We start from the raw sequence: 72089 nt of genomic DNA, 5'->3' as shown, positions 1-72089 counted from the left end.
TCAGGGAAGTATGTCAGTTTTCCACACTAAATGGGATATATGGGATAAATTTAACTGCTAGCTACGTCCATATTTTATTTTATTTTTCACCTTTTGGATGGTTAACACTGTGAACGGAGATAATCTAGCATGCTTGACTTGTCTTTTTTTCATCTACATGACTGCCTAGTGTACTTTGTTCTCTGTATAATCTATGCAAATTTGCTTTTGTATATTGTACTGTTACTACATTGATCTCCATACTGTTGTATTGATCGTTTTGTTATTCTTGTATGACTTTCCAATAAAATATTTTGTAAACAAAAAAAAATGATTGAAGAATGCGTAGTGTCCAAGATGGAGCTGGAAGAGGGCCTGTTCTAGCACATCTCCCAGAGACCTGCTTCTAATCCTTGCTCCATTGGGTGTCCTATAGACCCTGGCCTTGGCTCCCCTGCTTTAGCGGCACCCCTGGGCTATGACAAGGGGGAGATTGCAGCCTCCCACATGCCGTATGACCTCGCCTGCTTCTAACACGGCTCCGGCCCGGGCCATAGGCTGTGCTAACACTACAGCCCACATGACATCTCAAACCGAGGGGACCGCTGTGGTCCCAGTGTTAGCGGCTGACTTGAAGGCTGTGATGAAGACTATTGCAACCTGCCAATCCACCCTAACAGATAAAATTGATCACCTGCAGTTGAACGTAGACTTTATTCAGAGGGTTTGGATTCCTTCTGCTGCCGCATTGCAGAGGTGGATCAATGTTGATTGGGGCTGTTTTACTGGTTTTCTGTTTCTTATCTTGTTTCACATTTTTTTTTCAAGCAGTGGCCCTTATTTTTGTGATCTGTGTTTCCATGTGTACCTGTCCAAGGCTAAGGTGGTCTGAGTCTCGCTCCTGGGTCCCTCCATTGTGCTTCAATTTGACTGATTTCTACTTGATGTTCAATGTCTATCTGTAATAAAGTGTCCTGGAACACCAGGGGTCCTAATTTCTGAGTAAAACTATCTCCAGTTTTCCATTTCCTCAAATCCCACTCTCCCCAAATTTGTATCCTTCAAGAGACTCATTTAGTTGGGAGCAAACTTCTCAGCCTTAAAAAACCCTGGGTGGGACTTTGCTTTCACTCCACCTATACTAACTACTCACGGGGTGGTCAGTACATTGATACACAAATCATTGCCCTTCAGGTTGGTGGCGCTGGAGCTGAACTCGGATGGCCAATATGTTATATTGCATGCTTGTAATGTTCTGGTACCTCTGGTACCCTTATTCCACTTTCTAATTCAGTGTATGCGTCCCACAATTCTCTTCTGGTAGGTGCGCATACACCTTTAAGACCGATGCTGTCATCACTGAGCGCCGCACAGCGGCTATTTCAACCGCCGGCGTTCTCACTCACATGTTCGTTCAACCTGCCTTGAAGCTCATATGCTTACAAGCGTACCTCGCTGTCGGAACCTTGCTACTGATCCATGTATCCCGCTACCGGATCACTCGCTCATACCGAACCTCTCTACTACTGCTTGCTATTAGTGATAAGTACCCCGCAGGGGAATCCTCCATAACCTTCCTACTAAGCTTACACTATCTAGCTCTGCATATTAAGGACTGTTACTATCATCTGCACTATTATTTAGATTGCTAGCTCTTGAGCCTACTAACATCTATCCTTGCACTGGGTTAGTCTCTCCTGTATGTCATCTGCTATCCTACCACCTACTACCATACATGATTGCTAACCTATCTGCATCCTACCTGTTACCATCTATACTCTCATGAACATTTCTCTCAAGTGCTGTTCACCTATTGTCACTGTTCATACCTGTCTCTTCAGCTCATCACCACTATACTGCTATATACATCTATCACTCCAGGAACATCTTATTGAGTGTGTATATTTGTATGCTGAATCAGACAGACCACAGTGATGAGTCTTGGGAGTTGGAATTGGTATTTCAACGTATCTCTACATGACTGCTGAGTGGAGTTTTTCTGCAGCTGCAAATCCATCTTGTTTCAGAAAACGCAGGAGCGTTACAGATTGAACGAACCTAAAATGGATTCAGCAGATTTACCCACTCAAGTGACACAATTAAAACAACAAGTGACTGCGTTAATACACGCTCTTACTGAATTAAAAGAAGACAATCAGGCTCTGAAGCAGCAGGTAACCCGTCTATCACAACTTGCCGCTGCTCAGCCCCCTGAACCCAAAATAAATCCTCCTCTAGTGTTTACAGGTGATCGCAAAAAATTTTGTGAATTCAAAAACGCCTGTCAGTTACTTTTCTTGCTAAAACCTCGTACCTACCTTACTGATCATATCAAAGTCTGTACTATTATTTCATACCTAACGGGTGATCCACGGGCCTGGGCAGACTCTCTCTTTGAGAAAAATGATCAGCTTCTCAACTCCTATGCTTTATTCCTAGCGGAACTCGCTAGTCTATATGATGACCCCAATAGGCAGAGTACTGCCGATATTCAATTGAGGTCCTTGAAACAAGGTAGGAGACCTGTAGAAGACTTTGTAGCAGAGTTCAAAAGATGGACCCTTGATTCAGGGTGGAATGATACATCTCTGAGAACTCAATTTAGACTCGGCCTATCAGAAGCCGTTAAAGACGAGCTCGCCCGAGCGGATTTACCGGACACCCTGGATGCTTTGATACAACTCAGTATCAACATAGACAGGAGGCTGCGAGAAAGAAAGGCTGAAAAAATGGGAATGCCATTGTCCAGTCCTTCTCGGATTTCGGCCGTTGACCCTACTCCTAAGGAGGTAGGAACCATACGCCCACCTTTATCAACTACTGAAAGAGCCAGGAGACGATCCAGTAATCTTTGCTTGTACTGCGCATCCCCGGATCACATGATAAGCGTCTGTCCCCTTGTCCGCAAAAAAGAGGGTGAGTGTTCACATGTCCTCCTAGGGGGATTGACAACTTCATTTACTAACCCTTATCTTTTTGTTTATTTGACATTGCAGTGGGACCAGACTAGGATTACCACTAAGGCCATGATCGACACAGGATCTTGCGGAAATTATATCGATATACGTTTTGCTACTTTAAATAAAGTACCTATTATTTCAAAACCTAAGCCTGTCTCTGTGAGTCTTATTAACGGTATTCCGTTATCTTCTGGCCCAATCACTAATCAGACACAAGCACTCCTAGTCACCACTAACGAGTCTCATACGGAGACCACTACCTTCGACCTATTATCTTCGCCCCACTTTCCCATTGTTTTGGGACTTCCCTGGTTACACACACATCAACCAACCATAGATTGGAAGAAACGGACCCTAACCTTCCTCTCTTACTATTGTGAGAGTACGTGTAACCTCCCGTCTTATGGAAAGATCCTGTCTGTGGTGTCAGATGAGATTGCACCACTATGCTATCAGGATCTGTCCGAAGTTTTTCTTGAGAAAAATGCTCAAGTACTGCCTCCCCATAGGGATTATGATTGCACTATTGATCTACTCCCAAATAGTAAATTGCCTTTTGGTCATGTTTATCCTCTTTCGCAGGATGAACTTTCCCATCTCAAGGAATACTTGGATGAGAATTTGACAAAAGGTTTTATTAGACCTTCCACTTCTTCCACAGCTGCAGGACTTTTTTTTGTCCGCAATAAAGACTCAAGTCTCAGGCCTATTATCGACTATAGGCAATTGAACGCCATTACAGTAAAAGATCGCTATCCTTTGCCGCTTATCCCTGAACTCATTGAACAAGTGCGTGGAGCTACCTACTTTTCAAAATTGGACCTGAAAGGGGCATACAATCTAATCCGAATCCGTGATGGAGATGAGTGGAAGACAGCATTCAGAACCAGATACGGATTGTTCGAATATCTTGTAATGCCATTTGGGCTATGTAACGCTCCCGCAGCCTTCCAACGATTCATAAACTATATCTTTAGAGACTTACTTGATGTCTGTGTTGTGGTATATCTGGACGATATACTTATTTATTCACAATCCTTGTCTGAACATATAAAACATGTAAGACTTGTGTTATCCAGATTACTCACACACAATCTATACGTGAAACTAAAAAAATGCTTATTTCATAAAGAAGAAGTATTATTCCTAGGATACATCATATCCAAAACAGGAATCAAGATGGATATGAGTAAGATATCCTGTATTCAGGATTGGCCTATACCAACCACCCGCAAAGCACTACAGCGATTCCTTGGATTTTCAAACTTCTATAGGAAGTTCATCAAGAACTTCTCTGCCATTGTGAGACCTCTCACACAACTCACAAGTATTAAGAAACCATTTAAATGGTCAGATGAAGCAAATGAAGCTTTTCGCTTGTTAAAAACAAGCTTTACCTCTGCTCCCATACTACGCCATCCAGACCCATCCCTCCAATACATTCTGGAAGTAGATGCGTCAAATATGGCAGTAGGAGCAGTACTCTCCCAACGACCAACGAATACTTCACCACTCCATCCAGTCGCCTTCTTCTCTAAATCTCTAAGCAGCCCAGAGGTGAATTACCCAGTGGGTGAAAAGGAACTGCTTGCTATAAAACTGGCTCTGGAGAATTGGCGACATCTACTTGAAGGCACCCGATTACCAATACTCATATATACAGATCATAAAAATCTTCAATATCTTCAGACTAACAAAACCCTCTCCCACCGGCAGGTACGATGGTCACTATTCTTCCTAAGATTTAACTTCCTAGTGACCTACACACCTGCAGACAAGAATAAAAAAGCGGATGCGCTATCACGATTAACTGAAGATAATTGCTCCGAAATCCCCTCCGTTTCTATAATACCCTACAAGCGTATTATTGGGGTTGTCCGTTCCTTGAAGGAAGAGATTCTGCACAGTATAGGTTTGGATTCACCTCCACCACAACTAAGTGCTGATGCAGAAGGCTTCCTCTACTACAACGACAAACTCTACATACCCCCTACTATGCGCACCAAGATCTTGGAATTGTCACATGATGTGCCTATGGCAGGACATATGGGTATGACAAAGACCCTTAATTTGCTTACCAGGCAGTTTTGGTGGCCTGATATGAAGACATCTATCCAAAAATTTGTCTCTTCATGCAACGTCTGTGCCAGGTCCAAAATTGACACTACAAAACCATCCGGTCTACTATGCAGTCTACCAATACCCCAGACTCCATGGGAAGTTGTGTCCTTGGACTTTATAGTAGAACTACCACCTTCCAAAGGATTTAATACCATTTTAGTGTCAGTGGACCATCTGACAAAGATGGCACATTTCGTTGCTATTCGCAGACTACCTTCGTCCAAACAAACAGCGGAACTACTGATGAAACATGTCTTTAAGTTACATGGAATTCCAAAAACTCTTTTGTCTGACCATGGATCACAATTCATCTCCAAGTTTTGGCAAGAACTATGTCACATACTACGAATTGAGCGAAAGCTCACTTCTCCCTACCATCCTCAGACCAACGGACAGACTAAAAGAGTCAACCAGTGCATCGAGCAATATTTACGTTGCTACACATCATACCTACAGGATGATTGGGTGGATCTCCTCCCTCTGGCAGAATTTGCCTACAACAACGCAACCCACAGTACGACCAAACAGAGTCCGTCCTACTTGAACTATGGGTTTCATCCCACTATTCTTCCACCACGCATCCTTCCATCAAGTAACCCAGTAGCCTCAGACTATCTTACCCAAATAAAAGACTCTCTGGGTTTACTTAATACTACCATCTCACACGCTCATAGTCAACAAAAAAAGTACTATGACCTTCGTAGAAGACCTTCTCCTCAGTATGCTATTGGGGACCTCGTTTGGCTATCAACAAAAAACTTAAGATTAAAGATCCCTAGCAAAAAGCTTGGGCCTCTATTCTTGGGACCCTTCCCAATCAGGAAACTTATTGGAAAAGCTGCAGTACAGCTCACATTACCAACAGACCTCAAGATACATCCCATCTTCCATGTGTCGCTACTGAAGCCCCATGTTCCTGACCAAGGAATAAGGCCTACCATCCCACCTCCACCTCCTGTACAAGTTGAAGGCGGAGAAGAATATGAGATAAAGGAGATTCTGGATTCTCGTATCCACAGAAGAAGACTCCAATATCTAGTACGATGGAAGAACTATGGGCCCCAAGACGACACCTGGCTGGATACCTCTGATATACATGCCCCTAGGCTGATTCGCAATTTTCACGCGAAATACCCGGAAAAAACAGTTCTAGAGGCCTTCCGGAGCCGGCCTTAAGGGGGGGGGTTACTGTAATGTTCTGGTACCTCTGGTACCCTTATTCCACTTTCTAATTCAGTGTATGCGTCCCACCATTCTCTTCTGGTAGGTGCGCATACACCTTTAAGACCGATGCTGTCATCACTGAGCGCCGCACAGCGGCTATTTCAACTGCCGGCGTTCTCACTCACATGTTCGTTCAACCTGCCTTGAAGCTCATATGCTTACAAGCGTACCTCGCTGTCGGAACCTCGCTACTGATCCCTGTATCCCGCTACCGGATCACTCGCTCATACCGAACCTCTCTACTACTGCTTGCTATTAGTAATAAAGTACCCCGCAGGGGAATCCTCCATAACCTTCCTACTAAGCTTACACTATCTAGCTCTGCATATTAAGGACTGTTACTATCATCTGCACTATTATTTAGATTGCTAGCTCTTGAGCCTACTAACATCTATCCTTGCACTGGGTTAGTCTCTTCAGCTCATCACCACTATCTATCACTATCCATCTATCACTCCAGGAACATCTTATTGAGTGTTTATATTTGTATGCTGAATCAGACAGACCACAGTGATGAGTCTTGGGAGTTGGAATTGGTATTTCAACGTATCTCTACGTGACTGCTGAGTGGAGTTTTTCTGCAGCTGCAAATCCATCTTGTTTCAGAAAACGCAGGAGCGTTACAATGCTATGCTAGACAGGCTAGAGTTAGTGTTGGTGGGCTTATATCTGCCCCTTCCTGCCTCTTTGAAATTACTGAATCAGGTACTGGCAAAGATCGTGACTAGGGTTGAGCGAACACGGACTGTATTATTCGTGTTCGTACCGAATAATTGGATTTTTGTTACCCGAACACGGACCCGAAAACTTTACTGTATATTCGGGTAAAAATCCGTGTTTGGTCGTTTTATTTCCGGGTTTTGCATGCTTTGGCGCGCTTTTCATGGCGGGCTTTCAACAGCCAATCAACAAGCGTTTAACTGGTGTGCCTAAGCCATCCCAGCCATGCCTACAAATGTATCAGTAGCTGTGATTGGCCGTCTGAAGCATGTGACCAAGTCTTTATAAGTTCGAGGCAGCGCCGCTGCGCCGTCATTCTGCTGTTTAGTTCAGGGAGAGAGCACACATCAACGTGCTGGCTGCTGATTAGGGACAGACAGGAAAAAAAAAACATTTGTGTCCGGATAGAATTGAGGGACAGGTCGGAGTGTGTTAGGCAGGGCGAGTTGTAGGCATTTTAGGGAGAGAGTCTGCTGATTTTTAGGGTCAGTGTGTTCTACAAACTACAATCGATATTGCTGTGTGGGGTGGGGTTTGCAGTGACCGATCTACGATCTTAGCAATCCTTTTAGGGACAGAGTCTGCTGATTTTTAGGGTCAGACAGTGCGTTCTACAAACTACAATCGATATTGCTGTGTGGGGTGGGGTTTGCAGTGACCGATCTACGATCTTAGCAATCCTTTTAGGGACAGAGTCTGCTGATTTTTAGGGTCAGACAGTGTGTTCTACAAACTACAATCGATATTGCTGTGTGGGGGGGGGGGGGGGTTGCAGTCACCCGATCTACGATCTTATCAATCCTTTTAGGGAGAGAGTCTGCTGATTTTTAGGGTCAGACAGTGTGTTCTACAAACTACAATCGATATTGCTGTGTGGTGTGGGATAGGAGATAGGCAGGTGTCAGTGGTCCACATCCATTTTGCTGTGTGTGGGCTGCAGTGAACACAATCTTTTTGGGCTGCAGTGAACACAATCTTTTTGGGGTGCAGTGAACCCAATATTTTTGGGGTACAGTGAACACAATCTTTTTGGGGTGCTGGCTGCTGATTAGGGACAGACAGGAAAAAAAAACATTTGTGTCCGGATAGAATTGAGGGACAGGTCGGAGTGTGTTAGGCAGGGCGAGTTGTAGGCATTTTAGGGAGGGAGTCTGCTGATTTTTAGGGTCAGTGTGTTCTACAAACTACAATCGATATTGCTGTGTGGGGTGGGGTTTGCAGTGACCGATCTACGATCTTATCAATCCTTTTAGGGACAGAGTCTGCTGATTTTTAGGGTCAGACAGTGCGTTCTACAAACTACAATCGATATTGCTGTGTGTGTGTGGGGGGGGGGGGGGGGTTTGCAGTCACCCGATCTACGATCTTATCAATCCTTTTAGGGACAGAGTCTGCTGATTTTTAGGGTCAGACAGTGTGTTCTACAAACTACAATCGATATTGCTGTGTGGTGTGGGATAGGAGATAGGCAGGTGTCAGTGGTCCACATCCATTTTGCTGTGTGTGGGCTGCAGTGAACACAATCTTTTTGGGGTGCAGTGAACACAATCTTTTTGGGGTACAGTGAACACAATCTTTTTGGGGTGCAGTGAACACAATCTTTTTTGCCCACTGAGGAGGAGGGAGAAAAGTATTTTTCTATCAGGCACTGTGTGCAGCATTTTTCCTTCAGCTGTGCTGTGCTGAGTGACTGATCATACACTGCTGTGTTCAGTTCACATGTGCTAATATTGAGTGGTTTCAAAAATCATACACTTTTTTTCTATTCCACTATTCAATATACAGCCTTGGGTTAAAAAAAATTAAATTGTGGCTTGCAGCAGAGCTGAATGATATTTGGGGTTTTTGGGGTTCATCTCATACTTCTGAAGATTTGAGGGTGCTGCCTGTTCCATACCCCTCCTACTCCTCATTCAGCCTTTTAGGGGTACAAACAATAGTAATTGGGGCCTAGTGTGGTTTTGTACGTGTGAGATACATACACTTTTTTTGATCATATTTCTTATTCCGCTATTCAATAAAAACCTTTGGGGATCAATTAAATTGCGGGATAGTCTGTGTTGGTACGTGTGAGATCCACCTTTCCAAGTTTTTGGCGTTCATCTCATACTTCTGAAGATTTGAGGGTGCTGCCTGTTCCATACTCCTCCTACTCCTCATTCAGCCTTTTAGGGGTACAAACAATAGTAATTGGGGCCTAGTGTGGTTTTGTACGTGTGAGATACATACACTTTTTTTGATCATATTTCCTATTCCGCTATTCAATAAAAACCTTTGGGGATCAATTAAATTGCGGGATAGTTTGTGTTGGTACGTGTGAGATCCACCTTTCCAAGTTTTTGGGGTTCATCTCATACTTCTGAAGATTTGAGGGTGCTGCCTGTTCCATACTCCTCCTACTCCTCATTCAGCCTTTTAGGGGTACAAACAATAGTAATTGGGGCCTAAAGTGGTTTTGTACGTGTGAGATACATACACTTTTTTTGATCATATTTCCTATTCCGCTATTCAATAAAAACCTTTGGGGATCAATTAAATTGCGGGATAGTCTGTGTTGGTACGTGTGAGATCCACCTTTCCAAGTTTTTGGGGTTCATCTCATACTTCTGAAGATTTGAGGGTGCTGTCTGTTCCATACTCCTCCTACTCCTCATTCAGCCTTTTAGGGGTACAAACAATAGTAATTGGGGCCTAAAGTGGTTTTGTACGTGTGAGATACATACACTTTTTTTGATCATATTTCCTACTCCGCTATTCAATAAAAACCTTTGGGGATCAATTAAATTGCGGGATAGTCTGTGTTGGTACGTGTGAGATCCACCTTTCCAAGTTTTTGGGGTTCATCTCATACTTCGGAAGATTTGAGGGTGCTGCCTGTTCCATACTCCTCATTCAGCCTTTTAGGGGTACAAACAATAGTAATTGGGGCCTAATGTGGTTTTGTACGTGTGAGATACATACACTTTTTTTGATCATATTTCCTATTCCGCTATTCAATAAAAACCTTTGGGGATCAATTAAATTGCGGGATAGTCTGTGTTGGTACGTGTGAGATCCCCCTTTCCAAGTTTTTGGGGTTCATCTCATACTTCTGAAGATTTGAGGGTGCTGCCTGTTCCATACTCCTCCTACTTCTCATTCAGCCTTTTAGGGGTACAAACAATAGTAATTGGGGCCTAGTGTGGTTTTGTACGTGTGAGATACATACACTTTTTTGATCATATTTCCTATTCCGCTATTCAATAAAAACCTTTGGGGATCAATTAAATTGCGGGATAGTTTGTGTTGGTACGTGTGAGATCCACCTTTCCAAGTTTTTGGGGTTCATCTCATACTTCTGAAGATTTGAGGGTGCTGCCTGTTCCATACTCCTCCTACTCCTCATTCAGCCTTTTAGGGGTACAAACAATAGTAATTGGGGCCTAGTGTGGTTTTGTACGTGTGAGATACATACACTTTTTTTGATCATATTTCCTATTCCGCTATTCAATAAAAACCTTTGAGGATCAATTAAATTGCGGGATAGTTTGTGTTGGTACGTGTGAGATCCACCTTTCCAAGTTTTTGGGGTTCATCTCATACTTCGGAAGATTTGAGGGTGCTGCCTGTTCCAAACTCCTCCTACTCCTCATCCAGCCTTTTAGGGGTACAAACAATAGTAATTGGGGCCTAGTGTGCTTCTGTACGTGTGAGATACATACACTTTTTTTGATCATATTGCCTATTCCGCTATTCAATAAAAACCTTTGGGGATCAATTAAATTGCGGGATAGTTTGTGTTGGTACGTGTGAGATCCACCTTTCCAAGTTTTTGGGGTTCATCTCATACTTCTGAAGATTTGAGGGTGCTGCCTGTTCCAAACTCCTCCTACTCCTCATCCAGCCTTTTAGGGGTACAAACAATAGTAATTGGGGCCTAGTGTGCTTCTGTACGTGTGAGATACATACACTTTTTTTGATCATATTTCCTATTCCGCTATTCAATAAAAACCTTTGGGGATCAATTAAATTGCGGGATAGTTTGTGTTTGTACGTGTGAGATCCACCTTTCCAAGTTTTTGGGGTTCATCTCATACTTCTGAAGATTTGAGGGTGCTGCCTGTTCCATACTCCTCCTACTCCTCATTCAGCCTTTTAGGGGTACAAACAATAGTAATTGGGGCCTAGTGTGGTTTTGTACGTGTGAGATACATACACTTTTTTTGATCATATTTCCTATTCCCCTATTCAATAAAAACCTTTGGGGATCAATTAAATTGCGGGATAGTTTGTGTTGGTACGTGTGAGATCCACCTTTCCAAGTTTTTGGGGTTCATCTCATACTTCTGAAGATTTGAGGGTGCTGCCTGTTCCAAACTCCTCCTACTCCTCATCCAGCCTTTTAGGGGTACAAACAATAGTAATTGGGGCCTAGTGTGCTTCTGTACGTGTGAGATACATACACTTTTTTTGATCATATTTCCTATTCCGCTATTCAATAAAAACCTTTGGGGATAAATTAAATTGCGGGATAGTTTGTGTTGGTATGTGTGAGATCCACCTTTCCAGGTTTTTGGGGTTCATCTCATACTTCTGAAGATTTGAGGGTGCTGCCTGTTCCAAACTCCTCCTACTCCTCATCCAGCCTTTTAGGGGTACAAACAATAGTAATTGGGGCCTAGTGTGCTTCTGTACGTGTGAGATGCATACACTTTTTTTGATCATATTTCCTATTCCGCTATTCAATAAAAACCTTTGGGGATAAATTAAATTGCGGGATAGTTTGTGTTGGTATGTGTGAGATCCACCTTTCCAGGTTTTTGGGGTTCATCTCATACTTCTGAAGATTTGAGGGTGCTGCCTGTTCCAAACTCCTCCTACTCCTCATCCAGCCTTTTAGGGGTACAAACAATAGTAATTGGGGCCTAGTGTGCTTCTGTACGTGTGAGATGCATACACTTTTTTTGATCATATTTCCTATTCCGCTATTCAATAAAAACCTTTGGGGATCAATTAAATTGCGGGATAGTTTGTGTTGGTACGTGTGAGATCCATCTTTCCAAGTTTTTGGGGTTCATCTCATACTTCTGAAGATTTGAGGGTGCTGCCTGTTCCAAACTCCTCCTACTCCTCATCCTGCCTTTAGGGGTACAAACAATAGTAATTGGGGCCTAGTGTGCTTCTGTACGTGTGAGATACATACACTTTTTTTGATCATATTTTCTATTCCGCTATTTAATCAAAACCTTTGGGTATAAACAATTAAATTGCGGGATAGTCTGTGTCGGTACGTCTGAGATACACCTTTCCAATTTTTGGGGCGCATCTCATACTGCCGAGGATTTGAGGGTGCTTCAGTCTGACTCCTGCCTGTTCCGAACTCCTCCTACTCCTCATCCTGCCTTTAGGGTACAAAAAATTGTAATCGGGCCTAGATTGTGTTTGTACGTGTGAGATACACCGTTTTGTAAAATTTGTCCTATTCCGCTATTCAATATACACCCTGTTTGAGTGTAAAAAATTAAATTGCGGGATAGTCTGTACCGGTACATGTGAAATACACCTTTTTAAATTTGTTTGGCGCATCTCCTTCTACCGCCGAGGATTGCACGGCGCTTCAGTTTGGCTCCTGTTCCCAACTCCTCCTACTCCTCTTCCTCATCCTGCCTTTAGGGTACAAAAAATTGTAATCGGGGCCTAGTTGGTGTTTGTACGTGTGAGATACACCGTTTTGCAAAATTTGTCCTATTCCGCTATTCAATATACACCCTGTTTGAGTGTAAAAAATTAAATTGCGGGATAGTCTGTATCGGTACATGTGAGATACACCTTTTTAAATTTGTTTGGCGCATCTCCTTCTACCGCCGAGGATTGCAGGGCGCTTCAGTTTGCCTCCTGTTCCCAACTCCTCCTACTCCTCTTCCTCATCCTGCCTTTAGGGTACAAAAAATTGTAATCGGGGCCTAGTCTGTGTTTGTACGTGTGAGATACACCGTATTATAACATTTTTCCTATTCCGCTATTCAATATACACCCTTTTGGAGTGTAAGAAAATTAAATTACGGCATAGTCTGTATCGGTACGTGTGAGATAAACCTTTTAAATTTGTTTGGCGCATCTCCTTCCACCGCTAAGGATTGCAGGGCGCTTCAGTTTGCCTCCTGTTCCCAACTCCTCCTACTCCTCTTCCTCATCCTCCCTTTAGGGTACAAAAAATTTTAATCGGGGCCTAGTCTGTGTTTGTATTTGTGAGATACACCGTTTTTTATCCTTTTTCCTATTCCGCTATTCAATATACACCCTTTTGGGGTAAAAAACATTAAATTGCGGCATAGTTTGCATATTTGACTGTCAGATACACCCGTGCGATACTGTTGTTGTTTTGTTCTGCTATTCAATAAACACCTTTCTAGGGCAAGATCATAAATTACAGAAATATGAGGAGACCGTCAAATAGGGGCCGTGGCCTGGGTCATGGTGCTGCTGGTAGAGCTCCTGTTGCAAGGAGAGGACGTGGTCGATCTGTGCCAGCTACACGCACAAGTGAAACGCCTTCCACAAGTGTGAGTAGGCGACAGAACCTGCAGCAGTATTTGGTAGGGCATAATGCATCTCTAGACGTGATGAGGCCTGAAGAAGTACAGGCGATAGTAGATTGGGTTGCTGACAGTGCCTCCAGTTCCTTCACTTTGTCTCCCACCCAGTCTACTGCAGAAAGGTCAGAGTTGGCACCTTCAGCCAATGTCCAACCGTCTTTCACCTCACCCCCTTGGAAATCAGGCAAGCAGTCTGAGCCCCAATCCATACAGTAGTCTCTTGTTCTTTTTGAGGACTCTGTCAGCAGGGTTTCCCAGGGCCATCCACCTAGCCCTGCCCCAGAAGTTGAAGAGATTGAGTGCAGCGATGCCCAACCACTTATTTCTCAAGATGAGTACATGCAAGGACCATCGCAGCACGTCTGCGATGATGACGAAACGCAGGTGCCAACTGCTGCGGCGTTCAGCATTGTGGAGACCGACAAGGAGGGCAGGGGTGAAGACTGGGTGGAAGATGATGTGGAGGACGATGAGGTCCTCGACCCCACATGGAATGAACGTCATGCAGGTGACCTGAGTAGTTTGGAGGAAGAGGCGGTGGTCGCACAGAGCCACCAGCACAGCAGAAGAGGGAGCAGGGTGCAGAAGCGGAGCGGCCGTGCCCTAGACACTACGCCCGCTACTGCCCAACGCAACAAGGGAACAAGCACATCAAAGTCAGCTCAAAGGAGTTCTCTAGCGTGGAAGTTCTTTAGAAAATGTGCTGATGACAGGACACGAGTGGTTTGCACCCTGTGCAATCAGAGCCTGAAGCGAGGCATAAACCTTCTCAACCTGAGCACAACCTGCATGATCAGGCATCTAAGTGCAAAGCACGAGCTGCAGTGGAGTAGACACCTTCAAAACCAAGAAACGTCTCTGGCTCATCCTGCTTCCTCTTCTGCTGCAGTCTCGGCCGCTCCAGCCACATCTGTAGTGATACCGGCACCTGCCACCCCGCAAACAGAGGATCTGTCAGCAACACCACCACCTGGGTCACCAACCATCTCCACAATGTCCCGTGGAAGCGTTCAGCTTTCCATCTCCCAAACACTTGAGAGGAAGAGGAAGTACCCCCCTACCCACCCGCGATCCCTGGCCCTGAATGCCAGCATTTCAAAATTCTTGGCCTTTGAAATGCTGTCATTCCGTCTGGTGGAGACGCACAGTTTTAAAAACCTTATGTCGGTGGCTGTCCCACAGTACGTCGTGCCCAGCCGCCATTACTTTTCCAGGCAAGCCATCCCTTCCCTGCGCAACCAAGTGGGGGAAAAAATCAGGTGTGCACTGCGCAACGCCATCTCTGGCAAGGTCCACCTAACAACCGATACGTGGACCAGTAAGCACGGTCAGGGGTGATATATCTCCCTAACGGCACACTGGGTAAATGCAGTGGCGGATGGGCCTGAGGCGGATAGCAATTTGGCGCATGTCCTTCCACCACCGAGGATTGCAGGGCGCTTCAGTTTGCCTCCTGTTCCTAACTCCTCCTACTCCGCTTCCTTATCCTCTACCGCCTCCTCATCCGGACAGCGTAACACCTTCACCACCAACTTCAGCACGGCCAGGGGTAAACGACAGCAGGCAGTTTTAAAACTTGCCTGTTTGGGGGACAAACCACACACCGCGCAGGAGTTGTGGAGGAGCATGGAACAGCAGACAAATGAGTGGTTGCTGCCAGCGAGCCTCAAGCCCGGCCTGGTGGTTTGCGATAACGGACGAAATCTCATAGCAGCTCTGGGCCTAGCCGGTTTGACGCACATCCCTTGCCTGGCGCATGTGCTGAATTTGGTGGTGCAGAGGTTCCTTAAAAACTACCCCGATATGTCAGAGCTGCTGCAGAAAGTGCGGGCCGTCTGTGCGCACTTTCGGCGTTCTCACCCTGCTGCTGCTCGTCTGTCAGCGCTGCAGCGTAACTCCGGCCTTCCCGCTCACCGCCTCATATGTGACGTGCCCACAAGGTGGAACTCCACCTTGCACATGCTGCAAAGACTGTGCGAGCAGCAGCAGGCCATAGTGGAGTTTCAGCTGCAGCACGCATGCGTGAGTCGCTCTGCGGAACAGCGCCACTTCACCACCAATAACTGGGCCTCCATGCGAGACCTGTGTGCCTTGTTGCGCTGTTTTGAGTACTCCACCAACATGGCCAGTGCCAATGACGCCGTTCTCAGCTTAACTATCCCACTTCTATGCCTCCTTGAAAAAACAATTCGGGCGATGATGGAAGAGGATGTGGAACAGGAGGAGGAGGAGGATGAAGAGGTAACATTTCCAAGGCTTTCAGGGCAGTCATTCGCAAGGGGCTCCGAGGGTGGGTTCCTGCACACACAAACGCCAGGGACACAATTGTCCAGCAGGGGCACAGTTCTGGAGGATGAGGAGGATGAGGAGGAGGAGCTGGAGGAGGAGATGGAAGCATGTTCACAGCAGGGTGGCACCCAGGCCAGCTCATGGCCATCACTGGTGCGTGGCTGGGGGGATACAGAGGACACGGACGATACACCTCCCACAGAGGACAGCCATGCTGCAATGTCTCCACAACGACCGCCGAGTTGCCCACATTCTAACTTGTGCTGATTACTGGGTGGCCACGCTGCTGGATCCCCGTTACAAGGACAACGTACCGTCCTTAATTTACTCACTGGAGCGCGATCACAAGATGCGCGAGTACAAGCGCACGCTGGTAGACGCCATGCTGCTGGCATTCCCACCTGACAGCGGGGCCACAGTGGAAGCACAAGGCAGAGGAGGAGGAGGAGGAAGAGGTCGCCAACGCAACCAGGGCACCGCCAGCACCTCAGAAGGCAGGGTTAGCATGGCCGAAATGTGGAAAAGCTTTGTCAGCACGCCACAACAAACAGCAGCACCAGCAGCTCATATGGAACGTCTTAGCAGGAGGCAGCATTTTACCAACATGGTGGAGCAGTATGTGTGCACACGCCTAGACGTACTGAATGAGGGGTCTGCCCCCTTCAACTTCTGGGTCTCCAAGTTGGGCACATGGCCTGAGCTTGCCCTTTACGCCTTGGAGGTGCTGGCGTGCCCTGCAGCCAGTGTATTATCTGAACGGGTATTTAGCACGGCTGGGGGCGTTATAACAGACAAGCGCAGCCGCCTGTCCAGAGACAATGTGGACAAGCTCACGTTCATTAAAATGAACCAGGCATGGATCCCACTGGACTTTTCCGTACCTTGTGCAGAACAGCGATGGATACCGACCTTACCCAGCCATTGTTCCATTTTTGCTCTTTCTGACTCGTTTGGGGTGTACCCTCATTTAAAATTTCTGAAAAGAAGCAGTGTTGGCTACCTCGTCCTCCTCAGGGCCAGATTAACGTAGGAGCTATCGGAGCTGCAGCTCCAGGCCCCTACCTTTATATAGGCCCCGGGTTGGCCATATTCACTGTTACCGCTCTTCTGTCACTTGTAAACACAGAAGTCTGGCTTCTGTGCTCGCTTCCCCAGGCAGCTCCCTCAGAACCTCCCCACACAGCACGAAGGCCGGACAAGGAGGGACAGTTGCCGATGCATGGATGTGTTTATGGGCTTCAGAGACAGCATCCCATGTTGAATTAGGCATGCATGGCTGCACCCTTCCTCCTCTGGGTGCATGCCAAGGCACGGCCCTTAAGGCCCTTCAAAATACTCAGCACTAAGCCCATGATGCTCTTAATCCGGCCCTGGTCCTCCTCCACCGCCGCTTCCACCTACACCGCCCAAAGGGGTGTGCGCAGCCTATTGCATTAGGGTGTGCACCTCAAAGTTTAAATACACATGCATGTGTTTGTCTACATGTACATGGCCCCGATACATTACTCTCCCTGCTGGTAAAGTGAAATAGAGCAGAGCAGGTCCGAGGGAGATCTTTCCCATCTCCTCACTGGCAAACAGAGCGATAATGCTATGTGCCCTAGGCGATTAGGGTGTGCCCAGGCACATCCGGCACACCCTGTGCGCACGCCTATGACACCGCCACATCCACCACCACCTGAACCTCCCTCCTACTCCATATGGGCCTCGTCCTTCAGAGATGAAGAACATTGTTTTATTTTTCTGTTTTTTTTTTGTTGTTTTAAGTTATTTCCCTATCCACATTTGTTTGCAGAGCACTTGCCATGCTCTTAACTACGTTTTGCTGCCATTTGCAGCAGTCTAGCCCTTTCCATTGGTGTTTTAGAGCCATTTTAGTGCCTGAAAGTTCGGGTCCCCATTGACTTCAATGGGGTTCGGTGTCCGGGAAAAGTTCGGCAAAAGTCCGGGACACGGACCCGGACTTTTTTTTAAAGTTCGGCCGAACCCGCCGAACACGGACATCCAGGTGTCCGCTCAACTCTAATCGTGACCTATTCTATCTATAATGTATTACTTTTTGGAGACGTTAATATAGTCCCAATCCCTGGCATGGAAGGAATCTCCACATCGACTGGCAATCCCGCAGAGCTGGCTGCATGGGCAGAAGCCTCAAATCCTACTGATATGTGGAGGTGGGGCCATCCCCTGCCTCTCGGGGACTTAGAAATCCTTTTCCCGCATAGACCTTGCCTATGCGGGGGGTCTGTCCTTTCCAGGGTCCGTGTCATATTTATTTTGCCTCGCTGCATTTCTGACCATGCGCCCCAGGCTTTACAACTTAGTGTACTCACTGCTCTGGTGGATACTTTGTGGAGGCTTCTAGATTTTGGTTATCTGACTCAAGGGTTTTTGAACCATGCAAACTAGATATGATACGTGTTTGGAGAAAACATGGACCAGTGCATACCTATCTCAGTCACCTGGGATGCCTTTAAGGGCTTTTCAAGGGGTTGCTTCCAATCCCGCATTCGTGGAGTGTAATGGGAGGTGAGGGTGGAGCTTCAACGGGTAGAGAGAGAGGTTGCCTATCTGGAGTTGGAATATTCCCAGTCCAGGGATCCCTGAGTATATGCCTCCTTCCAGACTGCACTTATGATCTTCTCCATACCTTCCTTTACTATCAAAACACATCTCTTGCATCAATCTCAACATATCTTTGATCAGGGGCAGAAGAATGGGCGTATGTTGGCATGGTTGGTTAAGGAGCACTCCTCGCCCGTGTCTATTGCCAGTATAAGAGATACGAGCCTTACTCACGGACCCTGTTCAAATAAATTCTTGTTTTGCCGCTTATTATAAAAATGTATATAGTACTAGGGCGGTGGATACGGATCAGGATCTGTAAAATTATTTGGAGGGGATTGACTTATCTAGCCTGATAGACACTTCTAGAGAAAGCCTAAATAGCCTTATCACTATGTACCCAATACCCATTCACATAGGAGGGGGCAGAATCTGGGGGCTCCCTTGTTATAGACCCCCGCAGAGCCTCACAACCACAACCCAGGGTTGTCGGGAAGAGGTCCTTGTCTCCATCAAAATGGGGACAAGGTGCTTTGGGGGCACCCCAAAGCATCCTCCCCATGTTTAGGGCAAGCGGCCTGGTATGGTTCGGGGGGGGGTGCTCGCTCGCCCCCCCCCCCCCCTTCCTAGTCTGCCAGGCTGCATGCTCAGATAAGGGTCTGGTATGGATTTTGGGGGGACCCCACACTGTTTTCTTTTTCATTTTGGCATGGAGTTCCCCTTAAAATCTATACCAGACTCAAAGGACCTGGTATAGATTTTGGGGAGGGCCCTATGCATTTTTTTTTTTTCTGTCATAGGGTTCCCCTTAATCACTTAAATACAGGGCACTTTCACCCCCTTCCTGCCCAGACCAATTTTTAGCTTTTAGTGCTCATTGGCGTCTATGGGAGATCTTGGTCAGCTTGACATGGCACTGCTCCCTGACTTTATCATTGGCGTCTATGGGAAATCTTGATCAGCTTGGCATAGTACAGATCTCTGTCTTTAACATTAAAAAGAGATAGACCCAGATGTCTAGGCTGAAAAAGGATTTGTCATGTCCATATAATATACTACAAAAATAAGAAACAAACATGGTTTGCCTCATAGGCCCCTCATGGACTGATAGACAAATCTCAATGTAAAAAAAGTATAACATTTATTAAGTAAATATGTACATATAAAAATAGTAGTACAGCACATGTCATATTGTATTTTGTAGACATGTGTATTTGTATACATACACCAACACGTACAGTGTAAATTTGCCTGAAACCAATGGACTAGGTATATCCAATGGGATAGGTTGTCTAACAGATAGAGTGACACCTGACATGTTTCGGACTAGTATGTGTATTGTCCTTCTTCAGCGGTGACCACAAAGTTTGACAACGAATCTAGTTGTCACTCTATCTGTTGGACAACCTATCCCATTGGATATACCTAGTCCATTGGTTTCAGGCAAATTTACACTGTACGTGTTGGTGTATGTATACAAATACACATGTCTACAAATACAATATGAGATGTGCTGTACTACTATTTTTATATGTACATATTTACTCAATAAATGTTATACTTTTTTACATTGAGATTTGTCTATCAGTCCATGAGGGGCCTATGAGGCAAACCATGTTTTTTTCTTATTTTCTGTCTTTAATATTGGCTTCTATGGGAAATTATGGTCAGCTTGGCATGGCACTGCTCCCGAACCATATGTGACAGGGACACCAAACTTAGGGAGCACCGAGAGGAGACTCAGGACTACAACATATCCATACATTTTAAAAGTGGGGTATGCCTGTACCCTGCACAGGCTGCACTAAACTCACTGAAGACACTAACTACCTGCCTTATCTCCATTGTCACATACTATATACGTCTGCCGTGTAAGCAGCAGCCTTATATAGTGTGGGGCGTGGACTAAGCCCCTGAGCCATAATTGGCCAAAGGCATTCTGCCTTTGGCCAATCATGGCTCTGACAGTACATTGTGCTGTGATTGGCCAAAGCATACAGGTCAGTTGCATGCTTTGGCCAATTATCAGCAAACAATGCACTGCAAGAGCGCAGTGCAGTATGGGGCGCTCATTGGTGGGCGAACTTCTCGCCAGGTGCCCCATTTGTTCGTGTGTTCACTCGAACTGTGTTTACGTTCGACTCGAACACACAGCCCATCCCTATTGAAGACATCAGACCTACAGTAAGGCAGCAAACATCTCTGGGACAGACAATTGACAATTTTGCCAATAGGTGAAAACACAGTGGGAAGCAAGGGAATGCAAGCATTTTTTTTAATGACAAACTTAATAAAAATCTGATAATGACTCTAAAGTATAATCCAATAATAAAAAGTTTCTCCAAGACCGCCTTAATGCCAATCATTGCCATGCAGAGCTCATCCCAGCTGTGGCAGACTGAAGATCTTAGCATCACCTGTGATTAAACAGGTGTGTGTTCAGCCCTGGTGAAGGTAAGAAGAAAAAATCTAACCACTCACATTAAATGATTATTTTTAAATCCATACGTACCTTGCCATTGCTGAATCCATATGGGGCAGCTGGAACCAGGGGCAGTGTTAAAGGATCCTGTGCCTATTTATTTATTACAGCTACTTATATAGAGCTGTCAATTTATGCAGTGCCTTACATATATATTGTACATTCACATCGTTCCCTGCCTTCAAGGAGCTTACAATCTAGGATCCCTAACTCACATTCATACATACACATACTAGGGCCAATGTACCTGCCAGCTTGTGGGAGGAAACTGATGTACCCAGGAAGAAAACCCACACAGGCACAGGGAGACCATGCAAACTCCGGGCAGGTAGTGCCATGGTTGGGATCCAAACTGAATCCAAGTACTAACCACATAGCCACTGTGCTGCCCCTATGTCAAAAAGAAGCAGTTCTAAGATACTGATGGTAAAACAAAATTATTTGCTGTTAGTGTCAAAACACTGATAGTGCCCCCTGTGCCTCTGTGTGTTAACAATCAGATTTTTCCAACACTACACTTGAAATAGAGAGTAAAGCTAGCCAAGCACTAGTAGAATTCCATTCACAATTTCGTTTGAAAGTCTGAAAAATATTTGGTAAGAGCATATGATCTTACCATCATTGAGTCAACTAATTTTATTTGAAAATTCTTAAAATTTTGTCCAGTTCCGCTACTTAACCACTTCCGGACCGCCGGCCGCAGTTATACTACGGCAGAGCGGCCTTCCTGCACAAACTGACGTAGCTATACATCGGTCGCGAGCTAGGGGGAGAGCATGCCTCGGCAGCGGAGCGCTCCCGCCCCCACTCGTCAGCGGGGACTCTAATGCATGGGGTAGGTGGCTCCGATTGCCGCTTGACACCCGCGATCGCTCCCTGCTGAGAGAGAGGAACGGTCAGCTATTTTAAACACAGCTGACCAGTCTTCTATCTGGAATGATTACAGAGCTCCTGTGATCCTTCTATAAAGGAACACAGGTCTCTATGGTCATTTCACAAGCCACACCCCAATACAGTTAGAAACATGCCCCTAGGTACACATTTAACCCCTTGATCTCTTACTGTGTTAACCCCTTCCCTGCCAGTGTTATTATTACAGTAACAGTACATGTTTTTAGCACCAATTGCTGTAGTAATGTCACTGGTCCCCCCCATAAATGTCAGTCAGGGGTCCGATCTGTCCGCCGCAATGCCGCAGTCCTGCAAACAATTGCAGATTGCCGCCATTACTAGTAAAAAAAAAAAAAACAATAAAAATGACATAAATCTTTCCCGTAGTTAGTAGACGCGATAACTTTTGCGCAAACCAATCGAAATATGCCTATTGCAATTTTTTTTACCAAAAATATGTAGCAGAAAACAAATTGGCCTAGAATGTTAAAAAATTTTGATTTTTACATTTTTTTTTTGGGGAATGTTATATAGCAGAATGTGTCGCACTTTTTTGTTTATAGCACAAAAAATAAAAATCGCACAGGTGATCAAATAACACCAAAAGAAAGATCTATTTGTGGGAAAAAAAGGACATCAATTTTATTTGGATACAGCGTCGCATGACCGCGCAATTGTCCGGTAAAATAACACAGTGTTGAATCACAAAATATGGCCTGGTCATTAAAGGGGCAAATCCTTCCGGTCCAGAAGTGGTTAAATGGCACCCCAGATCCATTAAGCAGGTTTCTTTTGTGCCTAGCACATGCCCATTACAAAAAGTAAAAACATTTTCTGAACTAAAGTGTCAACTTGACCCCACCAAAAAATGTAATAAACGTTGCAAAAGTGAACTTTTTTGAAACAAAATTCTTCTGATGTATGGTCAGCTTTAAGCCTAGTACACACGCAACGATTATCGGCCGACCGATCGGCCGTCTTTTGTCCAGAGTGGTGTTTTGTTGGTTGGAATGTGCCTAGACTGCACACGAATTTTCTCGCCCGACAAAATTCTACTTCAGAAGTGATGTCATGTGTTGGTTTGCTTTCTTTGTGTTCTTTCTTATCTGACCATGCCCAGTCTTGCTCATTAGGTTTTTCCCTGTCGAAATCTGTACTGACTGCACGAAAATCGGCCGTGTTTTGACGGCGGACAAAAATTTTATAGCCTGCACACCAGATTTTTTTCGGCCGAAAAGTCGGAGTCGGTTGTCGGAAGCATCATACTAACAAGCCAAAAATCGGCAGATCGGTCGTCGGACTAAAATTCCCTGCCGATTTTCGACACGTGTGTACGAGGCTTTAGGCTACTGCCCATGGTTGCTCTTTAGACTGAATAGTATCACTGGCATCCTCCAACTGGTGACTGGCCTATAGTTTCTGGCTCCTGTGCCAGGTTTTCTTATTCTAACATTTGTTATTAGATCATAGGGCTTCACCTAAAAATTATCCGTGTGACTTTTCACAGCCTGAGCTCACATCATCACGGAGGAGATTATAATCCGGACACTCAGGTTGTTAAGGCCATTTACTCATTTTGTCCTACCTGGTGTGACAGTAACCCTTATATAACAAACACCTGTCCAAGTGGTTATTAGTTTTTCAACTTGTCATTTTAGGTGTACGTTTCTATCTGACATCTCTCTGCTCGCTCTATACCATACCAATAATACCATGCCAATTTAAATGTGCTATTATCTGATATAATGTACTACAAACAACAAAGAATGTATGCTCTTTATAAAAGCTATTTACTGTGATGTTCAAATTAGGGATCGGTCAATATAGTTTCTTCATTGTCGATACTGATACCAATATTTTGGTCATCACGTATCGGTATTGGCCGATATGGGCCGATATTTTCATACATTTAAGAAAAAACTTTTTTTTTTTTTTTTTTTTACTTAACAGGTACTCTTGTGGAGGGATCTGGGTGTCAAAAAGACCCCAAACCCCTCCTTTGCACCTAAGTTTGGCTGTTTTGAATGCTGTCATTTGTTTGAATCTGGCACCAGTACCCGGAAGTGATGTCATGACAACACTTCCGGGTTTTTGCATGGAGACCCAATCAGAGCTGAATGCGGCTTTGATCGGGTCTTCGGCGGCCATGCAGGCTGGTTGCCCAGGTCTCCCGGTGGGACGGGAGACCCGGGCGAGCCGGGGAAGGCGTCAGGAGGGGGGGGCATCCCCCCTCCTTGTAATGACAGCCGAGCAGCTTCTCAGCTGCATCAGTTGTCATTAAAAAACAGTCGACTGTTGGCTATGGACGCCAGTACTGGGGTGATGCCTCTAGCTGCAGGCATCACTCTGGTACAAGCACTTTCCGAAATATCGCCAATATCGGCCACCTTGGTCGATCCCTAGTTCAAATATGTTACATTTTAACCACGCTAGCGGTAAACCCGAGGGTGACTCGGGGTAGGAATTTCCTGCTATTATCGGTATCCCCGAGTCACGCTCGGGGTGAATGGGCAGAGCTATGCAGACAGCGCAGCGGAGTGTCTTACCTTATCCTGGCGATCCAGCGATGAGCTCTCATTGCTGTGACCGCCAGCCGAGATTTCCGCCGCTCGTCTGTCGGTAGGAGGACTTCCTAGTTCCGTTCCCTGCAGCAGCAATGCTGCATGGGAGCGGAACTAGGGAGGGAAATAAAAAAAAAAAAAAAAACGTTACACAAAACACAAACACATTTTATATTATATATATGCATATATATATATATATATATATATATGCATATATATATATATATATATATATATATATATATTTATATATGCATATACATATATATATATATATATATATATATATATATACCTATACACACACATATATACATATATATATATATATATATATATAAAATTATATTGTTGATTCGATTATAATTCATGCGTTTGTGTTTCAAATGTATCACATCTGGGATGTCTACTAGAGTCTTGTTCTGGTCAGGTTTAAGTCAATAATTACTAAGAATTGTAGGCCTATAATACATAACGCCAAATTTCCATGAAAAAAATTGTACCGCTTTTGGTACAGAATTCCTGACAGAATCATACCGCCAGGGAGGTTAAAAAGCATAAAAAAACAGAGTATACCAAAAATGTTGAACTTTTATCACCAACTGATTCTTCCAGTCTCTAGAACTAGATTTCCTAACTGTGAAATAAGATTAATGCCAAACATTAAGCATTTTTTCTGAGTTCCCTTTCATCAAAGGTGTAATTTTAATAGGTACAGCAATATAATCTGCTCTTATCTTCAGTAACTGGGGGGAACAACTCAACCAGGCAGATTAACACATTTTTGAAGTAAACACCATGGGGGAGATACAGTTTACAAATCTAATAAAAATATATTTTTTTATTTTATTTTCATTAGGCGCTGAAAGCACTCTCCACATATCTGTAATAAAAGCCTGTACAGCCTGAAATATGCTTTTATCAAGACTGCAAATAATTGAATTATTGTTTGACGATGGAGTTGTATGTGGCATTCAAGTTAAAACATCCAGACGCAAAGCCGCTAAAATGCTTTGTACAGCTTTCAATTCTTCCTGAGCAAAATCAGACACTTAAAAAAAAAAAAAGAAAATAGTAAAAGGTACAATACACAAAAGGCTGTATGTATACTGAGCAAAAAAGTACAAAAGTTTAATGTACTTTTGAAACTTCCACATCTCATAGGTCTGTTAAAGGACATCTACACTCATTTTTGTAACGTTTCCTATTGTTTTTTTCTTGAATAAAGATAAAAAGCAGAGTATAATTCTTTCTATTTACTAATTGTTGTCTGGGATTCTGTTCAGAATGGAGGGGACAATCCCCATCGCTGGCGTGTCTCAAGGCAAACAATAGTGATTAGCTAAGAAAGTCTAACTCAATTGATGGACTCAAAGTGTCATAAATGGTGGGATCAAATAAATATTCTGTAAAGTCTGAAGGCATCTTTAGGACCTATGTACAGTACATTGGTTTTATTACATAGTTAGTTACATAGTCTGGTTGAAAAAAGACACAAGTCCATCAAGTTCAACCAATACAATTATCAATGTTACAACTACTGTAGTTTTCTCAGGTGACTTCAATAAAAAAGAAATGTTTTGGCCTATTTATTGTTCATAACAAGTTATAAATTCCAATCTGTATGTTCCTATCTGTTTCCTAAAGCTATCTGCACTGATCTCTCTGGGCACAATAAACAAGCAGTCATAGGTTGAACTGGATGAACTGATGTCTTTTTTCAACCTTACTAACTATGTAACTATGTAACTATGTAACTAAGAAGTATGGCCATAGCTCTTTTGGGTATACTCCTCGCACTTAGTTCTGCACTCCTGTTACCCAGATTCAGCCGACAGCTGGCTGAAGCCTGCTGGCAGCTGACTTTACAGAGCCAGTCCATGCTTTGCAGGGATCCTGCCAATAATGTAATAATTCACACAGATTCCTGGCCAGCAGCTGGCTCAGCTTCTCAATGCACTGCTGAGAACCTGAGCCAACCGCTCCCTTTCCCTCCCCAAGCCCAGCGCTCCAGTGAGCACTGGAAGGGTAGAGCAAAGATCGGTGGCTGACAGTCACCGATCTGTGTACAGAACAGACCCAAGAACAAAAAAATAAATCACACCCACCAAAGGGCCCCCAAATCCATTTTATTCAATAAGTGAGATTTACATGCAACAGCACCTTGTCTATATACAAAATTATATGACATACCACCATGTTATCGCTCCACCATCTTGGAGCCCTAGGGCATCCATAGGTGCAGTGTGTGTCAGCAAAGTGGGCCCTCACCCCCTCCCCTCAGGGTCTGTGTGCAGTGAACACGGTGCATCATCGATGGAGTTGACATGCCCCTGGGATAGGGCTGTATAGAGGGTGGGCTAGGGCAGTATAGGGGCAGGCTAGGGCAGTATATGGGCAGGTTAGGGCAGTGTAGGGGCAGGCTAGGGCAGTATAGGGGCAAGCCAGGATAGTATAGGGGCGGGTTGAGGCATTATAGGGGCTGCTGGTGGAGCCAGTGGGGAAGGGATCTTTCATTGCTCTCTGTCTCCTGTTGGTACCCCACCCCGGGCATCACACACAGGTGTGCTTGGGTGTTGAATAGCTGCTGTTAGACTGTGTGTGAGCACCCTCACCCGGCAACTATGAATATGCGTGTTGAGGGCGACAGGGCAGCCTTTTTTACAGGGCAGTGAAGTGGTCCAGGGGGCAGTTGTCACACACACAAAACAGCTGGGAAAAAAAAATCTTTGGCTGCAATTTGCTGCCAATCTCAAAGTTCTTACCAGCGGGACCCATGGTAAGGCCGGCCCTGCATCCAGGTGAGTATGTAGGTTAATCTTTTTAATTCCTGCACTTCACTTTTAAAGGTGAACTCTTGGCAGATACACTGTAATACACAAATGAATGCAGCTCTGTATTGATTAATATTTTATTGAAGAATTCCAGGTCCAGTTTGGACCAATGTAACTATATATATATATATATATATATATATATATATATATATATATAAATATATACCATACCTGTAAGGTCCCTCTAGAATCTGAAAATCACTGTAGTACAGGGGTGTCAAACTCAGTCTTTATCGTGGGCCACATCAGCATTATGGTTGCCCTCAAAGGGCCAGTTGTATCTGTAAGACTAAGTGTCCAGAGCACCCCTTCAGATGTCAAGGGACCCTCATCATCAGAAGTAAATAGTTCCTCACCCTCCCTTACATCCCAATGCACCCCCTTACCTTGTGCTGCTGCTGGGAAGAAGCTGGGGGCAGAGCTGGGAATCAGAAAGTGCAGGGTCTGGAGGAGGCCCAGAGGGGGCTGGAGTCAGGAGTTTGCTAAATGCTGAGACCAGGGGAGGCAGAAATGAAGGGGTGCTGAGGCTGCATAGAGAGCATCTGTTGGAGGAGTTCTGTCCTCCTCTTTGCTGCCGACTGCTGAGACAAGGTGAGGGTGGAGACTAGGGGCGTGCTACAGCTGCAGGAGAGGTGCAAAAGGCCACATGAAACAGCTTGGCGGGCGGCATTTGACCCACGGGCCTTGTGTTTGACACATGTGCCGTAGTAGACACTGCTACTCATAGCATTCTTTTATTGGAGGAGGTGAAGAGGCTGGGCAGTGACGTCACGCTCATCTCCTCATACAATCAGAGAATGCATTGCATTCATTTTGCAAATGCAAACCTTTCTCTGATTGTCACTAGGCCAAGTGGCCCACCTCCTGTATTCAAAATGCAGCAGGGTAGCCCCTTGGCGTGCGACTCAGAATTACAGTATTTCCCAGCCTCTAGAGGGATCCCACAGGTACAGCATATGTATAGTTACTTTGCATATGTAAATTTGTAAAAAAATTATTATATTTTTTAACTGCAAACACTGCACGCATCAGTCTCTTGTATAGCAGAGCTCAGACTAGGTGAGGGAGAAGCAAAACAAGGAGCCACTCAGTTTTGCTGTACTGCTTCTGTGCTAACAAAGAATATGCTGATAGGAGGTGACTGACAGAGAGATGAGCTCATCAGTCTCTTGTTTCTCCTTTCATTGTCCAGTCACAGATTGGGAAAGGTTAAAGACCTCTAAGTGTAACTTAAATGTAACAGAGAAAAATGAGGCAGGTTGAAAATTTGTACAGCTTAGTTAGCAAGCAACCAGCCCAGGGTGGGAAAAGGGGTAATTGTTTTAGCTCAGTCCCCGGTCCTAGCCGGCCCAAGTGGGAACGTGGGTACCAGTGGGTTCAAGTGTTACAATCACATTGTGGCTCAGTGTTGGGACCCTTACTTTTTAATATATTTATAAATGATATGGGGTCTGGGGTTAAAAGTAAATTTTCAGTGTTTGTGGATGACCCCAAGCTATGCAGTGGAATAACTTACAGGATGTCTCCAATTTACAAGCCAACCTCAATGCACTGTTTAATTGGGCAACTATGTGACAAATGAGGTTTAATGTTGATAAATGTAAAGTTATGCACTTGGGGGCTAAGGATATGTATTCATCATACATACTAGGGGAGTATAACTGGGGGTGCCAATGGTGGAGAAGGATCTGGGGGTTTTTGGTAGATCATAAGCCTAATAATAGCATGCAATGCCAAGCTGTGGTTTCCAAAGCAAGCTAAATCCTTTCTTGTATCAGGAGAGGTATGGTCTGCAGAGAGAGATATCATTGCCTTCCTCTAGATCAACTGTGGGTATAGGTTTGTGTATATAGGATTGTATATTTTTTTCCCTTTATTGGTTGAAATAGATGTACTTGTGTCTTTTTTCAACCAGACTAACTATGTAACTATGTGACACTGCAGAAGAAAACAAGAATTGCAGGGGACACTCAAGCCATAGACAATGCCATAATGGACTCTCACCTCAAGAAGGTATGCCTGGACCACTACATTATCTTAGTATAGCACTGTCCCCTTAGGGCCTGCAGTATGGTGACTTGTTGGGCCTCCTCTGATTACCAGCACACAGTAACTTAGGGAACAGTTCACACATCCCTCCTTGGCTCGTCACACAATAAACAGTCCAGGGGCTTTGGTTTTTATTGTTTATTTTGGAACTTGGATGGGAGAAGGGAATAGTGGGATACTCCAACTGTAACTATTCACAATGGATAAGGACAACTCTCACTTGGCCTCACCAGGTTGCTTGTGGAAGCAGCTGCACTGCCTAATCCATACTGCCACATGTTTGGAAAGGGTTAAGTCTCCTTGCTCTTTTCTCTCCATCAATAGACTTGGTGAACTACATTATCTTCCGGACACTCACTAGCATCCCCTTACTGACACCCGTCCACTGACTCTTCTAGATGTGGGGGTGGCCTCCTTCAGGTCAGGCCCCTTGACACAGAACTGTACTCACTGTAATGAAGAATCAGATCCTTCAGTGTCTCCCCTTTCTGTCAGCTTCACTGGACATCCAGGTTCAGTTCCTCACTAGCACTCTCCAAGCCCTCAGGTCGACTACCTGAGGCCACATGGCACCTCTACAGAGGAGGAGGCAGCTGCCCCCTGCCTCAGGGACTCCGCTATCCAGCCAAAAGACCCCGAGCACATGTGCTCCTGGCTTTTATACAGTATCCCATCATGCACCAAAGCACTTTTCCTCTGCCAAATCACGAGGACTGTATTAAACGCCTGTGCATTCATTTGTCAGGTTTCCTCCCACTGTCCAATATGCCTCCCTATTGGACCAGTGTGAAACACTCTGCAGACAGAACAAGTTGCACCTGAGCATAATGAGTAGACCTCGCTAACAGATCTTGCTCTCTGGTACGCAGAGAACAATAGAGATTTACCTGCAGTCCTGCTGGTAAGCAGACAGGACCCAAAACTATACTTTCTCTCTAGCACCTACCTAGGAGGTTGCTACATTAGTTAGGATTAGGGACAGGCCATTGTTCATATTGATCAACTGTATGCCGAACCGTGTTCAGTAAAGTTACATTGACCATTCTGAGCCTGGTCTGAAGTTACCTAAAGGCGTGCATGTTGGTTCTGGGGTATTCCAAAGAACCTGGGTCTGTAGAGCACTATGGGGCGTGAAGTAACACTACTACAAAAGGGTTAACTCAACTTAAAGTGGTTGTAAAGGCAGAAGGTTTTTTTATCACTAATGCATTCTATGCATTAAGAAATAAAAACCTTCTGTGTGCAGTAGCCCCCTTCAGCCCCCTTAATGCTTACCTGACCCCTATCTCGATCCAGCGATGTGCACAAGTGCCTTGCCCATCTGGAACTAACCCTCCTAAATGACTGAGACACAGCAGCGATGCCATTGGCTCCCGCTGCTGTCATTTAAAGTCAGTTAGCCAATGAGGAGAGAGAGGGGACAGGGCCGAAACGCAGCTCCTGAATGGACACACAGAGCTGCGGCTCGGCTCAGGTGACCCCATAGAAAGCTGCTTGCTGTGGGGATACTTGACAGGAGGGAGGTGCCAGGAGCTCCGGCGAGGGACCCAAGAAGAGGAGGATTCAGGCTGCTCTGTGCAAAATCAACTGCACAGATGATGTAAGTATAACATGTTTATTATATTTAAAGAAAAAAAAACAAGACTTTAGTATCACTTTATGACAGGGATCCTCAAACTACGTCCCTCATGGACTACACATCCCATGAGTTATTGTAAAACTCCGACATTCACAGACATGACTAGGCATGATGGGAATTGTAATTCCTGAACAACTGGAGGGCCATAATTTGAAGATCCCAGCTAAGACAAGAAGAGAGTGTAGTTGCTATGGGTAGCCAAGTGAAGGAGTGTAGTTGCTATGGGTAGCCAAGTGATGGAACAAGCTACCAGCAACCGGTCATTAACCACTTGCCGACTGCTCACAGTAATTCTACTGCGGCAGTGCGGCTCCCCTGGGTCCAGCGGCGTAGACCTAAGTCGCTGGACTCCAAGTGATTTCGGTGGTGCACTCGCGCCGCCGGAGGCGCACTCCAGCTGTGTTTAGACACAGCGGGAGTCGGGCCAGAGGAGGAGAGGCGGCGATTGCTGCCTCCCTTCCCCGATCGTCGGGGAAACTGTGAGAAGACCCGCCTGCTCATGTAAAAAAACCCACATTACGGAGATCCATGGCCTGGTCACAAGATACGAGAAGGAAAGAGTTAAGGGAGAGCACGCATGAGGGGGACCCCATTCTGTTATTGGGAGTGAGGTAACAGAGATACACTGGACTGGTGGAGTGGGTGCAGGCTCAGCATGTCCCTCCTAATGCAAACATACAAGTTACAGTGTTTAGTGACATGGGGCAAATCATTTCATAGCAACTCTGCACTTTGATGCTGCATACAGTGAAGGCTCATCTCTAAGTTGGGGAACTGCCTCAATGTTGGATTCTTCACATGACCGCAGTCCCTGTCTGGTCCCAGCATTGATGAGTGTGCTTCGTGCGAGAAGGCACAAATGCCCCACCCACACGCTGTGTGACAGAACTGTGTAACTCTCAGGACCTGATGGACAGAAAAAAAACAGATTCTTTGGCAGGTAAGACAGATCCCCACCAAATACTTCAAAAGTCAATAATATAATGTGCTATGTGGACTGTACCTTTAATCAAAGCTGTGAATTGTTGTTACTGAGGTCCAGGAAAATGTAGTTGGGCACAATAGAGTTTAAATGAGTAAACACATTTCTTCTAACAGCCAGATAAAGGTGAGGTCATACCCTTCTTTCCTATACTAACATGCTCTTAAATAACTGGTTGACTTGAGCTCTGCATTATTAAATAGTGTGTGGCTTTACCTTCAATACACCAGCGGGGTCATTATAGCTGAAAGGTGAAATAGCAAAAAATAGAGCACATCTAATGAAAAAACTTAACAGAATAGAAAGCGGAGGACAATTTTAAATTAATCCTCTCAATTATTAATCTGACACTGCCAGGATGTACCAGCTGGCCACGGCATTTACAGAAGCTGCACCGGAGTTCATCTGCAATAGAGACGCAGCAGAGATGAACTTTAACAGCAGACGAGGAGGTGGCGGTGTTCCCTGAGATGCAGCCTAATATACATGAATTGTGTGTAGGAAATCCTTCGATGACATTTACAGGTGTATTCCTGCATTATGTGTATATGGGTCTGCTTTGGTTTTGTATTTTTACAATTATTTTATTATCTTTTATTATCATTTTTCCCCACTTCATTCTATTACTGTGCTAATCACAGTATACACATTTAGTGGCAGGTCCACTTTAACAGCTTGTGTTGATGGGCTTGGATGGGTGAATGCAGTGTGCTTTTGATATCAGTTTGAGATGCTTCTGAGATCATTCAGATTTGATTGACATGTGTATTGAACTTGCAGGTGACCTTCTTTGACTTGCTTCAAGCTGCTTTTGCATATTATGCCCAGGGCTGCTGATAGAAATTGCGGGGCCCCATACAGACAACCTGACAGAGCCCCCCCCCCCCAAGAAAATATTAAAGCTATATTTCAATTTCTTCAGTGTGTCATAGACGCGGTTCATTCAGACCCCATGGGTGGATATGTCCTTTTGGTGCTCTCTATGTGGCAACGTAGGTATGTGGTGGTGGGGGTGTATGTCCCCCCCCCCCCCTTTAAGTCTGAAGTCCTCTACACCGTGCTAGACAAGGTGTTTCCTTACTGCCCTGCCAGGTTACTGGTATTGGGAGACTTCAATGTCATTCTCACTCCGGTCCTGGATAGACCTATGCTTCCCAAGTCCTTCTCGGGGGAGCTTCTGGACTGGTCGCTTGCAGCAGGAGTGACAGAGGTCTGGCGATGGAAATACCCCACCAGAAAGTTTTCTCATGTTTTTCTGCCTCGTATAAAACTGCATCAAGGATTGACTATGCTTTTGCTAACCCGGCTATGTTATCTGATGTGGAGACGGTGCGATACCTGCCCAGCGGTCTGTCTGACTACAGCCCCTTGGCTCACTGTGGCGGTTGGGTGCTCAGTGGATAGAGCAGCCTGACGTCTCCTCTCAGATCCCGCTGCTGTTGCAAGAGTATTGGACCTCCAATCCTGACTCATCCTCCCCCGGGATGGTTTGGGACGCCTTCAAAGCTTATTTCAGGGGGTAGTACATGTCTACCATTAAGGCAGTCAAGTCGCAACATTCCACCATGGTGTCCCTACTAGAAAAAACTGTTGAGGAGGCTTCTGCCTGGACCCCTCTATTCCCAACTTTGAGGGGCTGCAGGCAGCTAAACGGGATCTGCATATGCACCTGTCTGAGGTCACGCGTTTGTCGTTAAACCAGTCGAAGCAGAACTTCTTTGAGCAGGGTGATAAGAACAGTAGGCTGCTGGCGATTCGGTCACAACATGATGCACCCCTGACCCTGGTTTCCGGAACTCATCTCACCCATGGGGGAGTCCATAACCTCACCTGAAGCAATATTGGAGACCTTCCGTGCTTATTACAGTAACTTGTATGACACTACTGTCCCCTCTGACCTCTGTTATGAGGACCTGTGCTCTCTCCTGGATCCAGTTGCTCTGGGTTGGCTATCCGACCAGGAGAGGGACTAGTTGGTCCGCCCGTTCACCGTGGAGGAGGTTGTAGCTGTGATCAACTCCATACCTGGGGGTAAGGCTCCCGGGCTGGATGGCCTACCCATTGAATTTTATAAAACCCACACCGGCCTCTTGGCCCCCCTGTTAGCCTCTCTCTATACCCTTTGCCTTGAGGAAAGTGCCCCCCCCCCCCTCGATGGCAGAAGCCCACATTATCCTCATCTATAAATCCCCTAAAGACCCGAAGCTGTGTGCCTCTTACAGGCCCACCGATGTCAACATCCGCAGGCTCTTTACCAATCTGCACGCGCACCATATGTGGGCACCAGAGTCGTCGCCTCTCTCGATATTGAGAAGGCGTTTGACTCGGTTGAGTGGCCCTACATGTGGTAGGTTCTCCGGAGAATGGGCTTTCCTCTGCTTTTTATCAGATGGTTGCAAGTAATCTAAAGATCGCCGCTGGTTGCTGTTCGCCTTGGTGGGAGACTGTCGTGCCCCTTTGTGTTGTTCCGGGGTACGCGGCAGGGCTGCCTTCTCTCCCCGGCCTTATTTGCTATTGCCATGGAACCGGTGGCGGAGGCACTTCACACCTCCCCACTCATTCGGGGACTGCGGGTGGTCTGGCTGGAGGAGAGGGTGGCCCTGTACGCGGACGATCTCCTACTGTTCCTGAACAAAGTGGACTCTTCTCTCAGGGGCACTCTGCAGATCCTGGAGGCCTTCTCGCGGGTGATGGGTCTGAAGGTCAACTGGTCTAAGTCGCAACTGTTGGCGATCTCCCAGGAGGCCCGACGAACGGCCCCGTCGGATGTCATGTTGCAATGGGTGGACAGTTTTTTGTACCTTGGGGTACGTGTCTCCAGAGAGGCTTCAGATTTTGTTTCGCTCAATCTGGACCCGATGGTCTCGAGAACTTTCCACTTTCCCTTTTGGGTCGTATTAATCTCATTAGGATGAAGGTCTTACCCAAATTTACCTACCTATTCCGTAACTCACCCCAGTGAATACTGAAACCGTTTTTTTTCTCTGCCTTAAACAAATTATTTTCCTCCTTTCTTTAGGGCCCACGCCCCCCCCCCCCCCGATACAAATTCTCTACCCTTATGCGTCCCCTGTCCCAGAGCGGGTTGGCATTCCCGGACTGCCATAAATGTTTTCTTGCATCCCAACTGGTTACTGCTGCCTTGTGGCTAGCTCCTGATACCTCCAACTCTGCAGTGGTGGTGGAGGCCGTGGTGTTTGGGTCCATGGAGGCGCTGCCCCTTCTACTCTTTTGGGGCCCTTGGGCACCTTATGAGTTGACCGCCTCCATAACGACACTTGGAAACTGGGTTTGCAGCTTGAGGAGTACCCGGGCACCGCGGTCTCCCCCACACGCCCTTATGGAATAATCCTGCTGAGAAGGAGGTCAACTGCTCTTCCGAAGGAGGTCAACTGCTGGTCAAAAGGAAGTCAGCTACTCTTTAGAAGGAAGTCATCTGGTGGTCAGAAGCAGGCCAACTGTTCTTTGGAAGGAGCTTAACTGCTAACAGAAGGAGGTCAACTGCTCTTCAGAAGGAGGTCAACTGCTGGTCAGAAGTAGGAATATGCGAACGGTTCGGACAGAGCATGAGTTAAGGCTGAACATTGGCTGTTCGTCCGTTCGACGAAAACTTTTCATTTGTATTGTTTCACTTTAAGCATTATTAGAATCACTGCTCCTGTAAAAACAAACGATTGCTTTTAATTTTTTTTTTTGCATTAATGCATGTCCCCCAGGGCAGTACCCAGGTCCCCATACACTTTTTTGGGCAATAACTTGCATTTAAGCCTTTAAAAGGAGGACTTTTGATTTTTCATGTTTGAGTCCCATAGACTTCAATGGAGTTTGAAAGTTCTAACAAACTTTTCCTCAGTTTGCGGTGTTCTGGTGCGAACCGAACCAAGGGGTGTTCGGCTCATCACTACTTCCCATCATGTCTGGGGGGCCAACAAGGAGAGACAGACATTCCCATGGCATTGTGAGGGGGCCAGCAGTGTATGTGTCCACAGGCAAAGGTGGACGTGGTCAGTCCTCAGGCAGGGCATTATTTCCTCTGTTTAGTGATGTTGCCCGTGCTATCCAGCCACAGCATGCAGAGGAGGTGGTGGATTGGCTTAGTAAACCATCCTCATCCTCCATCACCCAAGCCAAGAGACTAGTGCGCAGTCCACTGCAGCTGCCAGAGTGGTTAAATCTGCCTCCTTGTCCACAGCTACTGTATTCCTGCCATAGCCCCAGCATCAGGCATGGAGGAGTCAGCTGAGTTATTTGAACACAGCGTCAGTCACTTATCCTTGACAATGCACAGCATTTACTTGATTCAGATGTTGGTTCTGAGGTTGAGGAAGGTAGGAACATGAGCCTACAGAGAGGGGAGAACACTGGTACACAAATTGGCAGTCATGTTCCCCCAGCCACAGCCTATTGCCAAGTTGCCTCCAGTGGTAATAAGGATGGAGGGGATTATGATGATGAGGTCACTGAAGTGACTTGGGTAGAGCAGAGGAGGAAAGTGAGGGTGAGGCACAACCCCAATGAGGCAGCCATCATGGAAGACTAGAGAGCAGCCACCCTATTCAATCACATTGTGGAGCTGTTATTTCCCAGCACCCTTCCTACAGCTCAGCTGTCTGGGCCTTTTTTAGCACATGTGCAGCCGATCGTGCTGTTGCAATTTGCAAACTTTGTCTCAAGCACATCAAGCGTGGCAAAAACACCAGCCATTTGAGTACCGCATGCTTGACAAAGCATTTGCCTCCCACCACACAGCCCGTTGGCAAGAGCACCTGAAAGCCACACAAAAGGGACGCAATTCTGTTCCTCCTCCTTACTCACCTGAGACTACCCCTGCTATACCTCATGAGCTCTCAGCAGCCTCCACTGACAGTGATAATGGTATAGCGCAGGGTGTCCTAGGTCCTTGCAGCACATTTGCCAGTAGCACACCACCAGCTGTAGACCATAGCTAGCAAATTTCTCTGCCTCATCTGCTGCAGTGAAAAAAAAAAAATACAGTCACTGCCACCCACATGCCCAGCGTCTAAATGCAAGCTTGTAAAAACCTGCTGGCTTTACAACTTCTGCCTTTTTGACTGGTGGATTCCTCCCCTTTTGGTGAATTTTCAGAATGTACGATACCACAATGGCAGGTTCCCAGTTGATATTTTTTTTTACATAAGGCCATTCCAGCTCTGTACCATCAGGTGGAAGGCAATGTTGTGGCATCATTGGGCAAGGCAGTCAGCCGCAAAGTCCACATTAATGGTGACACATGGTCTAGCAAGCATTGTCAGGGATACTCTATTTTGTTCACAGCACACTGGGTAACTCTGCTTGCAATTCGGAAGGATGCAGGACAGGGATTGATGCTGCAGCTTGTTGTGCCATCACGTTTCCATACAGCTAGTTGTGATGATGCAAGATTTGTCAGCTCTACCCCCTCCTCCTCCATGCCCTCCTCTGATGAATTGTCCTATGAACCATGAGTACTCCCTAAGCATTCCAGGGGCTATTCAATGAGACAGGCTAAAAGGTGCCATGCAGTGCTTCAGTTGGTATGTCTAGGGGACAGGAACCACACTGGAACAGAGATTTTTGCAGCTCTGCAGGGGCAGGCCCAGAGGTGGTTCACTTCATGCCAGTTGGAGCCAGGAATGGTGGTGTGTGATAATAGCACAAACCTTCTGTTAGCCCTTAGACAGGGAAAGTGGACACATGTGCCATGCCTGGCGAATGTACTCAATTTGGTGGTGCAGCGTTTCCTAAATAGGTACCCAGGGTTGGAAGATCTGCTAAAGCAGGCCAAAAGAGTCTGTAGCTATTTCAGGTGGTCATACACAGCCAGTGGTTGGTTGGCTGAAATTCAGCGGGAATTGCGCCTTCCCGTACACCACCTGATTTGTGACATGCACACCAGGTGGAACTGGACTATTGGCAATGCTGCAGCAGGGGGCCAACAGCGAGCACCTGTGTGAGTATGGCACAACAACAGCCTCAGGCTGGCTAGGCTTTTTTTGCCTACGCCAATGGCTGCTGATAAAGGATAGATGCACTGTACTGTCTCCATTTGAGGAGATGACAAGGATGGTGTGCCGTGACAATGCATGCATCAGTGACACAATACTTTTTGTGTTCCTGCTGGAGCAGACTCTGCGTGACATTATGGACAGGGCACTTGAGGCAGAGCAGCGGGAGGAAGAGGAGGTCTTCCTTTCCTCTCAAGGCCCACTTTATGCAGACACCATTCTTCCTATGCCACAGAACGCACAAGAGGAGAGGGAGAAGGAGGAGGATTCTGACAGTTTTGGAGGAAATAAAGCAGAGGAGGACATACGTCAACCCTCAACACATGGTTTTCCATCCCCAGAACCCTTGTGAGTAGTATGTGGCTGAGAGGAGGCAGTTCCAGATACTGTATTCCTCAGTGACCCAGAGGAGTCTGAATCTCATGCCTCCACAAACTTGTGGTGCATAGGCTCCATCAGGCTTCAAAGCCTGCGAAAGGATCCAAGAATGCGTGGCATCAAAGAGAAGGATCACTATTGGTTGGCAACCTTCCTTGACCACCGTTACAACGGAAAAGTCTCAGAACTCATCCCATCCTCACAGAGGGTACAAAAGATGAAATCTCTTGAGGATACTTTAAAGAGGAGTTTATCAAATGCTTTTTCTGACTCTGGTAGGTTACAGTGTCATGGAAAATGTAGTTTTGAAGCTTCTGTTGGTCAAGAGAGGAGTGGTGGAGAATGGGGCTGCCTAAGTGATGCATTTCACAATTTGTTTTTAGTCCACGCTGCCCAGGGCTCTCAACTTCCACATTCCATCAGCAGAGTCTGCATCATATGGTGGCTGATTATCTAGGGGTGAAAACAGAGATGGAGAGCTTTCCAGTTAGAATAGACCACTGGCCAGAACTTGCCCAGTATGCAATTGAGCTGCTGGGTTGCCCTGCATCCAGCGGGATTTCTAAATGAGCATTCAGTGGTGCTGGAGGTTTTGTTACTGATAATAGAATGCGTCTGTCCACAGACTCCGTGGACCATCTGACGTTTATCAAAATGAATCGGTCCTGGATTAGCAGCAGCTATGGAGCCCCTGATGCCGATGTCACTGATTAAGTGTTTTTGGGATGTTGAATCTCTGCAAGACTTCTAGGCTGCCTAGTGTTGTCCGTGTGGATTTCATCTGGAAGATTTTTACCGGTGTAGGTTTCATGGGTACAATTAACAAAGACCAATTTTTTACGCACCTGTATATCATTAAAATTTTTGACAGCAAGGCCAATTCTTGCTTTCATCAAGAGTACCTCTATAGGGTTATGGTGTGAAGGCGCCACAGAAACCCAAAGACCAATTTTTGCGCACCTGTTTAACAGGTGCATATCATTTCAATTTTTGACAGCAAGGCCAATTCTTGCTTTCATCAAGAGTACCTCTATAGGGTTACAATGTGAAGGCACCACAGACACCCAAAGAGACACCAGAATATATCCAAAAAATCTCTAATCTTGTTCCCAGTGCACTTCATTGTGGCCTTATCATACAGACTGGCTCCCTCAAAGCTGTTGTTTACAAAAAAAAAAAGCTTACAGGGAAAATGTCATTTTTTTGGCTTTATAAATGCAATTATTTCTGCAGCAGCTTCTATACACAGTACAGATGTGTCACTTTACAGGTAGACTAAGGGAACCCTCAAGGCTCTATATTGAAAGGAATTTTTCATTTTTATTGTTAATTCTCCTTTTGGTGCTCTAACTTTAAGCATCAGTAAATTACTGCTCATTTAAAAATGATACGTTTTTTACAAACTTTTTTTTCATTGATACATGTCCCCCAGGGCAGTACCTGGACCCCCATAACCATTGTATGCCCAATTACTTGCATATACGCCTTTAAAATGGGCACTTTTGATTTTTCCAGTTTGGGTCCCATAGACTTCATTGGAGTTCCTTATTCGGTTCTGAACTTTCACGATATTGGAAAGTTCTGGTGCAAACCCAACACGGGGTCGTTCAGCCCATCCCTAGTCAGAAGGAGGTCAACTGTGGGCCAGATACGCCTGTGAAAAATCTCAGATGGAACACATTAGCTTCTTAAACTGATGCAAAGTAAATGCACCTGAAAGCACATTGCATATGTCCATATACACTAGCCTTTAGATTTCTGTCAAGAGACTGAGGGGAGTCTCAAAATTTTGTTACACAACATATTTGGGAGATTTAACATCTAATTATGTTCAATGGCAATATTACTTTCAGAGGCAATGGATTTTCATTTTTTGCTATCTGTTCTCCACCCTTCTTCCAACTGTATATAGCCTCCATAGGCATACCCTTAGAACCATCTTTATGCATAGGCAGAAGCTGGGGCAAAACCTTAAATTTCCTATGACCTGTATGAAAAGAGCTCTGTTTACATTTGACATAAATGCACTAAAATGATGAAGCTCTCCTTTTAGCAAGATGACGCCATTTACTCCCACTCCCCTTCTGCCTAACCGATAATATACTCTTTCTACAGCCTTTCACTCTGAATATATTAATATCAATTAACCAAATCTGTACATCAGAACAATGTTTTTCTTCTAAATTAGTCCTCGTTTAATTGGGTCCCTTTATAGCTCCATTAATTTTACCAAAATACCAACTCCACTTTTTATTTTTTTTAAATAAGTAGTGTAGCATGTTTCAAAGTATGAAATGTTTTAAACAATTTAAAAGAGCAGTTTTGGCTTTAATACTCACTTACTCTCTTGTGCTTTCCCACAAATACTCACCACTCCTGGTCGTTGCTTCTCTTCTAGGCTAAACGACATCCAGCGTCATCCAGCCATATACTGTGAGCCCTGGAAGTCATGGACACACACTCTGGGTGGTGCATCATCACACCGGCCAGGGCACACAGTACAGTGCCTTGAAAAAGTATTCATACCCCTTGAAATTTTCCACATTTTGTCATGTTACAACCACAAACGTAAATGTATTTTATTGGGATTTTTTGTGATAGACAAACACAAATTGGCACATAATTGTGAAGTAAAAGGAAAATGATAAATGGTTTTCAAAATCTTTCAAAAATACAGTAAATGTCTGAAAAATGTGATGTGCATTTGTATTCAGCCCCCCTGAGTCAGTAATTTGTAGAACCACCTTTCGCTGCAATTCTTTATGGGTGTGTCTCTACCAGCTTTGCATCTGTGAAATATTTGCCCATTCCTCTTTGCAAAATAGCTCAAGCTCTGTCAGATTGGATGGAGAGTGTCAGTAAACAACTATTTTCAAGTCTTGCCACAGATTCTCAAACGGATTTAGGTCTGAACTTTGACTGCTCATGAATATGAATATGAATTCTTGCACATGAATATGCTTTCATTTAAACCATTCCATTGTAGCTCTGCCTGTATGTTAAGGGTCATTGACTGTCCTGCTGGAAGGTGAACCTCTGCCCCAGTCTCAAGTCTTTTGCAGACTCTAACAGGTTTTGCCCTGTATTTGGCTCCATTCATCTTCCCATCAACTCTGACCTGCTTCCCTGTCCCTGCTGAAGAAAAGCATCCCCACAACATGATGCTGCCACCACCATCTTCTTCATCTTCAGCAGTCTTGTGACTTCTATCAGTGTCTGGTTAAAGCTTGTAGGAGGAGTTTTCATTCTGCACTGACTGTCCTATCAGGATGCAGGGCTCCTGACCCTCTGTCTGGACAGCGCTGACTGGCCCGGTGCCAATCACATACGCCCTCCCAAGAAAAAAAAAAAAAAAGCAAAACACATCAAACTGAGCATGTGCAGCCTGTCCTCTGGCTCTGTATTTTCAGGAGATGGATTGGGGACAGTGGAAGAAGGGGAGGATCAGAGTAGACAGGATCAAACAGCCTTTTTTACACACTGCAGAGGATTAACACCTTAGGTTTCACAGTGAGTAAAACAAGCATGCTTTACTGCATATGCAGATTTTACTGTGTTTAGTAACACTTTAATCTATTGTGCCCATTAACATCTGAGCAATGTTCTGTCACTCAACCCTGAGAAATTGTAGAAGAGCTTGTTTAGGATATGATCATGTGTTTGCCGGGACATAAGCTCTCAAATGCTGAGCTTAAAGCGGTTGTATACCACAGTACAGAGGGTGGTGATTAATGGGGAGTACTCGGATTGGGCGGGTGTGGAAAGTGGGGTCCCCCAGGGTTCTGTCCTGGGACCAATCCTGTTTAATTTGTTCATAAACGATCTAGAGGAGGGGATATCGAGTACAATCTCAGTATTTGCAGATGATACTAAACTAGGCATGCCAATATCTTCTATGCAGGATGTGGAAACCTTACAAGCAGACCTGAACAAAATAACGGGGTGGGCAACTACATGGCAAATGAGGTTTAATGTTGAAAAATTTAAAGTAATGCACTTGGGGGCCAGAAACCAGAAAGCAAGCTACTCACTAGGGGGGGAACCTCTGGGTGAGTCTAGGATGGAAAAGGACTTGGGGGTACTGGTAGACAACAAGCTTGGCAGTGGCATGCAATGCCAAGCCGCTGCAAGCAAAGCCAACAGAATACTGGGATGTATAAAAAAGGGGATTCACTCCAGAAATAAAGAGATTATTCTCCCACTCTACAAGACTCTGGTCCGGCCACATCTGGAGTATGCTGTCCAGTTCTGGGCACCGGTCCTCAGGAAGGATGTGCTGGAATTGGAGAAAGTCCAGAGAAGGGCAACAAAAATAATTAGGGGAATGGAGGGCATCAGCTATGAGGAAAGACTACAAGCACTGAACCTTTTCTCTCTGGAGAAAAGACGATTGAGGGGGGATATGATATCAATGTACAAATACTGTACTGGTGACCCGAGCATAAGGAACAAACTATTCAGAGAAAGGAGATACAATAAGACACGTGGCCACTCACTAAAACTAGAGGAAAGGCGGTTTAACCTTAAAGTGCGTAAGGGGTTCTTCACTGTAAGAGCAGTAAGGATGTGGAATTCTCTTCCACAAGCAGTCGTATCAGCAGGGAGCATCGATAGTTTCAAAAAACTAGTAGATGGACACCTTAAAGACCACAACATACAGGGGTATACAGTGTACGGTTAAAAGCAAACACACACACGCATCATAGGTTGAACTGGATGGACTGATGTCTTTTTTCAACCTTACTAACTATGTAACTATGTAACTATGTAACATTCAAACCAGTTTCTTTAAAATGATTTAGTGCAGACTATAGTACTATGTGTTCTGTCTTTATCGCTTCTTACCTGCTTGCTTTCGGTGTAATCCTTCTGTTTCCTTTCAATAACGTCACCGGCGGATGCGCTGTTAGCCCTATTTTTCTGGCAAGCTTATGCTGCTGGAAAAATGCTGTGTATATGCCGGGGCTGCATCATTTCCTAATGTTGGCGTCAGCTCCGAGATCCCGCGACACTTCTTCCCCATTGAGAAGCTGGACAGCAGCAGGATTGGCTCCTATTCGCTGGACATAGTTTCCAAAGTAACCGGAATCGAAAATGAGGCGTGGGATTACGGACACGGAGAAAGAGTGAGGGCAGAAATACATTACTGTTGGGATGCGGAAGACAGGACTTATAATGGCGGTGGCTGCATACAAGCTGGAGCGTTCAGAAAAAGTTTGTTGGAGCAAGTAAGAACGTTTTATTTTCATACTGTATGCGGCACAATGATTATAAAGAGCAACAAGAAGTTGCATATTGCAGATTTGGAGAAAGGTTGTCTGAGTTTACTACTGCTAAAAAGGTACTGCATCAGGGGAGAGAAAGAGCGTAGATATTAACTGATACACATAATACATTTTATACGTACCTGGCAGCCCTGGCTAGATTACTTCCCATCAAGGCAACCACCTACGCGCTTCTTGGAACTGTATTCTAACACGACAGGTTAACATACCCAATTTGCCCCTCTGGGACAGAGATGGACTCTCCCCCCCCCCCCTTTTTTTCTTTTCTTTTCTTCTTCTCCCCCTCTTTTCCTTTTTTTTCTCTTACCTTTTCTTTTCTGATCCTTTCCGCCTTAGTATTGCCTTTTTGCCCATAAGTAAGAGCGGCACCTCTTTTTGGACCCATGGACGACTGCAATATACTTTCTAGTTCTGGGGCCCCTAATCGAAAGGCCTTTTGTTCACATTTTCGCATAATATTTTTGGCTCTGTCACTACTTTCCTTATCATTTTTGATAATAAAATTCAGGTGAAAGAAAGAGCATAGAAAGGGGTTTGAATCAGAGAAAGAGCTGACTACTGTGATGGTGGAGGTTAGCAGTGATGACTAGGCCTGGGAGCAGTGCCGAGACAAAGTCATCTAGAGCCTGTTTTGGCTAATTTTTCCTACCTCACTTATTCCTTTAATCCTATCTGGGACTATAAATATAATAAGTGATCGACACCTTTTATTAACGTCAAAATTAGGCCTTGATGTATCTCTTTCATTAAAAGAATATTAATAATGAATAACCACTGTGCTAAATAAAAGAAAAATAAAATTCAAAATGTATTACAAAAGAGAAGCTAGTCACTAATAACATCAAATAAAGTGAACTACAAAGTAAGTGAGTAATAAAAAAAAAAAAAAAAAAAAGAATGATGTTACAATGGAAATACAAATGCTATCAGTATATTAGGACAAATTGCAGGATAGAAAAAGATACAGAAAAGAAAAACAAGTGAAATAAATGTGATACGTTACGCAGACATCCTGGTCGTCTGAAGAGGGGAATTTATGCAGAGCTTTGACTTGATTTTATATACCTTCTCTACCCAGTCCCCTTTAGTTAAAATAAAGAAAAAAAAAACACATCCTTACTTAAGAATGCTGATCAGGTAGAGGTCCCCCCCCCCAAGTAATTCCCTCCAGACAAGGGACTGCATTGTTCTAAACAACATTATATTGTTTAAAGATACCCTCTTTATACCAAGCAGCATAGTGGACAAAAGAAAAACAGACCTTCAGTGCCGGTTCACATTGTGCGATGCGGGAACTCTGCGAATATACAGCGTGTTCCCGCTTTGCATCCGCACCCCTGGCAGTTCACACTGCCATATGCGATACGCTGGGGGTGTCAATTAAAATTTAACGACACCCCCAGATAAGATCGCATATCGCAGTGTGATCTGAAAGTTCGCACAGAATCGGATCGCACTAGTGTTAACCACTAGTGAACAAATCTGATTCTGCTGCGGACCAAAAAAAGGGTCCTGTGCGTCGCATCAATCATCGCATGCAATTTTAGAAGCAGTGCACTCTGAATTACATGCGATCTCTGTGATCACACTAATGTGAACCGGCACTCAAAGATACTAACCTAGATACAATCAGAGCTTTTTTTCAGCTGGAACTTGGTGGAACTCAGTTCCACCACCTCTGGCTCAGGACCTCTGCTCCCTGCTCACCACTATCACTTGTAAACACAGAAGTCCAGCTTTTGTGTTTACAAGTGACAGCTTGTCTCCCAATTGGTTCCTATAGATCCGATCTCCTGAGTGGCTCCCACTAAGTGCAGTATGGGGACAAGGGTGGTGCAGTGTGGATGCCGACACCCCCACTGGATAATCTCCCTGCAAGTGAGAGAGGTGGAGCCACCTACAGTGTGGGGGGAGGTACTAGAGCTGGCTGGGTGCTTCACCTTAATGCAACAACAAAAGTAAGGTGGAAGATGATGGAACTTTTACCCACTTGCTGACCGCCCACAGTATATTTACTGCGGCAGTCAGCCCCGTACAGGCAAAGTGACTTAGTACTACGTCGCTCGCCTGAGAGCCTCTAGGGGGCGAGTGTGCGCCGCCGGAGGCGCGCTCCCGCCCCTGCTCGTTCCCTGACATGTCCGCGCTTGTGACCGGTGGACCCGATGTCCGCCGGTCACTCGCGATCTCCCGGTGAAGAGGGAGAAAGGCAGACGGCTGATGTAAACAAAGCCGCCTGTCATTCTCCCTGATCTAACTGCAGAGACTATACGATCCTGCTATGTAGGATTGTATGTCTCTGTGGTTACATCACTAGCCACGCCCCTTTACAGTTAGAAGCATGCCCCTAGGGACACACTTGAACCCTTGATTACTAATAAAGTTAACCCCTTCCCTGCCAGTGTCATTTTTACAGTAACAGTGCATATGTATAGCACTGATTACTGTAGTAATGTCACTGGTACCCCCAAAAGTGTCAAAAATGTCAGTCAGGGGTCCGATCTGTCCGCCGCAATGTCGCAGTCCCGCAATAAAAATCGCAGATCACCGCCATTACTCGTTAAAAAAAAAAACAATAAAAATGACAAAAATCTTTCCCTTAGTTAGTAAACGCAATAACTTTTGCGCAAACCAATCAAAATAAGCTTACTTGATTTTTTTTACCAAACATAGGTAGCAGAAAACAAATTGGCCTAAAATGTTAAAAAATTTAGATTTTTCCATTTTTTTGGGGGGAATTTCATATAAAAAAATTTGAAAAATATTGTTATTTTTTCAAAATTGTCGCTCTTTTTTTGTTTATAGCGCAAAAAGTAAAAATCGGACAGGTGATCAAATACCACCAAAAGAAAGCTCTGTTTGTGGGAAAAAAGGACATCAATTGTCCGTTAAAGTCACGCAGTGCCGAATCGCAAAATAGGGCCGGGTCAGGAAGGGGGTAAAATATTCCGGGCTGAAGTGGTTAAGGGGGGGTGGGGGGTAATATGGTGGCAGTGGAGGAGGGGGGGGGGGTTGCATGCAGAGGCCATAGCTGAGGAAGGGTGGAAGTGAGATGTGGTTAGGGAATGCAGAGGTAAGCAGCTATGGAAGAAGGCTGAACTCCGCAATCTGTACATAGCGGATCCTTGAACTCTGCACATAGCACACCCCTGAACTCTGCACTCTGTATGTAATGCACTCCTGGTATTTAATACCCCTTTAGGACCCTTCCACTGTTAGTGAAATTTGACCACAGTCACTATTTGATGTGGCTTTGGGGGTGTGTGTGTGTGGGGGGGGGGGGGTTTGGGGGGACAGTGGTTGAGTTCCTGGACCTATTTTCTGAGAAAAAAAGCCCTGGATAAAATACAACAGACCTTCCCAGATATCAACTCTAGATAGCTGTTTTATGATGTCAGCTGTTCTCAGAATGTCCAGACAGTGTTCTGAAACTTTAGAGTCATCAAAAGTTCACAATAATGCTCATTTCAGGTAAAATTTATTGTAGACTTCAATATTTCCATTACAAGCCCAGGGCGAACATGCCAAACTGCGCACCCCCCCCCCCCCCCCCAAGATGTATGAGCATTATATGCCAGCAAAACTCCCCCTTCAAAAATAAATAAATAAAAATTGAGCACTAATCTGCATTCTTCCCCCTAGCATAAATTCCCCCAGTACAAATCCTCTCCCCTGCTAAAATCCCCCCTCCCAGCTCAAATTGTTTGCCCCCCCCATCCCCCAAATCCCCCAAACACAAATGCTCCTCCCCAAAAAAGTCACCCCTCCTAGTACAAATCCTCAAACCCTCAAATTTCCCCTTCCGACTACACATCCTCCCCACCCCCCACTTTGAATTCCCCCTCCTAGCACAAATCGCCCCCAAACAAAAATGTCTCCCCCTAGCACAAACCACCCAAATCCCCCCTCCTAGCACAAATACTCTTCCTTATCCCCCTCCTAAGACAAATCCCCCCTAAATCACCACTCCTAGCAATTCTCACCTCCTACTGGCCCTCAAAATGTGCCCCCCCCCCTCAATCTCCTTTCTGTGCTCCCCCTCCCCTCCCCACCTCTCATGAAATCACAGTTCCCAGAGCAGCTGCCCCCTCCTGCCCACCCCTTGCCCCAGCCCTGCCTGGGAGTATACAAGTCAGGCTTCATAAGGTATGTAAATGGCCTACACCTATAGCAAGGGAATTATTCAACTTTAGTAAAGACTGCACAGTTTGTTTTTATCTACAGATTCCTGCATCATTCAATGCATTCCATGCATTTTGTAAACATGAACTAACACTTTAAAGCGGAGTTCCAGCCTTTTCACTCACCTGTCCCACGGTCCAGCGATGCGGCCGCTCGAAGCCTTGATCCTCTTCCCTCTGGTCTTGGCGGCGCTGGCATCACTGGTGTGGGCACCCGGCTGTGACAGTTTGTGGCTTCACAGCCAGGTACGCACTGCGCATACGCGAGTTGCGCTGCGCGTCTTGATTGGCCGGCAATCTTCTGGGACCTCTGACATGTCCCAGAAGATTGCAGGGAGGGAGGGGGAGAGAAGAACTTCCGTTCAGGGTGCCGCGGCACTCCGAGCGGAAGTGGGAGCGGGTACCTGTCAAAACAAGGTACCCGCTCCCCCCCAAAAAATTGACATGCCAAATGTGGCATGTCAGGGGGGTATTACTACCTAAAACGGAAGTTCCACTTTTGGGTGGAACTCCGCTTTAAATTGATGGGTTTAGTTTGCTTTAATTTCAGCGTACAGTTCTGTTGGTGAAGCAAACAGAAAACTGAAATGAGTGGAACACTTCTAGCGTAACAAAAAAAATAAAAAATCAAGCTAAACATAAAATGACATCACAATGAGGATTACTTGGAATGTGTTGTTATAAGGATATTGGAAAGGTTCCCAATTATTGTGACAGTATTTATAGGCATTGCCATTTCCATTTTAGCACGGTATAAACCTTCATTCCACCCATCCTCTCCACACCGCAGTTTCAGGGCTTGTATAAAAAAAAAAAAAAAACTTGCAAATCCCAGTGGATGTTACTAACTATCTTCCACAGTGCGCAGCCACTGCCGAGGGTGAATCACCCACGCTGCCTCCGAAGAACACGAGCCCTGTTTCCACGGCAACCGCTTGCACCAAATGCGAGTTAGCAAAGTAAAGGTTGTGTAACTATTGTTTTGCTGTTGTTCTCGACTATGTGTGGGCTTTTAAATGAAAGACAGCTGAGATAGTGTATGGATTTAGAGTATGCAATTGTGAAATTCTCAGAATAACTCTGATTGTTCAACGCTAAGAAGTAGCGCTACCACCTGCGGATCCCTCTTTGTGTTCCAATGCATAGTCATAGAGAGACTAGAATCGTTTTCCTTTTGTGGCTGATAATATCTAAATGATGGCATCAGATAGTTTAAATAATAGACTCCTACCGTGGCTGATTTTTTTTTTTTAACGTTAACAATGGCTTATAAGAAATTTATAATTTATGGCATATTGTTTTCAAACCTTGAAATAGTGGTCATTTTGTAATATGCAATTTGTAATATTTGTTAAAGAAAATTTTTCATAAAGCATAATTACTGTGTGAAAACACATAATCCCATAATGCCCAGCTCTGCGTCTCTGCAATAGGGTATCTGGGTACTGGCTCCATACAGGTCCATGTTTGTGGTGACCAAGGAGAATATTGTGAAGGATCTAGGGATTGTGACAGACTCAACCAGGACAGGGGCTTTTGGTGGGAACTGCAGCGTAGCCTCCTGCTTACTCACTATGGATCCTGGCAGTTGAGGGAGCAACAAGCATTCAGGAAGATGTCCTGTTATATAATGTAAGATGACATTATTACATTTAACAGTCAAGGAAGCCATGATAATCTCTGCCAACTTAAAACTCAGTGAGAAGATGTATGAGAAGAGAAAGCTGGTTAATGATATTTAGACAGCCCTGAGTCTTCTTTAACACTGGTGACAAACTGTCTGGGTGGACACTGACCTGAGTCACCTAGGCTTGTCTAGGTGACTAGTTTAAATTAGCTGACTACTTAATTAGATTACTGTTTATGTTGGCTGTTCCTTAGATGTGCTAATGATATTACTGTTTACAGTTTGCATCGCTTAGAATAATGTGATGAGGCTCTTATCTGATTGTATGTGGTATATATTCTGTGTGAATTTACAATAAAATCAGTTCCAGTTTGCACCTAAGCTAGTGTTGTCTAGTTCTTGGGTGCAATGATCAGCTGTAATACCTTGCTTCTGGTTTCAGAGTGCAGGAAGCTGTATCTTGGCAGAAGCACCCAGGTGGGTTGCCAGGCGGTCCATCACAAGTATTTTGCATGGTTAAATTGATCTAGCCTGGACCAATGTAAGTTTGTATGTACCATATCTTTGGGATCCCTCTGGAAGCTGGAAAGCATCGTAATACAGTGGTGATGGAATGTTTGGTCACCCCAGGTAAAAATTTGTATTAATGTGCATAAAGAAGCCAAGGAAAGATGGAAAAATCTCCAAAAGGCATCAAATTACAGATTAAACATTCTTAAAATATGTCAACAAAAGTTAGATTTTATTTCCATCATTGACAGTTTCAAAATTACAGAAAACAAAAAAATGGCGTCTGCAAAAGTTTGGGCACCCTGCAGAATTTATAGCATGCACTGCCCCCTTTGCAAGGCTGAGACCTGCCAGTGTCATGGATTGTTCTCAATCATCATCTGGGAAGACCAGGTGATGTCAATCTCAAAGGTTTTAAATGCCCAGACTCATCTGACCTTGCCCCAACAATCAGCACCATGGGATCTTCTAAGCAGTTGTCTAGAAAACTGAAACTGAAAATAGTTGACGCTCACAAAGCTGGAGAAGGCTATAAGAAGATAGCAAAGCGTTTTCAGATGTCAATATCCTCTGTTCAGAATGTAATTAGGAAATGGCAGTCATCAGGAACAGTGGAAGTTAAAGCAAGATCTGGAAGACCAAGAAAAATATCAGACAGAACAGCTCGCAGGATTGTGAGAAAAACAATTCAAAACCCAACGTTTGACTGCACGATCCCTCCAGAAAGATCTGGCAGACACTGGAGTTGTGGTACACTATTCCACTATAAAGAGATACTTGTACAAATATATTCTTCATGGAAGAGTCGTCAGAAGAAAACCTCTTTTGCATTTTGGAAACAAGTTCTGTGGACCGATGAGGTTAAAATTTAACTTTTTGGCCGGAATGAGCAAAGGTACGTTTGGAGAAGAAGGGGCACAGAATTTAATGAAAAGAACCTCTGTCCAACTGTTAAGCATGGGGGTGGATCAATCATGCTTTGGGGTTGTATTGCAGCCAGTGGCACAGGGAACATCTCACGAGTAGAAGGAAAAATGGATTCAATAAAATTTCAGCAAATTTTGGATGGTAACTTGATGCCATCTGTGAAAAAGCTGAAGTTAAAGAGAGGATGGCTTCTACAAATGGATAATGATCCTAAGCACACCTCGAAATCCACGGGGGATTACATCAAGAGGCGTAAACTGAAGGTTTTGCCATGGCCTTCACAATCTCCCGACCCCAACATAATTGAAAATCTATGGATAGACCTTAAAAGAGCAGTGCGTGACAGACAGCCCAGAAATCTCAAAGAACTGGAAGACTTTTGTAAGGAAGAATGGGCAAAGATACCTCAAACAAGAATTGAAAGACTCTTGGCTGGCTACAAAAAGCGTTTACAAGCTGTGATACTTGCCAAAGGGGGCAGTACAAGATATTAACTCTGCAGGGTGCCCAAACTTTTGCAGACACCATTTTTTTGTTTTCTGTTATTTTGAAAGTGTAAATAATGGAAATAAAATCTAACTTTTGTTGACACATTATAAGAATGTCTAATGTGTAAGTTGATGCCTTTTGGAGATTTTTCCATCTTTCCTTGGCTTCTTTATGCACATTAATACAAATTTTTGCCTGGGGTGCCCAAACTTTCAATCACCACTGTAAGCACCACTACTACAAAGTTCTCCACCAGCTTCTGAATCATGTGCCAAGCGGTTGCCTGCCACATTGTGAACACAGGAGGTTGCTTGCTAGGCATGGGCACCATTCAGGGAACACTTTGCAGAGTTCTCTAATTGGCAAGGTGGAGAGGTGGGTTGGTGACTTCACAAGCTCCTCCTTGTCTAGTCAGAGAATGATTTGCATTCATTGAGAAAATGCAAATGATTCCCTGATCAGTGCCCATGACAAGGGAGCAACCGCCTGTGTTTGGTATGCAGCAGGGCAGTCGCTCGGCACAGGATCTGGAAGCTAGTGAAGATCACTGGAGTAGTGATGCCTGCTAATGTGATTTTTCAGCTTTCACAGAGACCCTACTGGTATAGCCACACATACTTACATCGGTTCAAGCCGGACCAATGAAATGATGTAAAATTTGCCATAACTAAACTTTAGATTAAACAAGACTTATATGCAATGATCCAGCCACTACTGTAATGTTCTTCCACCCATCTTTAATGGTGATAAACAATGAGCTACACAAACAAGTTGAAGACAACGTTTTGGTTGTACACTTTAGGAACTACTCAAGGTAGTCTCTATCCTGTTCAGACCGAGGGGTGAAGCCTTTCTGTTCCTAATAAGTGGTTACCTTCTACCTAACTCCATGCTCTTCCCACTGAGCACCTTTGTTAGGCAGCCCATAGATGAGTCTTTTTATTTTTTTTTGTTCAACCAGCTGGTTGAACAAAAAACTGACCCAATTCCCCCATTCACACATTTGAGGTATATGGGGGAATCCTCCCTGTTGTGTCTTTGTATTCTGACAGCAGAGTGACTTCTGTGCCCTTGTATTCTGACAGCAGGGAGTCTTTCATACCATCAGAATAGACAGATCAGCGCAGATCAACATCTGTTCAACTACAGTGCCCACACTTGGTTTAAATTTGGCTGGTCCCTGCATAAGCAGCTAAATTTTAATTCATGTATGGGCAGCTTTACACAGACAAATGCTATCTATTTATTTATGTCTCCCCAAGATGACTGCCCACATCTAACGGGACTCCGTCTGTGGAACAAACCATTTTTAGAAGAGTATCTGCGCCATCATAGGACAAGTGTCAGTAAATATGACAAATGTGTTGCAAAGCCATCATTGTGCACAGGTCTCAAGGACACTGTGCAGTCAAGTTTAAATGGTTGCTAGAACACTGGTGGGTTGAGGGCTGCTGGTATCCATGCTGGCAGCCTCAGAGCTGCCAGCATTCTAGCAACCAACATTAAGCAGGACACATTTCTCCCTGCTGACACAAATTACTCCAAAATAACAGTGTTTTTTTTGCCACCAGTTTCCTTATCTCTGAAACAGAGGTATTTCTTTGTGAATTTTTCGCAGCCATTGCAACATAATGCAAAAATGTCACAATTAAAGTGGAACTAAAGATCATGTGCGCGTATGCCGTTCCTTCAGAGCGCATGCGCCAATGATGTTACCGGCGGGTGCATAAGTAAATATCTCCTAAACGATGCTCGTATACAGTAACTACAAGTAAGCCTTTTCATAGGCTTACCTGTTAGCAGAGGCCACAGCTGACTACCTGCCCATCTACCCACATTGGTCCATAACAGAAAATAAACTCCAAAATGATAGGTGCACCACAATTGTTTATTTCAAAGAATTCACATCACACTTCCGAGCTCCTCCCTCTGGCTTGTTGCACTCTCTATAAGACTTAGTCATAGAGTCTCTCTACAACTAAAACCAATAGAGACCGAAATGTGCTAAATGGGAACCCAGGCCAGCAATGGGACTTACTTTAAAAAAAAACAGCCAACAAGTTTTGGGGGTTCAAAAGCCTAATATACATGGGTGTACGTATGCCGCCTTTGCCCATGCAGGATTCACAGGTGTTGCAGACAGCATGCGTGTCTGTGCAAGCTCTGTGTACCAACAGACATGAATGGGACTGTCTACACACAGATGCACAAAATGCTTGTGCGTGCGAAGATGGCCCTTCGCAAGGGTTTACAAAAGGATACACCCATGTGAACGAGGCCAGACCTCATCTGACCTTAAATAGTATGTAACCTCAACATTGGCTGGACTCTATAGGAGACATTAATAATTTCTGCATTTATAGTCAAGTAATGTCCCCAGCCGGTTGTATATCAAGGACTACAAATATCATTAACGTCTGATTGAGTTCAGCCAATCTTACCTATTATATAAGCCCCAATAATGGGGGGGGGGGCTGGTTCTAAACCCTAAAACATGTTGAACCACTATTTATAACAATTATTTAATTGGGAACATTCTGGAATCTATAATCATTGCCGTGGTGCCCTTGTCGATTTTCACAAATTTCACAAATATTTTTTACTGTCTGTGTCCCTCCTGGGTAGTGTCCGGGCAACCGCGTGGGGGCTTCGTTCTAAGGTAAGTATTTCATAATGTGCTATTATGTAATGCATACTAGCTCATTATGCCATTGTCTTGCAGGGTTTTTTTTTTTTTGTACTCAGGGGATACTACCCCTTAAACCTTCACTCCACTAGTTGGCGTGACAAGCGTGTAATATCTCCACACAGCCGACTCTTTGGCGCTCTCCATGTCCGACAAACATGTGAAGCTGATGAATGACGTAGGTTCTGCTGCGACGAAACCGGATCGGTCCGTGGATCTGTTAATTTTACTGATCACAGATTCAGATATTTTGTCAGTATTGTGGCCGATATCCTAATATCGGATCGGTGCATCTTTAGTGCAAGGTCTGCTTCAACTTTGATGGGTGTCCTTCAGAAGAGAAAGTGCAGGGTAGTCTCCTCAAACATTGAGATGTTTGTATGCTTTCGTTGTTCTTGGCACATGGACCTATTTCCATATTAAACTTTACGGGCTGTTCATTTCACTGTTTGATTGTGCATTGATATATTTTTTATATTTTATTTCTTGCATAGTAACCAGAAGCGCACTATTATTTATGTATATATAATTATGAAGAATGCATAAAGTGTCCATTACCTTCAAAGCCGTGCAAACACGTCATAGGCCCTATATTAGAAATATTTACAACGAGATGTAATGATAGACTTGCTAGTCTTAATCAACGCTCTTTGTTCTCTAGACATAAAACACAGAGCCAACAGGCCTAGGAGCTTAGCATCCATGCATCAAGAAGGCATGAGATTGGCGTCTTTATGTCATTATTAATACTAAAAGAGAATAAGTGCTTGGACTCAACATAATTGGAATGAATATGAAAATAGCACACAACTAATAACAGGCAGCATAGCTGAGTGGTTAGAAGTACTGCCTTGCAGCATTATGATCATTCATATGATACTCATTAAAGGATTATTACGTTATGTGTCAACAGGAGTCCTTTCAATTATAAAAGAGTGAATGAAGTATTGCCAGATCTGCAGCTTTCATTTGAATAATACTTGGTCATCCTGCCATGAAGGTCCTTGTTTAGTCACTTCCTGTTGTATGGTGACAACGCTCTGGCCCTATCTCCCAATTGTGCTTCTGCACTGCCACCCTCTTACCCAGGCTTTGGCAAGTTACTGTGCCTTGGAGCCACCACTGTAGTAGACTGACATTTGTACATGGGGAGGAGGCTTCAGTAAATATGTGCACCTTTTCATTGGAGTGCAAGGTAGGGGTGCACCGATCCAACTTTTCTTGCCCGATACCGATGCCTGGCTTTGCGTATCTGTCGATACCAATACCGATCCAGTACTGTTGTTTTGTTATAACAATTGTGCATTCAAAATCTAAAATATTATGTAATCAAAGTCAAACTCAAAATTAAAAAGAATAAAATGTAGCCACAAGAAAAAAAAAAAACAGTTTATTGCTTGAACATACAATAGTAATCGAACAGTAACAGTATTGAACTTTGCTGTAATACCACCTCCCATCGAAACATTTACTTTGCAGACATTGCAAACAGCCGTCAAACTAGTTGGCGTGACAAGCGTGTAATATCTCCACACAGCCGACTCTTTGGCGCTCTCCATGTCCGACAAACACGTGAAGCTGATGAATGACGTAGGTTCTGCTGCGACGAAACCGGATCGGTCCGTGGATCTGTTAATTTTACTGATCACAGATCCAGATATTTTGTCAGTATTGTGGCCGATATCCTAATATCGGATCGGTGCATCTTTAGTGCAAGGTCTGCTTCAACTTTGATGGGTGTCCTTCAGAAGAGAAAGTGCAGGGTAGTCTCCTCAAACAATGACACAGGCATTCATAAAAACCTTTTTTCTAGTACAGCGGAGGAGGGATAGTTGTGTCGGAATTTTTTTAGCTCTGTCTTTACTACCAATGACTGTCCATGCCACGGGAAATGAGGTGAAATTTCTCCAAAGAGGTCACATCATTGAAAAAGAGATGCTCTAATCCACATGTGTCAAACAAATGGCCCGGGGGGCCGAATCTGGCCTGCCAGGTCATTTTTATGTGGCCCTCACACCCCTCCTGCAACTGCAGCACCTCTCCTGCAGCTGCATCCACCATGTCTCAGCAATTGACAGCAGTGAGGAGGACAGAACTCCTCTGCCAGATCCTGTACGTCTCCATGGAAAGGCTTGTCTCTCACCCCCCCCCCTATCTCAGCAGTCCCATCAGAGGTCTCACAGAACCTGTGCCTCTCTTTGCAACCACAGCACCCCCTCGTCTCCTCTTCCCCTGGTCTCAGCAATCAGCAGACTCAAGCAGCTGACTCCAGCCCTCTTCTGGTCCTCCTCCAAACCCTTAACTTTCTGTTTCCTAGCCCCGTCCCCAGCTTCTTCCCAGAAGCAGCACAAGGTAAGGGGGTGCATTGTAATGTAATGGAGGGTGGGGGGCTTGACTTCTGATGGTGGGGGGCTCTTGGCATCCAATGTAAGGGATGCTCTGGACATCTAGTCTTACAGATACAACCGGCCCTTTGGGGGCAACTATAATAGGTGCCCACAATGAAATTGAGTTTAACATCCCTGCTCTAGTCCTTTTCAAGTCTTCAGAAAAAAATTTTGGGCTGGCACTGGACTTTTTAAATTTCCAAATTATATTTTTAAAGGCCAGATTGTTTTGGTATAAAGGTGCTATTGTATTTTATTTTTTCCTTTTTTGAGTAATTACTGCTAAAATGTTTACTTTATTATCCTACATCAGATTGGGGTTCTCTTTTTATTGACGTTTTGGATAGCCTGGGATTAAGTTAGAATATATTTTTTTTTATTTTTATTGCTGTTTATGTCTCCTTTTGGAGAGATTTTTCCTCACTTCCTGTCCAGAGTCACCGAATCAACTAATGTAATCTTTCTCAACCTTTCCAACACAGAGGAACCCTTGAAATACATTTCTGGTTTAAGGGAACCCCTGCTAAAAATTCTATATCTGCAACTCATGATACATTAGTGTGATGGTCAGTGGGAAGAATGCTCCTTACACTTGTGGTTATTGGCAAGATTTATCCCCTACAGATAGATAAAACGATGAATGGTGTCAGTGGGAACTTATCTGAGAGGATTGCTCATTGCTCAAGGAACCCCTAACAAACTCTAGAGCAGGCATGTCCAACCTGCGGCCCGGGGGCCACATGCGGCCCGGAACTGCAAGCAATGCGGCCCACTGCCCCCTGACAATTGTTATTTATTTTTTTGCTGGGGAGGAAGAAAGTCGAGTTGGGGGCACGGCAACAGTGGCTTCCAACTAACTGTAGGCAGAGGCTGCCTCGGAGGGGATCATCCACTAGTTGTGTTAAATTAATGCGGGGGGGGGGGCGCAGCAGAGTGGGAAGGGCGTGGCAGCGTTTTATTACTTATATACCTTAACTATAGTATATATTTTATATGCAGCCCGAGAAAATTTCTCTACACTCAATGTGGCCCAGAGAAGCCAAAAGGTTGGACACCCATGCTCTAAAGCAGGGGTGTCAAACCCAATTTCATCGAGGGCCGCACCAGCATTATGGTTGCCCTCAGAGGGCCGGCTGTAGCTGTAAGACTAGATGTCCAGAGTACCCCACTCCCCCTTACATCAGATGTAAAAAGTGAAAAGTCCCCCCACCTTCCCTTACATCACAGTGCACCCTCTTTACCTTGTGCTTCTTCCTGGAAGAAGCTGGGAAGCAGAAAGTGCAGGGTCTGGAGGAGGAACAGGGGAGGGGCTGGAGTTTGCTGAGACCAGGGGAGACAGAGATGAGGTGGTGCTGCAGCTGAACAGAGAGGTATAGAATCTGTATGAGGAGTTCTGTCCTCCTCTCTGCTGCCGACTGCTGAGACAAGGTAGGGACAGAGATGAGGGGGCAGCTGCAGGAGAGGTGCGAGGGCCACATGAAATGGCCTGGAGGGCCACATTTGGCCCACGGGCCTTGTGTTTGACACCCGTGCTCTAGAGGAACCTTTGGGTTCCATGGAACCCTGGTTGGGAAACCCTGTTCTAATGTATGTGCTGGATGTGACTTATAGCCAGCAGCAAATATTCTGCTTCCAACTGTCATTCAACAATAAAGGAATACAAATAAAACAAAGAAGCGGGTTGGTTGCTTCGGGCAACAAGAAAATGTACTTTACACTTTAAATCAGCCCCATAATAACCTCTAAAATCCAATAATGAGTTGATTTTTATTACTTCCTATTAATTAGAACGTGTGCCAATTCTGAATCTTCAACATCAGCCTCACATTCTTTGTTAACGACTTTTTCTATACATCGATTATGGAAGAAAGCGAATTAATTACCGTGTTTGTGGACCACTTTGTACTTGGACTATTTTTTGACACAACAGATCATTCTATTCATGCTAATAAATGACTATTATTAAAGATAATTACACAGAAGATTTCATTTTCCAAACATCTCTGTGTATTTTTCCTCGTTTGCAGCGCGGTTCTCTAGGAAACGCGTTCGCAGAGCTATAGGAGCAACAACTGATGTCATTAATGGCTTATTATTGCTCGGGTGAAGCAAAGCTTTCACAGAAGAATGGAATAGTTTTGTGAATGTTTTCTCTGTGTTCCAATGTTTTCATGAAAGCTAATATGTCTTCTTCAGCTTGCTGGAAAAAAGAACCCACTAGCAAAATGGAACAAATCGTAGTCAGTTTCTGCTAAAAATCATTACCAGATCAATAAAGGGAACCCGTGATGAAGCAGAATGGCTGTATAATTAAGCTGTGCTGGAAACAGCTATCTGCTGACCTGTGCCATATAATAACTTCATGTGAACCTGTGCTGTCCCCATGCAAGCAAAGTAACAGGATCATTCACACCGCGCAGCGCATGTTATCATTACCATGGGGACTTTGTGCTCCCTATACAAATTGGAACCCAGTGTTCATGTCTTCCTACATCTGTAAGTACTGTTCTTTGGATTTGCTGCATCTGAAATACACTATATTGTCAAAAGTATTGGGACACCTGCCTTTACATGCACATCAACTGTAATGGCATCCCAGTTTTAGTCTTTAGGGTTCAAAATGGAGTTGGCCCACCCTTTGCAGCTATAACAGCTTCAACTCTTCTGGGAAGGCTGTCCACAAGGTTTAGGAGTGTGTCTATGGGAATGTTTGACCATTCTTCCACAAGCGCATTTGTGAGGTCAGGCAAAGAGTGTTAACTCTTTGATCACCTATGGGAGCAAATTGCCGCACCCTCGGATCATTTATGGGGTGCACTGGTAGATATTGTAAGCCCCAGAAACGCTGGCAAGCGGCTTTGGAAACCAGCCCAGCGGTTCATGAGCTGCTCAGACCGGTTTCATGAAGACTGATTTCTTCAGCCATAATCCTGGTAAACCCCTTGCCGACCACAACATATATACATATTGTGGTCGGCAAGTGGTTAATGTCAATAGAAAGGGGCAGAAGAATAAAATAGTATTAGACCTGACACATGCCTGTTATTTGGACTGCAGTATAAGAAGCTATGAACATTTTTCCACTTGGTTGGCTGGCAATTATCAGTGTTCAAACAGAATAAAGGCACCCTTAAAAGGATTGTAAACCTCCCTACCCAGGGCCAGATTAGGAGGATCATGGGCCTGGTGCTGGGGATTTGGGTGGGCCTTTTTATAGAAATAAATAAAATGAAAACGCAAACAATTTTTTGTTAAAACAAATTAAATATTTTAATTACCAATAAAGTGCCATAACAGAAACATATTGAACATATTTCTTTTTTGTAAACAATAGAAAACTTAATTCAATAAAACCATAAGACCCCGTTCACACTGGGGCGACCTGTCTGGCGACCTGGTCGCCTGACAGGTCGCCGTAGGTCGCCTGCCATAGAGAAGCTGTGGACCCGTTCTAATAGGAGCGACACAAGTCGCTCCGACTTAGGAAAAGGGTCCGGAGCTTCTTTGGGGCGACCCGGAGCGACCTGCATTGACTTCAATGTTATGAAGTCCGTGCCGGCCGCTCCGAGGTCGCGGTGCGAGCAGCGCGCCGCGACCTATGAGGTCGCCCCGGCAAGTCGGATCGCCCCAGTGTGAACGGGGCCTTATAAATACAACATTCACAACAACCATTTTTTAAATAAATATAAACCATATAAACAATTTAAATATAAATGTATGATGTTTGGCTCATACAAATATGTTTCTTAAAGTAATATTATTATTAAAGCATCATAATCAATACAGCCTGCTGTTATGATTATGGTGCAAAGTGCAACTCTTCAAATAAATAGAATTACCAACAAAGCATTGTGTACGAAGTACTAAAAAAAATTCTGTTAGCGTGTTCAATACTTTTACCCTGTGCCATTTCATTTTATTACACATAACTTCATTTCTGAACTTATTTGTTTTGGTTTCTTGCATGGGCTATTACCAACATGTGGTGAAAAATACTTTTTTTAACCTTTGTATAAGCATTGCACAGTGCATTTGGTTGCCATAAACACATTTTTGATACAACACCTATAATGATGGACCACCAGCATCAGTGCCAGTTTACACAATAATAACCCACGTCATTGGTGTCTGTAGCAGCAATAATAACCCCCAGCATCAGTGCCAGTTTTGGCAATTATATCCCCAAGCATCCATACCAGTTTAAAAATAGTAACCCCCAGCATAAATGGCAGTTTCCTTTATAATAACTGCCAGCATAAGTGCCCGTTTACACAATAATAACCCCCAGCATTAGTGCTAGTGTATGCAATTCTAACCACCCAGCATCGGTGCCAGTTTAGGAAATAACAACCCACATCATTGACATCAGCAGCAGCAATAATAACCGTCAGCAATAACGTCAATTTGCATAATAACAACCCAAAGCATTGGTGTCAGTAGCAGCAATAAAAAAACAGCATCAGTGGCAGTTTCTGCAATTGTATCCCCCAGCATCGGTGCCAGTTTAAACATATTATCCCCATCATAAATAGCAGTTTCCATAATAAAATCCACTGGTGCCAGTTTACGCAAAAAAAAAAACTTGAGCGTTGGTGTCGCTAGCAGCAATAATAACCCCCAGCATTAGTGCCAGTTTCTGCAACAATAATACCCACCAATGTTGCCAGCTTATGTAATAACTCTAAGCACAAGCATTGATGGTATGTGAACTGCTGGAGTGGTTGGCTCTTGGTGGGGGGGGGGACATTATTATTATTTATAAAATATAATTTCCATGTGGGGACATGTGTGAGGTGAGCACCTACCCCATAGATTAACATTCCCTCATATCCAATTATTTTCTATAACCAAAGTGATGGCGCACAGGAACTACACTATTTTTATTTTTTTTTTAAATAGTGACAGTAAGTTCTGGAAGAAGATCCTCTGATTGCTGTCACTAGATCCAGTGGATCAGGGAGAACCTGCAGGAGTGGGAACCTGCAAGAGTGGGATGTACTTATCCTTCAACCACTTCCCAGGCACCTTCACCCTCTTCCTGCACAGGCTTATTTTCAGCGCAGTCATGGGACACTGTACCCATCTGACATTTTTATCATTTTTTTTTTTTACACAAACAGAGCTTTTTTTTTTTTTTTTTTTGGGTGGTATTTAAAACACCACTGGATTTTTAATTTTTTTGCAAAACATCGAAAAAAAGACAGACATTTTTGAAAAAAAAATGTTTTCTTAGTTTGTTATAACATTTTGCACATAAGTAATTTGTCTTCACTGATGTGCACTGATGATGCTACACTGACAGGCTTAACTAATAAGCAGCACCTAATGAGGCAGCACTGATGGGCACTGATAAGTTGGCACTAATGAGGCTGCACTGATAGGCAGCACTGATAGGTGGCAACGATTAGCTGCACTGATAGATAGGTAGGCCTCACCCCCCCCCCCCATAAGTTAGCCCAATTTAAGCAATTCTGAAGGCACTGATGAGCTACACTAGTGGGCACTGAATGGGAGCACTAATAGGTGGCACCGATGAACTGCACTGATAGGTGGCACTGGTGAGCTGCACTGATAGGTGACACTAATTGGCACTGATAGGCAGCACTGATAAGTGACACTGATAGGCGGCACTGATGAGGGGCAGTGATAGGCAGGACTGATGAGCTGCACTGATGGGTGGAACTGGTGAGCTGCACTGATGGGCACTGATAGGTGAAACTAATTTGCACTGATAGGCAGCACTGATGAGCTGCATTGATAGGTGGCACTGGTGAGCTGCACTGATGGGCACTGATTTGGGGCATTAATAGGTGGCACTGCTGAGCTGCACTGATAGGTTGAACTGGTGAGATGCACTGATGGGCACAGATAGGCTGCCCTGATGGGCACTGAATGGGGGCACTGATAGGTGACATAGATGGACACTGATGAGCTGCACTGATAGGCAGCACTGGTGAGCTGCACTGATGAGCACTGAATGGGGGCATTAATAGGTGGCACAGATGAGCTGCACTCATAGGTGGGACTGGTGAGCTACATTGATGAGCACCGATAGGCGGCACTGAATGGGGGCACTGATAGGTGACACTCATGGGCACTGATGATAGGTGGCACTGGTGAGCTGCACTGATAGGTGGCATTGATGAGGGGCACTGATAGGCAGCACTGATGAGGGGCACTGATAGGCAGCACTGATAGGCAGCACTGATGAGGGGCACTGATAGGCAGCACTGATGAGGGGCACTGATAGGCAGCACTGGTGAGGGGCACTGATGAGGGGCATTGATAGGCGGCACTGATGAGGGGCATTGATAGGCGGCACTGATGAGGGGCATTCATAGGCGGCACTGGTGAGGGGCATTGATAGGCGGCACTGATGAGGGGCACTGATAGGCGGCACTGATGAGGGGCACTGATAGGCGGCACTGATGAGGGGCATTGATAGGCGGCACTGATGAGGGGCATTGATAGGCAGGACTGAAGAGTGGCAGTGATGAGCTGCATGGTGGGCACTGCTAGGTGTCCAGTGGGTAGGCCTCATCAGTCATCACTAGACCACCACCACTCCCCCCCATTAGACCACCCCCCCCAACTAGACCACCAACCCCCCCCCCCCCCACTAGAACACCAACCCCCCCCCCACCATTTTCCACCACCTCTCCCCTCCTAAACCAGTTACATTTCAGAATAGTCAATTCTGCAGTGCACATATTAATTTCAGCCTACCTTGAAGCTTTACAATTAACTAGCACCAGAGCGGCAGAGCCCAGACAGACAGTCACAGTGCCAGTGTCTCTGCTTGCTTCCAGGACCCAGACCTTCTTTCCTCGTTCGAACGTTCCTCCTCACGCTGCGGCCACAGTCACTGCAGTCACTTTACCAACGCTCGGGCCGGTCTCTGGATGACGTCACATCGCGCCCGGGATGAAGCTCCGCCCAAGTGGAGGAGGAGCACGCAGCCTCGGCACATCGGGCTCCATAGACTTGTGCACTGTAGCATTGGAGTCTTGGTCACAGACAGTCACAGAGGCAGTGTCCTTTTGGGGGGGGGGGGGGGGGGGCTCGGGTATGATACTGACAGGAAATGTTGTGTCTGGACTTATTAGGTAGCCGGCCGGCAGCGGCCGCTGATGTAAAATGTAGCCTCCCTGCTGAGTGACTTTCCATTGGGCCTAAATAGTGGTGGGGGCCTGGAGCTGCAGCTCCAATAGCCCCTACCTTAATCCGGCCCTGTCCCTACCTGCCTGTACCTTGTGTTTTCCCCTTCATAATGTAGTGGTGTGCCCCTTTATCCAGATTCAAGTGCAAGTCCCTGTAGCAAGGTTTCCAGACCTATGGCCTGATGTTGGTCTGCCATTAGTACCGGTACTTTCCCCAGCCCATGTGAGCTGCGACCCTGAGTGTGACAACTGAAGCAGCGACAACTCCGGCATCTTTGTTTGTGGTTTTTATTGATTTTGTAGGGGATGGGAGAAGGGAATGAGTGGGATACTCCTCGAGGCTTAACTATACACAATTGGGACTTTATTCTTGAAAAGTGCCAGTTGGTGTTCCTTGACGCCAGCCAGCGCCTGCCAACGCTCACTAACGCTGAGAATAACTTGATGAACACTGAAGTGCTGAATCCTCGACTTTTAGTCCAGAAGATCCAGGACTGAATACTCTAGAACTCTCAATACTGTTTGCTATGTAAGTCACTGAATACTCTCCTCCGCTTTGGCCAGCTTGAGGTAGTATCGAGCAGAATTCTGTAGAACTGTGTTGGCAGCTGACACACACTCTGCACTATTCAGGGCCCAAATGTAGGTACCCCCTTGGACTTGAACTCTTCAGGGTCCACTGACTATGTACCCCCTCTGTAACTTCAGGGTCCTCAACCTAGGCACCCCCTTTACAGCTAGCTGACACTGGATCCCAGAATCTCTTCCGGAGTGGTCCCCTCTGACACTAGGCAGACCCCCAGGGGCAATCCTCAGTACTCACGACCTGTGAAGCCTTTCCTGGGACTGGACCCCTCTCGCTCTCCACAGATTCTCGGCACACCGGATCCCCTCAGCAAACTCTGCTCACTCTGGATATTCAGGCGACACCCCAAACTATCCGCTTCCTCATACAGGAGGAGAGAGATAACCGCACTCTCCCTCCTGGGACTCTGCTCCCGCAAAAGACACCCTGTCACGCACTTCCCCCAAATTTATACCCACTTCCAGAATCCTTTGCAGCCTAATCTGCCTTCTGGGGTAGTTACAAGCTGAGATGTGTCTCCTGATTGGGCTTCCCCCACTGCCCTATGAGAAGCCTCTCACAGGAGCCAGTGGGGATACTTCTCCCCTCAGCAGGCACATCTGGAATCCCTGACACCCTGACTAGATAAATCACAGCCCTAACTTTACCTAGCATCTACCTGTAGGGTACTACATCCCTTTAACTCAACTCTCCACAATCCTCTGGACTCCCAGCATCCTCTGAGCTCCTGGACATGCCCAGGGAGTATAAATGCCAGCTCCTCCCAGCTTCCTGTGCTCAGAAAGTTCCTGCTTGATGGGACAGCAGTGACTGGGCAAGTGAGCTGTCCCCGAGTGCTAAGTCCTCACCTGTTAAGTCTGGTGTGCGGGCCACCAGCAGTGAGCACAAGAGCATGCAGCATCTGTCCAAGCCCCAGTCACTGGAGAGGACTCTGTTACAGTCCATGTGGAGAAGCTGTCCAAGCAGTGGGGTGGTCCTATCTACAGCCCCCAGAGCCTCCTGACTGAAGTCAGCATCAGCAGTGCCAGTGTGAAGTCTGTGCCAGCAGGAAATCCCCTCAGCTCACAGTCTGCTGAATGAACGATCAATATTTTGGACACATAAGATTTCTTTAGCTCTCTATTCTATCAGTAAACTGAACTCAGAACACTCTGCTGCCATCCAGCAGCCATTCGTAGAACTGCGGTAGAATTGTTTTCATATGTTCTAATTCTGTTTCTCGACTGTTCATATAATCGTTTTGTATTGGAAACCCCTGTTCACATGATCTCCTGTGTAACCTAAGTTGATTTTCATTGTTAAGTAAAGTAGAAATTGCACATCACCACTGGTCTGATCATTTGGCTGATACCGTTACATAACAATAATATGTGCATTAATAATTATGTTTCATGGAGTCATTTGTTGCCCTGTACACACGGTATTTGCTGGCAGTAGGTTTTAAGGGGGTGCTGGGGGAGTGCTGAGGGGGAAGCTGCACCTAGAAGGTTTTTTTACCTTAAAGCAGATAATGTATATGTATGAAAAAAAAATGATCTCTGATAGTGCTATATCATTTAAAAATAAAGAGTTTATTAAAAATGCCCAAAAATTGGCTACTTATACATTTAAGGTACATAAAGTGCACCACTCTAACCTTGCTCAACACCAAGTGCAGTGTACTGCCTCCGTGACCTCAGCCGCTCGTCTGCAGATCCTGATGCCAAGTGCCATCATTAAAGTTGGGATCGCACTAGAGCCTGGATCGGCTGAATATGAATGACAGGAGTGCAGAACTATTTGCACTCCTTTGACCCACATGAGAGGGAGGGCCAAAAAGAGCTTTGTCCCACTATAAGTCGCTGATCACCGCCATTACTAGTAAAAAAATAAAATAAAAATAAATAAATATATCCCATAGTTTGTAGACGCTATAACTTTTGCGCAAACCAATCAATATATGCTTATTGGGATCTTTTTTAATCAAAAATATGTAGCAGGAAACATATTGGCCTAAATTTATGAAGAAATTACATTTTTTTTGGATAGGTTTTATAGTAGAAAGTAAAATATATTGTTTTTTTTTTTAAATTTTCAGGTTTTTTTTTTGGTTATAGCGCAAAAAAAAAAAACAAAAAAAAATGCACAGGTGATCAAATACCACCAAAAGAAAACTCTGTTTGTGAGGAAAAAAAATGACATACTTTTTATTTGGGTACAGAGTTGCATGACCGCGCAATTAGTAATGCAGTAAAACGGCCTGCTCATGAAGGGGGCATAGCTTCCAGAAGGGGGCTCTCTTCCCACTGGGAATTTTTCCTACTGACCTCCCAATAAATTGGTTTGTATAGGGGTTTACTCCAGGGTAAAAAGGATGAGAAATGCTAATTTGAACAGAAGACAATTTACCTACCAGTAGGTTTCAAGCTTGCTGAAGCAAATTCTGACAACCCGCACAAACACAGGGGAGAAACTGAGTTTGGGAGTGCTGGAATAATAATCAGTTGCTGCCCAGATGATCAGAACTGAATACATCCAAAAACCATTATTTTTCTTTTCTTGGGCGGATTCATCTGGACTGCAAAATTATGATTACAGCTTTGAGCAGCTTGTCAGGAAAATATATGGATCTACGGATTATCTGTGTGACCTCCGCTAAATTTCTCTTTGTTTTCTTCTACCTGTCACTCGACAAAAGCCACCACTACAGCAAGGGCATGGCTCCGAGGGAAATAGATGTGCGGAATACATTGAGATGGGGCAGAGCAGGATGATGTATCTCAGATTGTAATCACTTCATGGGACTGATAAATGTTTCTGTCTCTGCTGATAAGAAAAGTGGTGGGCTCGAGTGGGAGAAATTGCGAGTGCTTTGCGCATTTAATGATGCCGGGAAATCTTCAGGATATACGTCAGCTGTGCCATTGTCTCTGGGTGAATGAAAAGTGACAGAATAAAGAAAATCATAGCACCTTTTATTCAGTCTATTCATATGGCTGCCAAGATAATAGTTCCATAATATTTATATGATTGGATGCTGTTTTCTGTATTTTTTTTTTTTTTTAGAAGGAAATAACGAAATTGAGTAACTAAGACAGAATCACGTAAAGCGTAACTGCAAACCACACTTTTTTTATTTAGATAGAGCAGGGAAGGGTTAGGACCTCTTCTTATTGCTGTCTGAGGATTGTAGACAATTGCAGAAGCTCTTCTGGCTGGTAGGTGGCACTGTGCCCTTGCTACAGGAGAAGATAAGGTTATATGGGAAGTCTGCCCCCTAGAGGCTCCATTAGCCCTCTCTATGGAGGTAGGCATCTGATTTGATGCTAAGTTCTCGAGAGAGTTGAGGTGGCCATCTTAAAAAAGAGCTCCAATCTCCCCCCAAAAAAATTAAAAGCAGCTACAAATCCTGTAGCTGTTGACTTTTAATATAAGGACAATTTCCTGTTTCTGCAATGTTGAGTGTGTATGTTAACCACTTAAGCCCCGGAAGATTTTACCCCCTTCCTGACCAGGGCCTATTTTGCGGTTTGGCACTGCGTGACTTTAACGGACAATTGCGCGGTCGTGCGACGCTGTACCTAAACGAATTTGGCGTCCTTTTTTTCCCACAAACAGAGCTTTCTTTTGGTGGTATTTGATCACCTGTGCGATTCTTTGATCATGCGCTATAAACAAAAAAAGAGCGTTAATTTTGCAAAAATAACATTTTAGGCCAATTTTTTTTTTACCATATGTTTGGTAAAAAAAATCACAAAAAGCGTATTTTGATTGGTTTGCGCAAAAGTTATTGCGTTTACTAACAAAGGGAAAGATTTTTGTCATTTTTTTTTAACGCGTAATGGCGGCGATCTGCGATTTTTTTTGCGGGACTGCGACATTGCGGTGGACAGATCGGACCCTTGACTGACATTTTTGACACTTTTGGGGTTACCAGTGACATTACTACAGTAATCAATGCTATATATATGCACTGTTACTGCAAAAATGACACTGGCAGTGAAGGAGTTAACTGTATTGGAGAGGGAGGGGTTAAGTGTGTCCTAGGGGCGTGCTTCTAACTGTGATTGGCTGTGGCTTGATGTGTAAGAACAGTGATTAACGGTCCTACATAGTAGAACCGTTTGATCATCATTCTTACACAGGGAGAACTGACAGGCGGCTTTGTTTATACTAGCCGCCTGCCTTTCTCCCGCTGTCACGGACGATCGCGAGTGCCCGGCGGACATCGGGTCAGCCGGGCACACGCGCGGGGGGTCCGTGACCACGCAAGAGCGGGAGCGCGCCTCCGGCGGCACGCACTCGCTCCCCACACCCTTACAGGCTAGCGACGTAGCCCTACGTCGCTCTGCCTGTGAGGGGCTGACTGCCGACATAAATAGTCGTGCGGCAGTCGGCAAGTGGTTAATAAAGAAACCAAAAATATTTTAAAGTAGGCTTATCATATACTGTATATTTTCTGATTAGGTTCATGCATGCTAAGTAAAGTATAAGTGTAATGCGCCCAGAGGAGATCAGTGAATCTATCCATACACATGCACGTGTATGGCATGTAAGTATGTAAGTATAGCACTACCCCCGAAGGGGCCGCTGGTAACCGCCTCTCCTATTCCTGCACAGCATGGCAACATGCATTTTTCCACTTTCAAACAGACACAAGAAGTCAATCCCGTAACTTGTTTTTATTAGGGGATAAAAACTTGGATAGGGTGAAAAGATTGATGGGATGCCAAGCAGATAATGAATACAGCAAAACTTGGGGATAATTCTCCTCTTTCTGTACAAAAATCCTGAACTGTTTCCTTCTGTACAAACTCAAAGTCCTTTGTAGGTTAATAGCAAAAGTCCATTACAAACTAAGGGCCTGGGCCCTTCTACAAAGTAGCACAAACTTGAGGTAACTGTTTGCAGGAGTCTTTCCCCTCCCTCTGTGGATCTGGTCTTGGCTCCGCTACTCAGCAGATCCTACCGGCCCTCCTGGCTGCTCCAGGGATCTCTCAGGGTAAGGATGAAGGGATGAAGCACACTGCTGTCCCTCCAGGAAGCTGGCTATGTATGGCAGACTTTCCCCTTGTAGTATCCCTGAGTGGGCTGATGTACTCACTGTCCTCTCCTTGCTCCCACTGCTCCCAGGTGGTAGTCCCAATCACACTGCATTGCAGACAGGATCCTTCCTGAACCAGCAAAAGCCTCCGGCCTGTGAGGCTCCCCCCCCCCTAGACCTAGAGGGCCTCTCTAGACAACTGACAGACTCATCAGCATTCCATCTCCATCTTGCACCCGACTCCCCTTGCCAGCATGACTTATCCATACTTAAGGGCTGCTTAGCCACCATGATTGGCCAAACTCCCCTAAGAATGCAGATCAACCCTCCTGGCCTCCACCCACTAACCTCTAGAAGATTCTCCAAACTTCCAGACCTAGGGGGAGGCACCAGAGACCTGCCTCTGTGAGTCATTCAGCCTAAACACAAATAAACCCTGACCCAGATTCCATGACTCATGCTTAACCATGAGCCTAACCTAGCCTGCTCTCACACTAGTAGCACACTAGAGGGTGCTACTTAAGCAATCAAACTATAGTTAACTCTGGTTTAAGCATATACCAATAATCTACACAATAAATTGTTACTTAGCTTCAAATTAGGGACTTCAATTGATTCAGATAGTTAATGCATGCTTCTGGATGATCCAGATATCCTTAGTTGCTCAAGAAGCCTGGCCATAGCTGGTCCAGTTCCTCCAGTCTCCAACTATTTGTGTGCTGTAGCAAATGGCCGTGTTTTCTCGTCTCCTGCCTCCTCTATTTCCTGCCAACTTTACTTTCTTTTTAACTAGCCAATTCCAACCAGTTAATTAACATTTAAATAGAGGAAGCCCAGCTATTCTCTAACACTGAATTTTACCCTTTCTTCCAAATGTTAGCTTAAAATAATGTTTCCTTATATTTATGCTATAAAAATCACTTGTGACATGAATTGTCATCCAAGTGAGGTGTGTATACCGCTCAGATGAGTTACTTAATTGCAATACAGTATACAGAGTACAGAGAAATTGGCTGCACACCACCACAGAGCTGATGCAAAATAGTTCTTTTAATGTCTTCACAATCAGGAGAGCAAGACAGGAGAAACTTTTGAGGCCTCTCATACTGAGATCACGTGCTTATTTATAACCAACTAGACATTAAGCCCGTTAAATTAACGGGCACTAGAACATATGGCTGACTGAGCGGCTCTCGCTTATCTCTTTTTTTTCTAATAATTTATTAAAAGAGCTTAGTGGTGAGCTGGCAAAACCATTAACAGATTTATTTAACCAATCATTAGTAACAGGAGTCGTCCCAGAAGATTGGAAATTGGCAAATGTCGTGCCCATTCACAAGAAAGGTAGTAGGGAGGAATCTAGCAACTATAGACCAGTGAGTCTGACATCAATAGTAGGCAAATTAATGGAAACCCTATTAAAGGATAGGATTGTGGAACATCTTAAATCCCATGGATTGCAAGATGAAAAACAACATGGGTTTACTTCAGGGAGATCATGTCAAACAAATCTTATAGATTTTTTTGAATGGGTGACTAAAATAATAGACGGTGGAGGTGCAGTAGACATTGCATATCTAGATTTTAGTAAGGCTTTTGACACTGTCCCACATAGAAGACTTATCAATAAACTGCAGTCATTGAGCATGGACTCCCATATTGTTGAGTGGATTAGGCAGTGGCTGAGTGACAGACAACAGAGGGTTGTAGTCAATGGAGAACATTCAGAACAAGGTCATGTTACCAGTGGGGTACCTCAGGGATCTGTACTGGGACCAATTTTGTTTAATATCTTCATAAGTAGGGTTGAGCGGACACCTAGATGTCCGTGTTCGACGGGTTCGGCCGAACTTTAAAAAAAAGTCCGGGTCCGTGTCCCGGACTTTTACCGAACTTTTCCCGGACACCGAACCCCATTGAAGTCAATGGGGACCCGAACTTTAAGGCACTAAAATGGCTCTAAAACACCAAAGGAAAGGGCTAGAGTGCTGCAAATGGCAGCAAAACGTAATTAAGAGCATGGCAAGTGCTCTGCAAACAAATGTGGATAGGGAAATAACTTAAAACAACAAAAAAAAACAGAAAAATAAAACAATGTTCTTCTTCATCTCTGAAGGACGAGGCCCATATGGAGTAGGAGGGAGGTTGAGGTGGTGGTGGATGTGGCGGTGACATAGGCGTGCGCACAGGGTGTGCTGGGTGTGCCTGGGCACACCCTAATCACCTAGGGCACATAGCATTGCCAGTGAGGAGATGGGAAAGATCTCCCTGGGACCTGCTCTGCTCTATTTCTCCTTGCCTACAGGTACATGGCCCCGATACATTACTCTCCCTGCTGGCAAACACATGCATGTGTATTTCAACTTTGGGGTGCACACCTTAATGCAATAGGCTGCGCACACCTATGGGCGGTGTAGGTGGAAGCGGCGGTGGAGGAGGACCAGGGCCGGATTAACAGCATCATGGGCTTGGTGCTGAGGATTTTGAAGGGCCTTAGGGCCGTGCCTTGCCATGCACCCAGAGGAGGAAGGGTGCAGCCATGCATGCCTAATTCAACATGGGATGCTGTCTCTGAAGCCCATAAACACATCCATGCATCGCCAACTGTCCCTCCTTGTCCGGCCTTCACGCTGTGTGGGGAGGTTCTGAGGGTGCTGCCTGGGGAAGCGAGCATAGAAGCCAGACTTCTGTGTTTACAAGTGACAGAAGAGCGGTAACAGTGAATATGGCCAACCCGGGGCCTATATAAAAGGTAGGGGCCTGGAGCTGCAGCTCCAATAGCCCCTACATTAATCTGGCCCTGAGGAGGAGGACGAGGTAGCCAACACTGCTTCTTTTCACAAATTTTAAATGAGGGTACACCCCAAAAGAGTGAGAAAGAGCAAAAATGGAACAATGGGTGGGTAAGGTCGGTATCCATTGCTATTCTGCACAAGGTACGGAAAAGTCCCGTGGGATCCATGCCTGGTTC

This window comes from Pelophylax lessonae, assembly GCF_965119305.1.
Source record: "Pelophylax lessonae genome assembly, chromosome: 2".
NCBI classification, from domain to species: Eukaryota; Metazoa; Chordata; class Amphibia; order Anura; family Ranidae; genus Pelophylax; species Pelophylax lessonae.
This window is presented reverse-complemented; position numbering follows the sequence as displayed.